Genomic DNA, 72089 nt, shown 5'->3' with positions numbered 1-72089 from the left:
CTCGTTATAATACCTCGCGTGTTCAGGTATCACTGCGCAAGTGTGATCCACGAGGAGAAAAGGTTCTACGTCAGAAGCTATCTCATTGGCTGCGTTACATATTAATACGCGGATCGGCAGAAGCAGAATTTGGTCCGTCTCTAAAGCAGCGCCATCTCGTAGTGCGGAGACGGACGAGCGCTGCGCCTGCACTGTTGTGCTTAGCGGGGCGCACTCTAGTGGGAAAGTTGTGTACGCGCTGACTATACGGAACTATGTACGCAACAGATGCAGAACCAGCTTTCATCAGAAAACACGACTGACTTCCACCCTGCCCTCCAATGAGCTCCCACTTGACACTACTGAAATCACAAATGGCGGTGGTTTGGGGTCAGTGGAATGCACGCTACTGAGCGTTTGGCTCAGAGGTGTTCTTGAAGTAACCGATTTGTGAAAGTGCGTTGTGTCACAGTGGTGCCAACTGCTGCTCAAATTGCTGCTGTAGATTTAGTATTATGCGCCAGAGGCATACGCCGTCGCCATGGTCTTCCCTCTCGCTAGTGCCACGTGGCCGTACGGAGCCCAGTCTCCAGCAACCTACAGTCCCTTGACCGTCGCTCGGGTCAATCGTGTATAGTGTCTACACTCCTGTCAGGCTATCCTGCAGTATCGCAAAAGGAACATTCAGATTCTCGTAGCCGTACTACATGACCTCCTTCAGACTCAGTGAGGTGTCGATAATGACATCTTTGTCGCCTCAAAGACATTCTTGACAAGCATCTACTCACCACGTCCAGTCACAAAGTTAACCAACGCTCACGACTGTTACAACTTGTACTTAAAGCAAACCTGATTTGCATCCTCATGGTGGCGCTACTAGCACCACTCCAATGCGACAGGCGCAAAATCTGAACAGACGTCATCTTTCAGATGTAGAAACACGGCTACCATCTTTCGTTTTTGTCGTACTATTCATCGATGATGCAATTTTTTTCTCATCAATGTATTTGAAAATATCAGCAAGTTCAAGACAAATGGGTTATAACTAAAATTTTTACAAGACTCCACATGTACAGTTCATTACTTTCCGTAGAACTCCACAAGATAAAAAAAATACTCTGCTGAAACAGTTAAAGTAACAAATATTATTAAGTTTTTGAGAGTACCGATATACTACAATCTTAACTGGTAAGTCTACTGCTTAAGGCTGCGATACGATTGACTGCTAGAGGTGATTCAAAACTGAAGAAACTAATTTTTTCTGCATATTTACATCCATTAATGAGTTATGAAATAATTGTTCTTTAAAACTCAACTTACGGAAATATTATTTTAAAAATACAGAGTTCTAGAACAATCTAGAGAAATGTCTTCCGAAAACGAGTTATTTCAGCAACCGCTTCACAATGTATGAGTATATTTTCACTTATATCCTTTGTCGTTACTAATATTTCTCTTTTGCCAAATAATAGTGATAACCGAAAACCACTTGTACAGAGAGTGCAGGGGCTAAATATTAATACAAACATGAGTCATATGCATGGGTACACATGTATTAAACGACATACAGGGACATATTAAATGTTCTATAGGTGTCGTGGTGGAGGTCAACGCTGAATTAAATAACTTTCCCTTTGGTATGTCCTACTGCACAGAAGAACGTATTCACATAAACTCTTGCAAGTAACGTTTTAGGTTACTAACAGACTCATCGTCAAGAGTTATACGTAACTGTAACCTGTAGGTTAGGAATATTTTAGGTACTAATATGCCGTACAGACATAATACTTGACCATTCCGTTTACGTGCAACGCGTTTCGCATCTACAGCTCTATTCTCAAGGACTGTATTGACGTTTTATGGGCGTTACCTCTGCGTCAGTTTATTTTGTTTTTGCTGTTGTCTTCCTCATTCCGAAGACTGGTTTGATGCAAGTCTCCAGGCACTTTTAGCATGCGCATATCTCTTCCTCTCTGAATGACTACTGTAATCAAGTCTATTTCAACTTGCTTACTTTATTGTTGCTTTGGTCTCCCTCTACAACATTTATGCATCACACTTCCCTCCTCAACTAAATTGACGATTCCTTAATGTCTCAGAAGACAGATCCCATTTGTTAGGCACACTGCGCCAATACTGCCTTTGTAACCCAATTCTGTTACGTACCTCCTCAAGCGAAGTGAAATGCAAAGAAGACAAGGATTTCTAATCAGATGAGTATCGGATAATATCAACAGCAGCAGAAAATGTTATCACGGAAGTACGGTAGGATTAGCTATGAGTAGGAAGGTAGGGCAGAGAGGGAGGTATTGTCAACAGTTCAGTGATAGTGTTGTTCTCGTCAGTAGTGATAGCAAACCAACACCGTCAACCATAGTTCAATTAAACCTGCCAACGTCGCAAACCGAAGATGAAGGGATAGACAAAGTAGATGAGGAATGGGCTTAGTGCTAGGAATGTAGAGTAGGTCGAAATTTAAGGGACTAGTCAAGAAGAATCAGTGCACAGAAGTACTAAGGAATGAAGAATAATCTTGGAGTTCTGTGAGTTTGTAGATACTGCGATAAGGAATAGCTCAGTAGACAGTTCAGATATAGAGGAAAGGACGTCTCTAAAATGGGCAGTCACACAAGTTGGAAAGAAAGTCACAGTTCGAAAGAAGGTAACTGCGAACAAACGATGGGTAACAGAAGAAATACTGCAGATGGCGGACGAAAGAACGAAGTACAAAAATGTTCAGGGAAATTTAGGAAAGCAGAAATACAAGTCACTTAGGAATGAAATAAATAGGAAGTGCAGGAAAGCTAAGACGAAATGGCTGCATGGAAAATGCGAAGAAATGGAAAAAGAAATGATTGACGGAAGGACTGACTTAACATACAGAACAGTCAAAACCATTTTCGGTGAAACTGAAAGCAAGGGTAGTAACATTAAGAGTGCAACGGGAATTCCACTGTTAAACGCAGAGGATAGAACGGACAGGTGAAAATAGTCCACTGAAGGCCTTTTTTTATGAGGGGGGGGGGGACTTTTCTGATGCGATGGAATAAGAAACATGAGTCGATATAAAAGGGATAAGGGATCCAGTATGAGAATCAGAAATTAAAAGAGCTTTAAAAGGGTTGAAATCGAATAATGAAGATGGGAAAGATAACATTCCATCGGTATTTCTAAAATCATTGGGTCAAGTGGCAACAGAATGGTTATTCACGGTGGTGTGTAGAATGTATGAGACTTGTGATATACAATCTGACTTTCGGAAAAATATGGTCCACATAGTTCCGAAGATTGCAGGAGCCGATGAGTGCGAGAATTATCGCATAATGAGCTTAACAGCTCATGCATCCAAGTTCCTGCCAAGAATAATTTACGGAATAATGGAAAACAAAATTTAAGTTGTGTCAGATGAATATCAGTTTGGCTTTAGGAAAGATAAAGACACCGAAGAGGCAATTCTGATGTTGCGGTTGATAATGGAAGCAAGACTAAACGAAAATGAAGACACGTTCAGAGGATTCGTGAATCTGGGAAGAGCGTGCGCCGATGTGTAATGGCGCAAGATATTTGAAATTCTGAGAAAAATAATGTAAGCTATAGGGAAAGACGGGTAATATACAATATGTACAAGAGCCGAGAGGGAACAATAAGAACGAAGTACTCGAATTAAAAAGGGTGTAAGACGGCGATGCAGTCTTTCGCCCTTACTGTTTAATCTATACATCGAAGTAGCAGTGACGAAAAAAAAGAAAAGTTCAAGAGTGGAATTTAAATTCGAGGTGAAAGGATATCAGTGATAAGATTCACTGATGTGTTGGTATTCTCAGTGGAAGTGAAAAAGAGTTACGGGATGGGATGGGAATGAACAGTGTAATGAGTACAGAACACGAACTGAGAGATGAGAACAGCGATTAATTTGTCAGAATTGGCATCACGAAATAGATGAAGATAAGGAATTCGGCTACCTAGGCAGCAAAATAATCCGTGAGGGACGGAGCACGGAGGACATGAAAAGCCGACAAGCCATGGCAACATGACATTCATGGCTAGAGAAGTCTACTAGTATCAAACATAGGCCTTAATTTGAGGAAGACATTTCTGAGTGTACATTTGGAGCACACCATTATATAGTGTGAGTGTGGGAAAACCGGAAAAGAAGCGAATCGAAGCATTTGAGATGTGGTGCTACAGACGAATATTTAAAACTAGGTGGAGTGATAAGATAAGGAATGAGGAGGTTCTCCAAATGGTTCTGAGCACTATGGGACTTAACATCTGTGGTCATCAGTCCCCTAGAACTTAGAACTACTTAAACCTAACTAACCTAAGGACATCACACACATCCACGCCCGAGGCAGGATTCGAACCTGCGACCGTAGCAGTCGCGCGGTTCCGGACTGCGCGCCTAGAACCGCTAGACCACCGCGGCCGGGGGAGGTTCTCCGAAGAATCGGCGAGGAAAGGATTATGTGGAAAACACTGACAAGGAGAAGGGACATGATGATAGGACATCTCTTAAGACATCTTCCATGGCACTAGTGAAAGCTGTAGAGGTAAAAACTGTAGCGTAAAATAGAGACTGAAATACATCCAGCAAATACATAAAGCATTATGTGATATCGGATATAAAAATTAAATAATCCAAGAAGATAGCATGGTTATTTATTTAGGAACGTTTCTGAAATATATGTAGCAGTTTTGTGTTAATAAAGCGTGTTGTAGGCATTGTCAACACTATGCTAGGTATTAATTGCAAGATAATTTCCTTGTTAAAATAATTCCCGATATATGAAATTTACTGACAACGTGTTTGGAAAGTTCCTTTTCTTTTTTAAATACTGCAATAAAACATATCAGTTATTCCTGTCTTTAACAATGTCTGAAGGAACAGACATTCGTGAAGATCTTGCAGCTGTGCTAAATTTATGAAGTTTATTTGCAACTGCAGAATATTCCGGACCTTAAGACCGTTGGGTATGATGATAGTAATTATTGGCGACACCTGAAAATTTGTACCAGAGTGGGACTTGAACTTGGATTCAACATTAGTATTACAACCGTTGTTTTGCCCATTAAAGGTTGTAATACTTATTTTTAACAATGTTTCTAGAAAATGAAGTTGGTGTAGATCTTGCAGATGTAAACATTGATGATATTTAGTGGTAATTACTCACTCTTTCTGACATTAACTGCAATAGGTATGACGCTATTATCTGTTGGTGACACCTAACATTAAAAGGGCACTGAAGCTGATTCATTAACAAATATATGACACTACATTTCATCCTTAAGTAAATGTTTGTGGTGTGTGTAGTAACACTATGCATGCAAAAAGACACATTCGAATTCTGCTGATAAATTGCTCTAAAACACATATTCCTGCCTAAAAGAAATTGTATTGCTATTTATAACTCCATGGTGGTGGTAGACATTTTTTACTACGACAGACAGTACTTTTTTACAATGTACCCAATGCCAGATGCTTCTATTGTAGCATAAACTGCTGAACACTGTTTTGCAATGTACTACATTTAACAGCTCTTTGTCTGCTAATGTGGCGGAAACTTTTAGTTCTGTACACTAGAATATGGGAGTAGGAACTGACAACGTGCACCCAAAAAAATGTGTTCTGTTCGCCTATGATATTAATTACTTCGTGTGTAAGTCAGTTACATATGCTACAACACTATTTGCTATTCGGTAGACATCATACTAATTTTATAAAATGCCCTGACCAAAAAATATAGTATTAGTAGTTTGCACAACAGCACCATTTGTCGACATAACCACTCTCCCATAGGTTTAAAATCACCATATTATTCCCCCAAAGTATTATTGTTAAGACATTTTCAAGAATTATTTGCGATTGCAGGCTTTCTCGGCGTATTTCAGCTATGAAATCTTCACGTGTTATCAGCCGAGTGGCGACTAGAAGACGACTAGAAGGCGACTAGAAGACGACGCCACTGGACTGATAACCCGTGAAGATTTCATAGCTGATTTACAAGAATTGCATTACACAGTTCCATAAAATATGTTAATAACAGCTTTGCGATGTGGGAATAGCACACCAGAGTCAATGTCTACACTCCAGAGACGTATTGATGCGTCGAGGCTATAGTGCGAAGTATAGCATGGAAAATATCCAATTCTGTTATCGCACAGGCAATCAGTAATACTATAGTTATAATGCTTTGCCTACACCGGTAGAAACCTTCTCAATTCCCAATTTAGTAATAAAGTATTACACTGATTCCTAGGTAACCTAAAATATCAACTACGAATGTACCGTGATCTTAATACTGAAAAATGACCAGCATTAAAGAATCATTATTTTAGTATCAAAATATAGATTTGGAGGATTGGCAGACAAGAGTCTGTACAATACCACCATTTGTCGATGCAGACAGTCTTCCACAGATCAGAAGAAAGATCACTTCAGTCTCTGCACTCTGCTGTTGTTAAAACATGTAAATCTGTACTACACTTTTCCGTATCATTTGGTAACAAGTACCTTGTGATGTGTGTATAGCATGCCAAGTTCAACCTGTGCATTCCGCTATTCTAGTAATGACTTGAGGTTGCAGTGGGGTGTACAGAAAGGAAAATATCCGCCTGATTATCACGCAATCTCTCCGTAACATAACAGTTATATATAATTCGTTGCTTGCATCCTCATTTCCGACTCCTTTACTGATTTATATAAACGCTTAGTAAAAGCATTGTAGAGAGAAAATGATTGGAATTTGATGCGGAAGCTATGGAGCTTTAATGTAAGTACTTGATATAAGAGGCAGATGATACCACATATCTATAACAAATATGTGATGCTAAAAAGTCCTCCAAAGTTGTAAAAGTGTAGGACGGAACTTGAGAACAACAAACTACTAAAATGTGAGAATTGTGCTTTAAAAATATCTTTATCATCGGATTAGACTTGAGATCAGTGACTTTATACAAAATCAACGAATCTTGCCCCGCAAGAGGTACATGTAACTGGTACTTTTAGGACTTCCGAGAGAGTTCTCGGTTACGGATAAGTAGGCAGGACTGCGACTATTTAATCAATACATCAGTATGTTATAGCGCAACAGCTGTAGCAAACTGCTCTGCTGGTAGTAAAATCTTGGTTCGAACACGTTAGGGTTATCTAGTAGTGTACTATACCTGTTGCACATTACAATTCTGTCACCGAATGTTGGTCTGAAATGACATAACAGTGGTAAAAGTAAGATTTTTAAAAATAAAAATACATTAGTGTTACTTTCTTTACTTAAACATAGGTCATTACTACTTTCATAAGCAGAGGACTCAATGGCATAATGGCTCTGTAAATAACAAAATGGGGAATGGCTTATTTTGATTCTTGCAACTACTTCATTTTTAATGTGCTTCTTAGAGATAACACAGTGACGAGTATAGACTCGTAATGAAAGCTAGCCCACGTGTGCCAGTAACAAGGAACCCACAGTAAATGCGCCAAGGAAAGCACTCTTCTGGTAATGGTGGAGCCTAAGGATGGGGGTAATGTGCCGCCGAAACTAGTCGTGTGATAGAATAAAGACATTCTCAAGACACAGCTAAGGTGGTACTTTTCCTCATATAACGTTTAATGGCATTCTGTAGCATGTCCAGGAGGATAATGAGAATACATGAAAGACCATACATCACTTGTAAGGCACTCTCAATACACCAGCAATGAGACATTATTTGAAGGAGAGAAAACCCTGACAGGAATCTCTGAAAACACTAATAGGTGTTCACAAGCTTTAAACAAAAGAGGGCGAAATCAAATTCATCTGTAGGAAATAATGGTTTGTTTTGTCTGCGATGCAAATAGGCTTTTCCTTGCTGATACCTTTGCGAGGGATAAAAACGAGAAACAGCGAATGATCAAAAGTCTATTTGATCAAACGCAAGGTAAAATAAGACAAAAAGACCATTATTGGAAAAATGTATGCGATGCGTCCACTGTGGAGTCTACTATTGCTTACAACTTATTACTGGCCATCAACCTTGTAGCTATCCTGGAACTGGCGGGATGTTAGCGAATTATTTCAGCTAATAAATCATAGCGATAAAGAAAGTGGTCCTAAAAAAACAAAAATTTGTATCATTATATTTACATCGGGAAATACACGTAAAATACAGAGGCCTATGTAAAGAAGAGAAGTAAAGTATTAAGTAATTTTATTTCGCTTTTCGTCTTTTGGACATATGTATACTGAAACAAAAGATGGATTAATACACAATGTGATTCCCATTGTGACGTGTTCTACAGTCTGAATTATGAATAATATGAAAATTTTATTCGTTTCTTTTTCACATTTTCTGGTTATCAGGAGAGTATCTGGAGGGAAAAGAATAACAATAACTGGAACGAACGCCCGTAATATTCCTCAAGCTGACCCCCATCTTCATCTTCCGTTCTGCTGATAAAGTGGACACTTTGTAGATATAAATTATTGTTGTTCGCTATGAGAGTTTGAATAATCCTTAACATATTCAGGTCTGTTAAACTCCTGGGATACCTGTCCCATGAGTGGCTTCGACAATTTAGGTTAAATGAGATCCAGTTGAGTGATGCCACTCAAATGATCCAGAATATATTCTGAGATCTCCGTTCACATTCCTGAGCAGCTTCCTCGGTTATAATCATTTTAATCATTCTTATTTATCATTATTTATTTAATTTCATATTATCACAAATATTACTTCCTCATTACATGTAAAACAGCATTCCGTGTACTTCTTGTAGCGCCGGACGGAAAAAAAAAACTTGAGACATTTCAATTTGCACTGTAGTGGGATCTATCAAGCCTAGAATTACTTCTGGAGGAGCTCGAGTGGATATTATAGCGTACACAAACTATCAGATCACTTTGTTAAAACTTCAACAATCTGAAATACTTAACTTGGAAACAATTCAGATACACTGTCGCTGTACTCTATAGCTTATTTGGCACAGTGCAGAATGATACTCCAGTGCACGATTGATTACAGACCTTGGTTCGGTTCTGACTTCAGCACAACTGACGCTGCTGGATCTGAAGTCATGAGAGAGTGGGCAGAGAGGCATTGCGCTCTAAAATAAGCAATCTTCCGGCAGCGGTGGTGTATGGAACCTCTTGAGAGTGCGTCAACGCCTGCGTCTCTCATTCGTTGCTGCCCAGGTAGCGACTGTCCTTACTTGTAGTTCAGTCATCAGGTACCAACTCTGACATAGGACCTCGCACTTCGGATAACACCAAACCTCTGAATAACATCTGCTAACAATAATCATAAATCATAATTTCTTAGTTTAATCCTCTATTTTCGGCATAATGGGCTCAAGAGATCAATGGTTGTCATGCAAAATATGGGGAAGTACTGTCTAAAAATTGTCATCATAATACAATGGCCGGCCGCGGTGGTCTAGCGGTTCTAGGCGCTCAGTCCGGAACCGCGCGACTGCTACGGTCGCAGGTTCGAATCCTGCCTCGGGCATGGATGTGTGTGATGTCCTTAGGTTAGTTAGGTTTAAGTAGTTCTAAGTTCTAGGGGGCTGATGACCACAGATGTTAAGTCCCATAGTGCTCAGAGCCATTTGAACCAATACAATGATACAACTTTATGAGTAACCTCGCCTGCATGTCCTATGACGTCATCTCTGCATTCGCGCTCTCCGTATGCTCGGAGACTCGACTCGCCAGTGTCCTCGCTGCCCGTTTATAACCGTAAACTTGTCGCTTGAGTGTCGTCAGGTCCAAGTGGACTCCGACAGCGTCAAAGGGAGAGCGAGGACACGAGTACACGAGCGCAACCGAGCACTCGCGGCACTGCAACTGCATACACGACGGTTGCTCATGACTATTATCTATGTACATCCTCTGTATGTTTGTGAAAGCTAATCTCAGGAACTACGGTAGGGATTTTGATACTGCTTTCACTGTTAGACAGGCTGATTCACGACGAAGCTTTGTGAATATACACTGCTGGCCACCGTAAATGCAACACCCTGAAGGAAGCATCCGAATCAAGTGAAATTTACACCATTAGTTTGCAGCGATGAGATTTGCAACTGATTAGAATTTCAGCGCAGACGCACATTACGCGCGCCTGTGGCGCCACCTCATAGCGCCATTTAAGGCTTGGCGATTTCGACGAGTGTAGGTTCAGCACGTGTGTTTACCTTGTGGTTGTTTCACAAGACGATCAGTTATGCCTCGTAGACAACAGCGAACATCTTTTGATCAAGTATCCGAGTTCGACAGAGGAAGGATAGTGGCTTACCGAGATTGTGGATTATCATACAGAGAAATCGCTAGTTGAGTTGGACGAAACCAAACAACTGTAATGCGGATATGTGACCGTTGGATGCAGGAGGGTATGACGGACCGACGTGGTCGATCGCATTCACCTCGGTGCACCACTGCACGTGCTGATAGGCAAATTGTGCGCATGGCAGTGACGGATCGCTCAGTGACATCCCGAACCATAGCACAGCACATTGCGTCTGTAACGCATCATCCAGTGTCTGCGCGTACCATTCGACGCCGTTTACAGCAGAGTGGTCAGTCCGCAAGATGTCCATTGCTTCGTCTGCCATTGACGCAGAACCACAGACGTCTCCGTCGCCAATGGTGTGATGACAGACGGATGTGGATGGCAGAATGGAATGACGTTGTCTTTACTGACGAGGCACGCTTCTGTCTGCAGCACCACGATGGTCGGATTCGAGTGTGGAGACACCGCGGAGAGAGGATGTTGGACAGCTGCATTATGCACCGCCACACTGGTCTTGCACCGGGTATTATGGTATGGGGCGGTATTGGATATTACTCTCGCACGCCTCTAGTACACATTACCGGTACTTTAAATAGCCGGCGCTACATATCCGAGGTGCTGGAGCCAGTTGTGCTTCCTTACCTTCAGGGCTCGGCCACAGCCATATTTCAACAGGATAATGCGCGACCACACGTGGCACGCATTGTCCAAAGGTTCTTCGTAAATAACCAGATTGAATTGCTTCCCTGGCCGGCTCGCTCTCCGGATCTTTCGCCGATAGAAAACATGTGGTCCATGGTTGCTCAACGAGTGACCCAGATTACATCCCCAGCTGCCACACCAGATGATCTTTGGCAACGTGTGGAAACTGCTTGGGCTGCTGTACCCCAGGAACACATCCAACGTCTCTTTGACTCAATGCCAAGACGTGTGGCAGCGGTGATCTCCAACAATGGCGGCTACTCTGGCTACTGATTCTGGCAGGAACCACATGTCACAGACGTCTGTAAACGTAATCATTTGATACTTGGTCAACATTTTATGTACAAAATAAATTGTGTTGTGCTACCTCTAGTCTTTCTTGGTGTTGCATTTACGGTGGCCAGCAGTGTAGTTTATAAATATTTCAAACAAAGTATCATGAATTAAAGTCCCCACATTGTTTTTCTGCCTACATGTGAAGGGTTATCTCAGCAATACTGCAGTGATTTTGATATGGTTTTCACTGACAAACTGATTCACGAGGAAGGTTTGTATAATTTGCTAGTGCTAAGCCAGACAACTCTTCCGACCGAAGATAGACAGTGCTACCCGTGAGAAGTCAGGACTGATCTCTAGTTATTTACCTATACCAATCTCTCTCTCTCTCTCTCCCTCTCTCTCTCTGTGTGTGTGTGTGTGTGTCCCTATATATATGGGCTTTAAGAAGACTTACGACTTCATAGACAGGCAGATTCTCAGATTCTCTTTGACGCATTAGGATAATATGGAACAGACAGAAAAACTAGGATACTCATACAAGAGATACAGGCATCATATCCAAAATAAAATGTATGGGCAAAATCCCAGACCCATCGAGGTATGTTCAGGGGTCAGACAAGGGCTCTCAAACAAGGTCTCTCACCGCTTTTATTCAACATTGTCTTGAACAAATTATGAAACAAAGGGAAGAAAATATAAAAGGAATTCAGTTAGGTAGAACATGTACATTAAGACGATCATAAAATGCCTGGCAGGTGCAGATGAATCGCTAGAACACTTACATGGAGTCTCTTCGAAAGTAGGTCAACATACGATAGTGTGAGAAGACGCAATACATGGAAAGAAAAACAACAACAACCAAGCTATGTAAATGTTTAATAAAGTTGAAAATTTCAATTTCTTCGGTAATATATACAAATAAGAGGATGAAACAAGGCATCCAACGAGTAAAAAAAAAAAAAAAAAAAAAAAAAAAAGAGCTTCAAATGGTCCCCTAGAACTTAGAACTATTTAAACCTAACCTAAGGACATCACACACATCCATGCCCGAGGCAGGATTCAAACTGGCGCCACTCGGCCACTCCGGCATTGGGCATCACAGAGACGGAAAGAATAGAACGTAAAATCCTAAGAAAATTTTTTGAAGCAGTACACAGATGGTATATGGATGAAGAGACGAACCAAAAGATTATATGAACATACAGACAGGCTCACAGACATGATTAGAAAAAGACGACTAACATTCTGTGGACACATGCACGGGATGAACAACAATAGACTCACAAACAGGATTCTTGATGTACTAAATAGTTCAATCAAAAAAACAAATTGTTTTCAAGAAATAGTAGAAGATTTAAAACAAGCAGGAATTAGTACTGAAATGATAATTGAAAAAGATAAATTCAGAAACAAAATTATAAGCACGAAATTTGAAGTAAAAGAAAAGAAGAAAACAAGCGAAATATGGACAGAGCAAAGAACGAAAAGGTTTTGGGAAGAGAAAAAGAGGGAACAAGAAAAAATTGAATACTCTCTTCTCTCTCTCTCTCTCTCTCTCTCTCTCTCTCTCTCTCTCTCTCTCTATATATATATATATATATATATATATATATATATATATATATATGAGTGTGTGTTTTCAGTAAAAATTTTTCGAAGACATGTTGAAAATTCAGAGAAAGTCTAATAATTACGTCGACGTACACACATTGCGACGACAGGACAAAAAAATAGGACATAAAGACAAGGCGAATTTTCTGAATAGTGGTTAAATATTCAAATAAATTTACAACAGTCTTCGAAAAAATTACAGAAATGGATTATACGCTACACAAGTCGCAGTTAGCCTTAAACGAAACTTCCCATGACAAAAGGAATACATAAACTGACATACTTGACTTATTAGTATTTGTTAGTATATGTGTTGGTCAGACACACACACACACACACACACACACACACACACACACACTGTAATTTCAGTACAAATGCTCACCGTGTCAGATCTCTTGCGGGACTCAGCCAAAATCTGGGAGTAAAGGGGTTAATAGGCAATGGACACTATTAATGTTTGCATCAATTTACACTTGTCACCGCTGAATTTATTTCAGTGTCCAATTGAGGCCGATGTCGCAGATTCTTTTAAAATCTTGTATATACATACGCTGTATCACAAAATGGTGTCTGTTCTGTCGGATATGTCCTAAGAAAACAGGCACCACACATGTGTATATAGTAATACCTATGACGATAGAGGGCTCACGCTAATTTCAGCGCTGGTACACACTATAACCGCTCTTGAGAGACTCATCTAAAAGCTGCGAGCAAAGGGGTTAGTGGACAGTGGACGCTACTAACATGTTACAAGTTGAGAATTTCAGTCGGATGGGAAGCATGTCCTGATGGCTGCTACGACCGTTCACGTTTATGTCCGTACCCAGTAGCGTCGATGTCTTATTATCTCTTAAAATCTCGTTCCATTAACATTGTACGAAGCATTCTATTTTAGGCAATAGTAGAGATTGGTTTGAAATGCCTGTTCCTAGCTGTATCGATTACAAACAAACAGGACGTCACTTAACAAAGTTTACGAGTAATTCGAGATCTCTTTGTCATTTGTTAAGGAATTCCTGAAAGACAATGGTCCACCACCAAGGCGTTTCTACGAAATTGTTCAAAAGGATTATTAAATTTTAATAACATTGTTTCATAATATTTCTTTAATTTCAGAACAGTATCGACATCGAAGTCAAATGTATTTAAGAGATCACTGTTACTGTTAACCAATAAAATGTCATCCACAACACTGATATACCTTTAGCTAGACATGCCAGTGAAAGAACTGTCTTTTGATGTTCCTCGCACTACCCAAGAATATCAGTTTCCGCCACTGCACCATTTTCGGTAGCAAAGAGTGTGAGATACAACAATACTTTGTGGTGTTTGTCTACACGGTCCACACTTCTTGCATACTTCTGGAATTTCAGCGGATGCACCAGTTTGGATGGGCCTGATATACTTTCATGTGAACCACGAGTAACTAGAAAGAACAGAATCGTGATTTGTAGCTAAATTCTCTCATAATCATGTCTCTATCTATAGAATAGTAGCCGTATATATTTACTCACCTTAAATGTTGACGCACTAGTCCAACCTCTTTGAAAACTGTTTTCAGTGCTCAGCATCAAAAGAGGACGATATGGGGGACACAAAAACCGCTGCGATCTTGTGGTAGAATTAGATTTTATTCCTGTCATTGCTTCCGTCCACGTAACTTCTGCACCTTAATTTAAGTAGTTCAATAGCATCACCATTTAATTCATTAAGACTCAAGTGATCATCTATAAATTTTCACCGGCAGAGGAGTACTCAATGGAGGGTTGGAAAGTTGTCTCGTTCTAGATTATTACTAGCTTCTTTGAATGGCTAGAGAAACATGATAAGCTCGTTTAAGGTGTACACATCTATATTTTGAAGTCTTTGAAGTCCTTTTTGTGGGAGCAACTACTCAACCTCGATCAGCGTTTCACGTACTAAAACCAGCATGCCTAACCAAGTGTTCCATTGGACTTCGACCTCTTGTTTGAGTTATTTTGTAAGTCTCTTTGACGGAAAAACTGTCTCACAATATGCTACTGGTGCTTTACAGAAGTTTACTATCTTTCCTGAACGATGATAAAAACTCCGACGTCAAAATAAATGATGAGGTCACGTCAGTTGGCGACTCTCCTGCTTCAAGTCTTCCTATGGCCCTCCACAGCAGAGAGTCTGTACGCGTCTTCTCTGTGTCATAACTGTACCATCTGTGACTGTGTGCACAGCGGTTGCTGACGTGGTTGTCCGTTGACTGGAATGCCGTCTTCCTTGCAGAACACGATCGCAACATCTGTTGACGGTTTGTACGATAATTTTATAAATCACACACAGGAAGGGGAAATAGCAATCTGTTGCTTTAATTTTGGACTGCAGTTTATATGAATGCTTGCGCTATCTTTTGAAACCTGACCCACGAACCATACTGAATAATCTAAGGTCTTCGCAGCACGTGTGTGCCACTAATCGCAAACAGCGCGCTTTTAATACACGCTACTTCATTATCTACCTTAACATTCAGGCAAATACAGATTTTTTTTTTCAATGATATAATGTAATTTCTAATGGTCATCAATAATGGCAAGAAAATCATTATGGGTTTGTATCAACATAAATAAAGAAGTTAGTCTTTATTTCTACACTGTCAATGAGCTTTTTCATGTCCTCTTTTGCTTGTTCAATAAAACACTGTTTCATGATTCCGTCGTGATTATAACTTTAGTGGGATGTATCATTGTGAACTGTGCTAAGCTTTGCCAAAAGATGCAAATTTCAGCATGGTAACAATATGTTCCTAATATATTACTCAAAACTCCTTACTGATGAGCTGCTCCTGTAGGCTCCAGTAAGAGAGAACCGGGGCCTACGAGATATACGGTCCCTGCAACGAATTTGTGACGTCGCACTAGTCGGCTTGTCCACCACACTTCGCGAACGCTCGTCTCCGTGTAGAGTCCTGTATTTGGAAAGGTACCCGTTAAAGCCTTAACTTTCGTGTGTGCTGTAATTGCTTGCATGCGTTTGAACAGCCGGCCGTAGTGGCCGAGAGGTTCTAGGCGCTTCAGTATGGAACCGCTCGATCGCTACGGTCGCAGGTTCGAATCCTGCCTCGGGCATGGATGTGTGTGATGTCCTTAGGTTAGTTAGGTTTAAGTAGTTCTCAGTTATAGGGGACTGATGACCTCAAATGTTAAGCCCCATAGTGCTCAGAGCCATTTGAACCATTTTTTCGAGAAAACATTTCAGGGTTTTGATACTAAACTTGAGTCATGTAAACTCAAGATTTATTCAGACCCAATTTAGGTGAAACGTTTGCGTAGTAAAAATTATAGGCAGTAGTCTCGAGAAGGATAAAACTGAAGTGTGTGAGGAGCTAACAAAGCTGTTGAATGGTCTCTGAGCACAGATTGACCAGATGGGGAAAAATCTCAACATAGATACAGGTGACAATTTAAATGACGAAGTATGCAAGTTTATGGGATAAAATGAAACATTAAAGACTTCGAAAATTGACTGACCTAAAAGCTAGGACTCGGACTATGTTGCCATTTGAAGGAACATATTTCCCATCAGAACACTCGAAATGTTAACATCCAAGAGACATGTGAAGTTTACTATGCTTGCTACATTTATATAGAATTCATATGTGTCAGAGGCGTAGGAGAAGTTGCTAGATATAGCTGTTGAAAAGACTGAATTAACTAGACTTGATAGTTTGATCAAAGAGATGCATTCTCGAAACATTTGTTGCATTTTATATTTTACGTACATGGTGAATGTACCTAAGGATGACACAAGCGCTAGATGCCCACATCACTTTTATTTCTTTTACTGTTGGCTATTGTAATTTTTACTCTCTTTTAATCCGAATTTTTCGTAACTTCACTGCAAAACACTGTCTGTTACGTTAGTGGTGTATTAGTCTTATATATACTGTTTGCAGCTGTTACCACTAGAAAAATGACCAAAAGGTATGGAATAGTGGATTTTTAATAAACATCAGTCATTGGCGAACATGGAGTCTTTTAAAAAAAGACAGAATTCTTATTCACGACCGTGTACGATTTCTGCCATGTTCGTCTTTTGCATATATTTGTCTCACTTTCAGTGTCAAGTTTGTCTGAGGAATTTTGTTTGATTCCGTATTAAAAGTTTTGCAAATACTGTTGCTTATGAAAACATCAACTGGCGCTACCGTTTAGTATGGGAGGTAAGTTGCACCTATGTTCACGGGCACGTGAGAAACTGGCTTATGAATGCATGATATTATGCGATTATATTATACTACAGTGAATTCACGCAGAAGATTTTATGAGTTTCAGGGCCCAGAGTCAAATGTTTTTCGAACTGATAGTAGCGCGACGGCTGCAGGTTCCCGTAATCCATCTCCTGGCCAGAGATGTGCCTGAGTGGCTGACAAGAGACAGGAAAAGTGAGATGGGATAGTGGAGTAGGAAGGGGGCAGGGGGGGGGGAGGTCCGAAGGATGGAAGGAGGCAGCGCTGATATTACTCTTCAATAAGGGTGGAAATTCCCAGAGTTCGAATAAAAATGTTCTTGCTGGGTTACTAATCCTTACTGTTACTTCGAAATGTAGGCTGCTAATTCATTGTTTTTATCAACATTAGGGCATACAAGTTGAAGAAAACTTGAGTCCTACAAGTAATTAATGTGGAGCTAGTGAAACAATGAGGTCAAATGATTGACGTCTTTCTTGTTACAAACTACATGATACTGCACAGGATTTCTGTGAAATGCAAGCAGTGTAAATGACGTTAAGCAGACTTAAGTGTGAAAGCCTTTTCTTGCTAAGAGGAAGTTGCCTGCTGACAGAGCAGTCAGTATAAAACATGCGCCTGGCCACTATTCCCGTACCAACACTACTGTCCACATAACGAGAAGCATGACAAACTATTTTATGGTTCTTTAATGTGCATAATAGCACACTATTTGCGTTTGCCAAACTAGCTATCCAACGACCTTGGCAAAGGACACGCTACAGAATAACAGACATACACATACCAGGATCAAACATGCTTTTGTCACAGCACAAAAAAGGCGAATATGTTGTGGACGCAGTTAGATATGTAAAAGAAGGGAACTAGCTTCTCAACATATCTGGGCAACTTCAAAGTCATTTTAATCAAAACATATTGACATATTCGCCGTTTTTTTACTTGCTGGTATTAGTCATGTAACGTAATGCATTGTGTCAAGTAAACTAACATACATTAGTACATGATGTTATGTTGTACAACATAACATATGCCATCATGTCATCCAACATGCCGTTTGTCGTGTCGTGCAATATGACATACTGTGTCATTAAAATTTATGATGTATGCATGTATGCATGTATAATAGATGCACCTCCACTCTCGGATACTTCCTATTGTAGATGCATTCCACTCACTAAAAGCACATTGAATTTTTACCCCTGCAGGAAAACTTCTTTAGCTATATATGTAATCTCCTCAGTCGTATGATATTATATATTGTTTACTATATCTGGAGAATCTTTTACATTTTGGGCACAGGACCAGGGACGTCAGACCATAAACTGGAAGATGCAGATGTGCCAACACTTTGCAGCTAAGAGAGCTCACTGCGTGGGGGACTAGAGTTAACCCGTAAAAAAGTGTAAATATGCCGAAATGCTTTGGTCTGAAATGCTTTGAAGCTGCCAGGTAAGTCGAAAAGCTGGTTCTCTTCTTTTGCATCCTCAGCTCTGTCCAGGACATGTTCACCTTTTATGTGCTTTGATAGGAGTATTTCTCATTCTGGTTCCCAACGTTTACTCTACCATAATTTTGATATTAGACCGCCATAGTTGGGCAGTCGATGTAGATTTTTGTGACTGATCCGGTATAGGTTTTTAAATTGTTTTTCGAAGCTTATATCGTGGTAACGGATAAAGCTTTCATAAAACAAGAAGGCAACCATTAATTATATAAAAAAGTTCCCAGTAAAAGTGTTTTTTCCATGTAAAATCCGAACGAAGCTACATTTCTGAAAGCGAGTTTCATACTTTATCGTAAGTGTGAATTTTTTATTTATATGATTTTTTTAAACTCTTTCCGCGCATTCAGTTTACGTAAGGGAGAATTTTACGTGCTGCATTTAGCTCTGATTTAAACTACCGTATCTCGACACCGGATAAAGATTAATTTATAAGAAAATCGTTTTGACTTTAGCCATTTACCTAGCTTCGTACAAAGTTTGAACCGATACGTACCAGTTTAAAGTACAGAAGTAGAGCGCTTCCAAAAGCCTAAGAAAATCGTGTTTTTTGCATGTTTTCGCACGTAAAATCCAACAGGTACACATAAAACTGGTGCCATTAGCTGATAATTAATTTCAGCTCAATCTTTTGCAAAAGGAGTTAATCGATTCGCATAATTTGTCTGGGTGCGAGCTCCGGATGGATTTTCAAACCTTGCTTAATATATTATAACACCGCTGCAGTTAGACAGATGTTCGAATAGCTGTACGTACGTATGGCCGCTGGTACGGGCTAAACCAAAAAATATTTACCTCATGTCCCCAGCTTCAATAGAAACCACGCACCCAGATCCCCTAAACTGCTATTTTGTAGGCAACCTTTTCAGACATATTTATTACAGCGTTTCCTCGCTGTAACTGCAATCGAACGTTCGCGAGTGCATTATAACGTTTCGGTTCAAAATCGTTAATTTTGTATCAGAATAACCTAAAGGCAGTTTGCAGATAACTCTCATGTGGACAAAATACTACCAGCACACAGTTTCAGAATTACAATCGTTGATGAGCGTTAGCGAAGAGTGTGGAAACACGTCATTGACCTTCTTGGTAACGCTGAGAGAGATAGCCTGTTGCAGCCCTCATTCGATATGTAGCGAAATGTAACGTGTGTATTACCCCACAATGCCAACTGCTGCCTTAGCCAGAGTGGCAACACTATTACGGTTAAATAAAAGAAAAAAAAAAGAAATATGAAGATACAAACCAAGTATTCACTTTAACCTGTCCAACTGCTGCAGGGAAACAAACAATATTTATGTAGCATTTTTCCTCTGTTTTTCATGGCGATAACGTGACAAAATCAATGCAACAACATTCCGCCACAATCGTCAAATTGTTTGCCGCCGATTCAGTCATGCATGGTAATGATGACTTTCTGCTTGAGTGTATTATACTGTCCGATACGCGTGCTTGTGATCCAGTAATCACAACACTTCTTTCTGACGCGATCTATATATTTTGTCCTTACGTACTTTTTTTTTAATTTTTAGGCTCTGAAAGCAAAATGTTAATCGTGTGGTGCTCACTAACTTGCGTGCAAAATCGGAAGTAATTGTATTCGTGCTGCAGTCCAAAATCTACAGCATCTATTGGGTAGAGTTAAAATATTTTTCACGTAACACCTTGAAAGGCGCCACAATTAAACGTAGAATGCAAATGTTTGAATACAGTGTCACACACTGCCGTTTTGACAACAATTAAGGAAAACGTAAATAGTGAATCCGTGTCTCATCTAAAGAAGCCACGGGCCTTAGTGTTGTATGGCAGTTAAGCTATAGAGTAAGGCACACTCTTTTTTACGGGCACTGACATATGAAACAGCATTATTATCTGGTCGGAACCGCGCAACAGTTGTTGTATCTTGCGTTCATCGGAATTCCGTCGAAAATCGCCGAGAGCTTGACACTGAGTGTATGGTTTAGAACTGATTGCTTTATTTACTACTAAGGACCGTAACCTGTGAAATGAAGAATTTATGTTTTCCTATTATGGGACCCAGTTATCGTCTGTGGCGGATGGCAACACGATACGACGACCATTTGTTCGGCTGTTTTCTAAATTTTGAATTGTAAAATCAAACTAATTGTCACCACAGCCTCTGACAATGCTTCCCACAGCAGGGGACGAAACACTGGAAAAAAGGAAATATCTTTAATTGCAACAATGTGCTCCTACTCATATTTGGCTACTCATTGCCATTCAAATGATATCACGTAGATAAAATAATTTTATGGTTGTATTTTCGAAATTCGACTGTAAGAGAGAGAAGCACTTACATATAGATTTTGTAAGACTTGTACTCTTCGCAGTACTATGGATACAGGAGCTCCATACAAATGTTTGAATTGTTTCTCTTATCCAGCTTCGACACACGAGAACTGATTTCTCAGCATCCTAATTTATTCAGAGGATGCTTTTTATTTGTACACATTCAGTGGAGAGTGTACTGGCGTATGAACCATTCGATTCCTACCTTGCATGCTCAGAGTACCATAAACTTAAATATTCTCCACTCAGCTTTGTCACTCGCCCTCTGCACTCCTACCCTGCTTGTGCTGACCGGAGCCCTATGAATGACATGCGAATACGCAACTGACGAGTTCAAATGGTTCAAATGGCTCCGAGCACTATGGGACTTAACTTCTGAGGTCATCAGTCCCCTAGAACTTAGAACTACTTAAACCTAACTAACCTAAGGACATTACACACATCCATGCCCGAGGCAGGATTCGAACCTGCGACCGTAGCGGTCGCGCGGTTCCAGACTGTAGCGCCTAGAACCGCTCGGCCACCCCGACCGGCTGACGAGTTCAGTAGGACCACAGTCAACGCCATGGGGTATCTCAAAGGCCATACCTGACTAACCCCTGAGAGAATAGACAAATTGTTCACTCGGCCGTGCTGGATCGTATTGTCTCTGCGCATACCTTAAGTCAGGACATGAGCTTGATTGGAGCAAGACAAGTATTCTCACAGAAGGTGGTGAGTCACAGCACTGGCCGCAGGAGTGGCACCATGTAGTGAGATTACCTGATTGCATCATTAAAGGGGTCCAGCACATCACGTCTTGGTATGGGGTGCCACTGGATGAATATCACAATCACCTTCGGCTTGCGTAGCTGTTAACGTGGAGAGCAGGCACTACCCTTCTGATATCCAAAGGCCAGTGAGAGTGTCGTAGATTAGAGGTCTCCATAACGTTATCTTTCAGCAAGATAACGAGTGACCCCATGCTGCGCTGACCTACCTCCAGGCGGAGTGTGTTGGACTGTTGCGTTGGACATTGCAATCCGTTGAAAATTCTTTTCACGAGTAGCCCAGACTTACTGACCACAACTTACCAACCACTGCAACTGAACAATTCTGGCATACAATTGAAGCAGCATGGAACGACGGAAGTCTGTCATCAAAGCTCAGTTCACTTAGATGTCCAGCCGGATAGGAGCCATTACTGCTGCAAGAAGTGTCCGCTCTGTGTACTAAATTTAGCACACTGTATACTTCTAAATGTAGTCAATTATCTTCCTATTGTACTGGATAAGTACACCTTCTGGTACTGCAATTTTACTGACCAGCGTCGTAGATCTCACTGTCTTCTGAAGAAAGAAAGGAATACTGAAGTTTAACGTACCACAAACAACGACGTCGTTAGAGACGGCTGGCGCTGCTTTAGTGACGCCGTGGATCTGCACAGCTCACGCTACACACTGGAGACACGCCAGCGTCGGCAGCTGACCAAGATGGATGGCGTCCTTGTCGTGTCCCCCTAATGGCATGCGACGCCACTGAGGAAATAAGCTGTTGGCCGGCGTTGTCTTCGCCACGTGGAAAACAATTCACAAATACACTGTTAATTCTATTTTGTCAGTTGACGACCTGTTGGGGGTGACTATATAGTAACAGAGGGAATTTATAAACCATCCTCCACGCCAGAGAACGAAGGAAGCAATGAGGAAGATTAGGGCTTAACCAACCATTGATGATAGAAACAAGTGTGGAAAGATATCTCCTGAGTACTTTCCACAGCTTAGTGGAACCAAGGAAAGCCTAATTCTGTGTCGATGAGTCTCTTTTGTCCTAATGGGAGTAAACCATTCAATAAAAGGAAAATTAGAACCTCTTTACAAATGCTTTGCACAGAAATTGTTCTATTCTTCTTGTTCTTTCTCTACGTATTCTTCTTCTTCGGATCACAGGTTGCGTATGAATAGTTTTCTCTCTCTTCAAACTGCCTGCCCATCTCTCCATCGTTCCTGCAGTGTTCCATTTCCTTGTTTGGAAGATAATGCTTGTTTAGGAAGTCGTTTGTTGTCCATGCTATCTACATGTTCGTACCAGCTGTTGTGGTGTTTACATATTTTACATTCTACTGCTTCTTTTGCCACTTACTGTCGCAATGTTTCGTTTCTTATGTGAACTTATTTTGAGTAACGATTTACTTTTGTAAAAAAAAATCGTTTATGCGCTCTGTATTTTAACTGAGATTCACTGTGCAGCTATTCAACATTCACTCGTGTGAAAAAACATTCCATTATAAAGTTGACTCTTTAATCTGCTATGGACTAATTATGTGACGTGTGATAGATTGTGTCCCATAAATCAACAAATCTGAGCACTTTTACATCAAAATATTTATTGCCTTATTGAGCACCATGATAGCCCAAACACATTGTAGGAGTTACGTACTCAAAAATAAAAATTTTTATGGTGAAATTTGGTACGACGTGGGAGAAGAAAAGGTAGATTCTATAGTGATTCAGGACGAAACAATATACTTTTAAGTGCTTCCGTTATCATCAAAATGGTTTTGGGAACACCATGTTGCAGTACTGAAGGACATGCAAAATTTCCGTGCATATAAAATCCGGTCTGAGTTGAAAAATTAGTTTTGCGTTTTTTCAATTGCGCATAAGCAAGCTATCAAAACTTTACTGACCAATAAACTTCTTTTCATATGAGTGACATGCTCTGCCGTGGCAGGTAAAAGAAAGGGAATCAACAAAAACTGCTCCTGTCGGAGCAGAAAACAGGTGAATATGCTCCTGTTTGAAACATTGACAGAGTAGGGTACCAGCTGCCTCATTCTACCTTCCCCAGCACCTTAAAAATTTTTGCCGAAACTTTCGCATGCGAACATATTCGCGCTTTTTTATGCTGAGAGAGAAAGAGACAGAGGCAGTGGAGAAGTAATAAATACTGGAAGATATTAGACAAGGGTTGTGGTATAGATAGAGCTGAGGGGACAATGACAGTGTGAGAGAACGCGAGGGATACAGTGGGAGCGGAAAATTATTGACAGTGGCAGAATATGGGTAGTAAAAGAGACAGTACTAGTAGGACAGGATTAAAGAGAAGGAGAAAGTGAAAGTGGCGAGAGCCAGTTATAATCAGACACAGAATCTATGATAGTGACAACAAGGAAGAGAGAGGTAGTGATGGTGAGAAGAGAGAGCAGCAGTTGGAAGGAAGGAATGAGATGGTAGCAGTATGAGAGAGCAAGAGGGAGACATTTACAATGAAGAGACAGTAGTAGTGGGACAGAACGAAGGAGATTGTGGCTCGAGACTGGGGACAGTGACAGAGAGACACGAGAGATGATGACAATGAGGTGGGTGGATGAGTAAGTGAGAATGGGCAAATGGGAGTTGAGTTTTACACTTAAAGCGATTGAGTAGTGGGTGTGAGCGACTTACAGTTAGGGGAGCTTGTGGGAGTGAGAGGCGAATTATATTTTAAAAAGAGCGCGAATATATTCGTATGCCAAAATTTTTGGGAAAAGTTTTAAAGGTGCTGTGGAAGGTAGAATAAGGAAGCTGGCACACCCATCTTTAAGTCAGTCTCTTAAATATGAAAATGCTCGCCTTTTTTGTGTTCCGATATGAGCATTTTTTCGCTGGTGTTATCTTATCCTATATCATTTTATATATTTGTAAACCATAGCCTTGTCAGTCATACGATAAATAAATGTGGAATAAAGCTGCTTCTAATGCCAAAGGTGGCTTAACAGCCTTACAGACGGATATTCCAGCACATGTCTGAAAGAACAGATACCATCTTCATATACAAGGTGTACAACTTTGCTTCCGCCGTTTGCCGATAGGTGGCAACACGGTGAGTAGCGGTCGAAAGAAACAGATCGCAGACGTCAGGCAATTAGCTAGGACCTCGGTCAACATAACCTCATTCAGTCTGCATCATAAAGTTGTTCTTGATTGAAAATGTCAGTTTATGAGCCTAATTCTCGTCATTTGAGGGAGGTGTTACTGTTTTGTCTCAATATGAAGAAAACAGGGGCTGAGTCTCATCGAATGCTCTCAAGTACGTATGATAAGAACGTTATTAATGAAAGAACGTGTCTGAGTGGTTTCAACGCTTCAAGAACGGTGATTTTAACGTCGTAGGCCGGCATAGAGGTGGAAGAGAGAATGTTTTCGAAGATACAGAATTGGAGACATTTCTGAGTGAGAGAATGTTTTCGAAGATACAGAATTGGAGACATTTCTGAGTGAAAACTCGCCTCAAACTCAAGAAGAATTGGCAATATTAGTGGGAGTGACACAGCAAGCCATTTAAAAACGTCTCAAGGCTATGGGCATGATTCAGAAAGGAGGAACTTGAGTCCCGTGTGAGCTGAAACCAAGAGACGTTGAACGGCGTTTGTGTGTTTGTGAACAGTTGCTTCAGAGCCAAAAACAGAAGGGATTTCTGCATCGCATTGTGACCGGGGAAGAAAAATGGGTTCATTACGATAACCATAAATGCGAAAAATCATGGAGATATCCCGGCCATGTCTCCACGTCGACGGCCAAATCGAATATTCAATCCTCCAACATCATGCTCTGCATTTGGTGGGACCAGCTGGCGTCGTGTACTATGAGGTGTTAAAACGAAGTGAAACAATCACAGGTGCTCGTTATCGAACGCAATTAATCCGTTTGAGCAGAACATTAAAAGACAAACGGCCGTAATACAGCGAGAGGCACGATAAAGTGATTTTGCAGCGCTACAACGCTCGACTCCATGTTGCAAAAGAGGTAAAAACGTACTCGGAAACCTTAAAATGGGAAGTCCTATCCCACCCGCCGTATTCTCCAGACATTGCTCCCTCTGACTATCACCTGTTTAGATCAATGGCGCATGGGGTGGCTGACCAACACTTCCGGTCTCATGAAGAAGTCACAGATTGGATCGATTCGTGGATTTTTTCGACGGTGGATTCGTACACTGCCCGAAAGATGGGAGAAAGTAGTGGACAGCCATGGAAAATACTTTGAATGATACATGTGTAACAAATTTGTTTCATTAAAGCCTCAAATGTTGGGGAAAAAAGCGGAAGCAATGTTGCACACCTTATATGTAGTTAAGGCTCACCGGCCATTTGACCATCTTCTGTGCGCGAGTAATGAGTGTAATGGTTCAAATGGCTCTGAGCACTATGGGATTTAACTACTGAGGTCATCAGTCGCTAGAACTTAGAACTATTTAAACCTAACTAACCTAAGGACATCACACACATCCATGCCCGAGGCAGGATTCGAACCTGCGACCGTAGCGGTCGCGCGATTCCAGACTGTAGCACCTAGAACCCCTCGGCCACCCTGGCCGGTAATGAGTGTAATGGGCAGGCCACTACCAATATAGTGTGGGACGCTAAGTTGGCAACGTGGGTCTCTCGTGAGGCGTGCCAGAGATAAGTCCCTGCACTCGCACTATCCTCTGTGTGGGAATTCCTTGGTGACGCTGTGCGCCGGGAGGGCCAAAGATGGCGGAATTTGTGAAACCTTAATGGCAGACATTTCACAGTTCGTATAGAAATTAATAGTAGCCAGGTGAATTATGACATGTCAAAAAGAGACATGTACATTACTATTATTTGCACAACGATTCTAATGGTGTAATCAGATTTTCAATGTATTTATTAGCTTAAAGTGTAGTATCTGACGATAAATTATACAAGTAACACGCAGCAACGAATTTCCAAAATCTAAACGGCTCATCCAATTTCGTCGATCTAAAATGGTTCAAATGGCTCTGAGCACTATGGGACTTAACAGCTAAGGTCATCAGTCCCCTAGAACTTAGAACTACTTAAACCTAACTAACCTAAGGACATCACACAACACCCAGTCATCACGAGGCAGAGAAAATCCCTGACCCCGCCGGGAATCGAACCCGGGAACCCGGGCGTGGGAAGCGAGAACGCTACCGCACGACCACGAGCTGCGGACTTCGTCGGTCTACTTGTCTTTAGAAAGCTATTAGTGTAAACCTAAATTGGTATGAATTACAGGCATGTAACTTGAATAGTACATGAGTTACTGGAGGTCAAAGTGGCCGGTTACTATCGATCGCGTCAGGTCGTAAGTACTCCCCAGTTACACGAAAAAACGGTAGCAGCATGCTTATAAATATGTTTATTCATCTATGTATTTGTTTATATCCAATATTCGTTAAATATTTACTGTGTTTTAGAAAGCATAGAGACATTAGACTACTGGCCTACCTATTGTTCTATTTGTTTTGCTTATGTGTCTAATAATGTGTGTTAGAGCGTTTTTTGGTCCAGTCGTAGGAATATTTATATAATTTCAAGTTATTTAAATGTAAATCCAGTATTTCGAATGTATTTCATTATATTTGTGTGGATGCATTGGCTTGAATACATAGCGCGAGCGCTCTAGCCAATCACAGCTCTCGTTACTAAGAGAGACGTATGGCGGTTGGGGAGGAGCATGATTTTCGGAGACCACACGATGGAGTTCGGAACAGTGCATCGCGAGGGAGAGTCACACAGGACACGAGCTGTGCGGCAGTTCTGGACAGTACAGGACAGGACACGGAAAGTGCTGGACGTGAAGGAGCGACGTATAGTCGCGAGAAGGACTTGGAGAGTGGAACGGTTTGCACGTGGTCGCGGCAGATAAAAATGCTTCGGAGTGCCGACTTGTGCACTTTTGAGATTTCCGTGGCTTCTACAGTGAAGACGTAGTGTGAGTTTAGAAGTGAATATCTCGCGAGCTATGTTGTTGTTCATAGCTAATTACGTGCAGTACGAATCTATTGTTTCGCTGTTATTCAACTTATATTTTATTTAATTGCTGTACCATCGACACCAATAAGTGTTTTGCAGAAATATACCGCATTCTCAAAAGTACTTCTAGTATCGTACTCATCATTTAAAGTCGTTAAGATAGTACCTGCAGATTCAATTTAATTGCAATCTTTCATTTATAAATTTATGTGTTTCTTTCATTATTCGTGATAGAAGCTTTCGACCATTCGATTCGTGTGTGTATTCTTATCGTGTACTGTAGACTCAGCAGTATTTGGCTTGTAATGCGGCAACTACGTATCCCAGCCCCTAGGCAACGAAACCAGCCAAAACTTTTAATTATGCAACTCTGAGTCGGAGAGTACGTAGTTGAGGGCCCATCTCATCACATTTCATTTATTATTGTTTGAAAGCCCGCAACCTCTACTCTCATAATCACATGGGGCTACTATCGGGTTCTTTCTCATTCTTGCAGACATTGTCTCACATTTTTTCCGCACTTAAAGACAGCTGCCATTCATTACACCATATGGAGATACTGTCCAAATCGTTCTGCAGTTTCCTATGATCCAGCGGCGATACTGTGTTGTAGAAAACTGCATTGTCAGTAACCAATCCCATAATGTTGCTAATCCTATCTGATAGGTGGTTCATGCATACTGAAGACATTAAAGGTCTATTACGCTTCCCTGAAACACACCAGACGTTACTTTCATTTCTGAGGAACATTCGCCTTCCAGTGTAGGATTCTGTTTGTGAAATACCAGTAAAAGCCCACTCCCGATTCCCAATGAAATTTAAATGTATAAAACAGTTCCGTTTTAAGAAAAGCTGTGTTTGCACATATTTCAATGCCTGTAACGTAGTATCTTCTGATCTATCTGTCGCACAGTGATATAATTTTGTAGGTAAATTCAGTGGTATACGTGCCGTGCACAAAATGTTTTATGAATAGACTTAAGAGGAAAGAAGTAATAAATTCAAATGTCATGCCTGATGCTGGAGTCTTATTGCACGAGAAGCGATAAAGTAGTAAGCGATAAACTTTTTTCCTTTCGTTATTTTGCGGGGAATGTCTGCGAGAACAAGTTTAGAAAATTTTTGAAAATATATGGAAAGCTTATTGGAAGTTGCTAAAAGATAACACTGTCAAATACTGAATGAATATAGTCTGGATAATTGACGCACCATGAATTACGCTGTCTCAGAACATATACCGGCGCACATTTTCTGATGTTGGTACTTGTCTTAACGCTTTAACGTAAGGCTACAGTACGTATCCCAAGGAAGTGTGGTAGGATTGTTAAATTTTAGAATTTATGTAAGAATCTAGTAGGAAGCATCTGTAGCTGTTTTAGATTGCCGATGATACGGCCCTATAAGAAAGTAGAGACGCCAGATGACAGTATCGATTTTCAGAAGGATCTACAGCGGATTGATGAATGGTACAGCTTCCGGCAGGTGATACTGAACGTAAATGGTACTGCACATACATAGGAAATGAAATTCATTACTGTACAACTTCACTATTGATGATAAATTGCTGTAAACAGTATCTATCGTAAAAATACGTAGGATTAACTATCCAAAGTGACCTTAAGTGGAATGACTGCATAAAATCAAAGTAGGAATTGCAGATGCCAGACTGGAAGAATCTTTTGAAAACGTGGCTCATTCATGAAAGAAGTGGCTTATAATGTGCTTGCTCGACCAACTCTAAGAGTGTTGTTCACATATCTGTTATACTTACAAAGTAGGACTAATAGAAGAGTCAAAACATGGCTCTGAGCACTATGGGACTTAACATCTGTGGTCATCAGTCCCCTAGAACTTAGAACTACTTAAACCTAACTAACCTAAGGACATCACACACATCCACGCCCGAGGCAGGATTCGAACCTGCGACCGTAGCAGTCGCGCGGTTCCGGACTGAGAACCGCTAGACCACCGCGGCCGGCATAGAAGAGACAAAGGAGATCCAACGGAGAGTGGAGCGTTTCAGTCACTGGATTGTTTAGCCGGCGTGAGATCATTACAGAGATTCTCAACTAAACCCCAATGGCAGAGGTGCATCACGGATAGGTTTACTATGGAAATTTCGAGAGAGCACTTTCCGGGAATAGTCGGACAACATATTACTTCTGCCCACTTACGTCTCGCGGAATGACCACTATGTGAAAATTAGAGAAATTAGAGCTAACGCAGAAGCTTACCGACAGACATTCCTCCCACGCGCTATTCGCTAGTGGATGAGGAAGGGGGGATCAGTTATTGATACCAAAAGTACGCTATGACACACACCATTAGGTGGCTTGCGGAGGATGACCTAGATGTAAAAACCTCTTAATGAGTAGATTGTTACGGCACTTCAAATTTTCGAATTCAGTCAATAATTATTTGAGAAATTTTTCAGCGGAGAAATACCACAGCCAAACAGTTGCATATAATTGCTTAATACGTTTACCTAGGTTTCGATACCTGTATGTCTTCATTAGAATGAAAAATTAAAATCCCTATAAAATAATACAGAGAAAAATAAATATGACGGAAACATTAACCAAGATGTAAAATGTCATAACAGAAAGATTACTTGCGAGAAGGTGATAGTCGAAGTTTAGAGAAGAGATGGTCAAGTGAAAAACTAAAATTGAAAAACCTTCCAGCCTTTGTTAAGTACACCTTGCAAGGAGCAACATCATGGTGAGCGCCCAGTGGCTCATATTACTGCTACGAAAACAAGAAAAAAACTGCGCTGGCTATCGGGCGTGGATAGTGACATATGCCCATTTGAAACATTATAACAGGAATATTCGACTTAAACAATATTTAAGTACAAAGAAACACAATTCAAAGGCTGAGACCTCAATGTATTTTTGAAAATACGAAGTAGTCAAGTAAATGAAGTACAACTAAAAACCATCTATTAGGCTTTACTCAAATGCCCATTACGTGAAGTATAGAGTTTGTAGAATATTTTCACAAACAGCTGCACAATCTAAAAACATCTGCATGAAAGAAACTTGAGTAGTACGCACCTTCCTGAGATTTGAAAAGAAAGGTGTTTCAGAAATAGGCGTGGGAGAACATAGTAAGAAATAAAGGAATAAAGAATCAGCGAGTTGTGGATTAAAGCAATTGAAAAATTTTTTGTTACGGAATTCTATCTGTTCGTTGAAGATAAGACCTTCCTAGAAATATGCTTGAAAATCTCGAGCTGTTCAATCACGCCGAGCATGTGACCTTTCTTTTTCCAACGTAAAATGGAAATTTCTTCAACACTTTTCGGTTTGTGTCTAGAAATTAACATCTGATCTGCAAAAGTGGAATTATGTACATTAGTGCCTCTTTTTCCCAATAAATGTTGAAAGATCTTCCAGTTTGCACTATATAATAAACAGGACACGTTTCGAAAGTGATTTTATAAATACCAGCACTTTCTACAACAGCAATTGTGGACTTGAGATTGTGAATAAGATTTTTCTGCAAGTTGTTGTTAGTAGAAAAGGCAACTTTGCATGCACATTTTTTTTAACTAGAAGACGACGAATTCTGTTAGAGATAGGGCCTAAAAATGGAATCGGAAAAAGTTTTTACTCTCGTTACTGAGAGAAATAGCATCGGTGCCTAAAGTAGTCACTTTAGCGTCATTTTTAAGTTTGAAGATGTTTTCAACTAACGAGGAAGCGTAACCGTTACTAACTGCAATAGTTTTTATTAAACTAGACTCATCATTAGCTTGTCTGGTGACAAAGATACAGAAACTCAAGATGATTTTTTTATGAGAATGCGGACGCAGTGAACTAGCGGGCACTCTCTGACCTGTATTAGTTGCTTTTCGAAAAATACCGAAGAAAAGTCTGTCATTGTCTATGGCAATACTAGGGTACAAGTAATGTAGCCGGCGATCATTTTATAATTCACAAGTGAAGCCGATTTCCTTTCATGAAGAGTATTAAAAATTCCAAATAAATGCTCAGTACCTTCCCGGGAACCACTGGATATAATCAAAACGACGTCTACGTACCGAGAATATAACCGAATGCCCAGACCAGTAGCTGTAAAATTATTGAAGAATATTCTTCGAGTGAATTAATGAAAATATCGGCCAAGATGTCTGCCAGTGGATTACCGATTGCCAGGCCGTCTGGCTGACGATATAGTTTGCCACTGAAAATAAAATAACTGCATTTTACTACTGTTCTCAGCAAACGAATAAAGTCAGTGATCTGCTCATCAGAAATATGTTTTTGAAAAGTTCATGGAGTTTTTGCAACGATATCGATGGTTATAAATAAATTTTCCTTGAAACATTTAAGTCTCATATTTACCTACGATAATGTTGGAAGCTGAGAGTTGAATTAAAATTTGTGATGCGGCCGGTACTCGAACACGTCCTATTTCTTCCTTGGCAGAATTTCTAACCATTACACAACCACATCATTATGATCAATGCTTAAGCACGAACTACCAAAGTCGAATGTCCTCCTCAACACAAACTTCAACTCATACCTCCAGCTTATTTTACCCTTACATTGTCACTATTACCAAGACCCTCCGGCACTGGAATAGCACCCCAGCATTGTACGTAATGGGGAAGTCCTGTCTTACATGTAGTTTGTGCAGCACTGGTTACCACAGTGCTGCGGTGGTGTAGTGGTCAGCATTTATGACTAAAAGGGAGGAAGACTCGGGTTCGCGTCACGGCCGCAGTGCAAATTTTAATTCATTTTTTCAGCTTCCAACATTATCGTAGATATCAATAGTTATTTGAACAGGTACATTAGAATATAGTATTCTTTAAAGGACTGAAATCCCGTTTTGATGTATAAAGTTAATTGGAAGTCGCTAATTGCTCTCATTCTCAACATACTGGATGAATATGTGTGTGTGGTCTTCAGTCCAGAGACTGGTTTGATGCAGCTCTCCATGCTACTCTATCCTGTGCAAGCTTTTTCATCTCCCAGTACGTCCTGCAGCCTACATCCTTCTGAATCTGTTTAGTGTATTCATCCCTTGGTCTCTCTCTACGATTTTTATCCTCCACGCTGCCCTCCAATACTAAATTGGTGATCCTTTGTGCCTCGGAATATGCCCTACCAACCGATCCCTTCTTCTAGTCAAGTTGTGCCACAAATTTCTCTTCTCACCAATTCTATTCAATACCTCCTCATTAGTTATGTGATCTACCCATCTAATCTGCAGTATTCTTCTGTAGCACCAGATTTCGAAAGCTTCTATTCTCTTCTTGTCTAAACTATTTATCGTAGACGTTTCACTTCCATACATGGCTACACTCCATACAAATACTTTCAGAAACGACTTCGTGACACTTAAATCTATACTCGATATACTGGATGAATATAGTCTGGCCGCGCGGGATTAGCCGAGCGGTCTAGGGGGCTGCAGTCATGGACTGTGCGGCTGATCCCGGCGGAGGTTCGAGTCCTCCTTCGGGCATAGGTGTGTGTGTTTGTCCTTAGGATGATTTAGGTTAAGTAGTGTGTAAGCTTAGGGACTGATGACCTTAGCAGTTAAGTCCCATAACACACATTTGAATATTTTTTTAAAAATATAGTCTGGGTAATTTGCAAGGAGTCCCTGCCTCAAGACATGTACATGGTTCCTAACTTTAATACTCGACCGTTTTAGTAATACAGATTCCTCGATCCGAAGGCGCCGTATGATCGTGTTTTTGTGACTTTGCGATGCGTTACAGTGTCAACCTCTTACAGAAACACAGAATCTACCTATTTGTAAGATGTTTTATGTCAATGAAGCATGCTGTGTCTGACGCGAGTGGTTATTCTTTGAGAGCACATATAACGCTTCAGCTCTAAATATGCTCTAGCATCCTGCAACAGGTGGACTTCAGGGATACAGCTCCGTATTGCTGTATATCCGTCGGCTGACGCTTGTGCAACGGGCTGCGTGCTCTAGGGGATACACTGAGCCCCAGCTTGCGGTCCGCCTCTGTGCGCCAGCGGCCGAGCCGGATCTGCAGGCACCGCGAGCGGAGCGTCATGAATATTCGGCCCGGCCGGGGCCGCCCCCCCCTCCCCCCCCCCGGCTGTAGCAACAGCCGGCCGGCCGCGGTTCGTGTGTCGGCCCACGCTGCGCTCATATCCGCACCCGACGTACGTCCTGGCGCTAATTGGCTGCTTCTGTCACTTTCCGTGGAATCAGAACACAATTTCCTGCCAATTTCCTCTGGAATGCACGAAGGAGAATTTGAAATTTTGCGAACAGAAAAATGGATTAACTTGCAGCTACATTTTGATTCAAAAATACTCCCTTTCCCCACCACCAAGCCTCTCGCCATTGCGCGGCCTGTCGATGGAAACAAGTAAACTAAGTTCTCATTTAGTTGCAACGCGCGTGAAACAAGTTCGCTAAAATGTTACCATTAACAGATATACAAATACGAGGGGCGTTCAATAACTATTGCAACACCTTTTCTCTCGGACAATTTCGGTTGAAAAAAAATGACGAATTTATTGTGGGACTTCATAGAATATTCCCGCTTCAGCCACTATAGTTACATGAGGTTCCGACAGGTGGCGACGCTATACGTGATCTTCAAAATGACGTCTGTAACGGAGGTGTGTTCCAAGTAGAGAGCTGTCTCTGAGGTTCTTTTGGCGGAAGTCCAGAGCACCGCCGATATTCGTAGGCGCTTGCAGAATGCCTATGGGACCTGGCAGTGAACAAAAGCAAGATGAGTCGTTGGGCGACGCGTCTGTCATCATCGCAGCAAGATCGGGCATACCCTCAGCCGGTAAACTGATAGCGACGGTCTTCTGGGAGTCTGAGGGTGCTATTCTGTTTGAAGTCCTCCGTCATGGAGCAACGATCAACTGAAATTTATTGTGCTACCCTCAGGAAATTGAAGACCCGACTTCAGTGTGCTCGTCGCCACAAAAATTCAAACGAATTTCTCCATAATAAGGCAAGAGCACCCATAAGTCTGCGCAGCCAACAGGAGCTCACAAAACTGAGTAAATAATATGGACTATTAGAACCCTGAATAAAACCAACCTACTTTCAGAAACAAAGTGTGTTGCATTATACACTGAACGTCCCTCGTATAGGTATTCTTTCATACCATCCCCGTTGCTGGTGATACACTTTTGGCAAAATTTGAAAGCTGCTGAAAATGACAGCGTGGCTTCTGTTTCAAGTGAACAAAGTAATCGTGTCATACGCCTCCGAAAGACCTCCCAAACGTTATACTGACTGCTGTACAACGCAACTGTGAAGATTTCACTTCCCATGCCCGGGTTCCCGGGTTCGATTCTCGGCGGGGTCAGGGATTTTCTCTGCCTCGTGATGGCTGGGTGTTGTGTGATGTCCTTAGGTTAGTTAGGTTTAAGTAGTTCTAAGTTCTAGGGGACTGATGGCCATAGATGTTAAGTCCCATAGTGCTCAGAGCCATTTGAATCATTTTTTTGAAGATTTCACACTCGACTCCGAATAAAACTACTAGCACCAAGGTTCGTCCCTTTCTCTTTACGTATTTGGTGTGGTAGTTTGTAGTACATGTGACGTGTGGTGTCCGTAATGTATTGATAGTCGCTGGAACGAAATACCGCACAGACGCTACATGCTGTGCAGTCATCGCGAGCGGCGGTTGCGAAAATACCTGTGTGGCCTATAGGTTACTAGCTTGCTCTGACTGTTGGACAGTGTTCTACACTAAAATAAAGCAAAAAGGTGGTGCGGCTGTATTTTAATGTGTTCACAGGAGAACTTGAATAATTCCTGGGGCAGTTGACAAAGACATGATTTCGAATATGATTCAGTGGAGGAAGACTGTTAATTTAGTTTCGTTGAGTGTGCTGTATTTTAATGTTTTGACTGTAGAAATTTGAAGGAGAACTTTAAATGTTTCGCAGAAATATGACAAAAATATGATAATATGTTTTAGTAGTGGGGGTACGGTCTGTTAATGTACTTCCTTTGCACTAATCTTGAACGCTGCAGTCTGGAACCGCAAGATCGCTACGGTCGCAGGTTCGAATCCTGCCTCGGGCATGGATGTTTGTGATGTCCTTAGGTTAGTTAGGTTTAACTAGTTCTAAGTTCTAGGGGACTAATGACCTCAGCAGTTGAGTCCCATAGTGCTCAGAGCCATTTGAACCATTTGATAATCTTGAAGCTGGGGGCTCGTTCTCTCCAAACACGTAGCTAGACAAGAAGAATAATATCAAGTGGTTAAACGCAGCAACACAAGATATTAGCCTTTTAGTGCAGTTTTATTAAAATTCTCTACCTCGCTAAAATGCGTCAATGTAATCTTCTAGAGTTTCCATCACGGTCACCTTGTGCTCATAAACGAAGTACAAATCTGGAACAGATATTCCTTAAGTAGAACTGGAATGTTAAAGTGACACTCGTCCGATTTTATGCCAGCAAGCTCGATGTCAACATGAAACTTGTCTGCTTGCAACGTTTTAAATTCCATCCCGTGAATTTCCTAGCATTCATGCATCTTGCTCAGTACAGTACGTACTGCACCTGAAGCTTTGTAGACCAATTATTTAAACATCGTTTTGCCACCCCTGCAACGTAAGGTAGAACGAACTGCCTGGCACAGTAAGTAGCAGACTAACAGGGGTGTGTGACTGAGTGATAATAAAGACCTATCATTTTACACGGCGTACTTGAAGTCCATCCGCACACGATCTGTTAACTTTACCTGTCATTACACGTTATGCAGTCTTTCACACGCTGTGCTCCCATATGTGTTAATTTACGCACAACACAACTCTGGAAGAGGTTAGTACACCATCAAGTAAATAACAAGCCAATTTGGTTAAACTATAACATACTGTTACTATACATATACAACAAACGTACAGGGGACACTCATTAGAATTCAGAGAGCCTACCTGACTGATACTAATTCTGGTTGATGACACACTTCTACTCTCTACCGCAATGCTGACTCCCATACACGAATACAGTCTGCCTCCGTAGCTGAGCGGTCAGCGTAGATGGCTTCCATGTGGAGGCGGGGTTCGATTCGCGGTACCACCAAGGATTTTTTTGTGGGGGGGGGGGGGGGGTGGGTGGGGGGGGGGAGGGATGCTGCAATGCAGAGGATGACACGGTGGGCAGTATACACCCCTCGGGTCCTGGGCTGTTGAGGAGCTCGTCTACTTCTTATATACGAGAGGCGTCAATAAGTAATGCAACAATTGTTTTCTTGCCAAATTTCGGTTGAAGGAAGGCAGAATTAGTTGTGAAACATCGTGAAATATTCTCGCTTTGGCCCCTGTAGTTTCATGAGGTTCGGATAGATGGTAGCGCTATACGTAGCCTTCAAAATGGCGTCTGTGACGAGGTACGTACGTTACAGACAGAGAGCTGTCACTGAGGTTCTTTTGGCGCAAGTCCAGCACGTCTCAGACATTCATAGGTGCTTGTAGAATGTCTCTGGAGACCTAGTAGTGAGAAAAAGCACGCTGAGACGTTGGACGAGGCATCTGTCCTCATCGCAACAAGATGGTGCGAACCTGTCCGATCTCCCACGTGGCGGCCGGCTGCACACAGCTGTGACTCCTGCAATCTTGGACCGTGCACAGACTCTGATTCCAAGTGATCGACGGATCACGATCAAACACCTCGCTGCTTAACTGGACGTCTCTGGTGGCAGTGCTGACACCACCAGCTGCGCTTTCTCGTCACCAATCCGAAGACCATAAGGATCAACGAAGGAGCATCTGCGCGGAATTGCTTGTGTGCTACCAGTCTGATCGTGAAAATTTTTTTCGAACATCGTCACAGGCGAAACGTGGCCCCATTACTGCGAATGTTAAACAAAACGACAATCCGTGAAGTTGCGCCATACCACCTCTCCTCCAGTGGAAAAGTTCGAAGCAGCACCCTCAGCCGGTAAAGTCATGGCGACATCTTCTGGCACTCTGACTGTGTTATGCTGTTTAATATCGTTCCTCATGTTCAAATGGCTCTGAGCACTATGGGACTCAACATCTTAGGTCATAAGTCCCCTAGAACTTAGAACTACTTAAACCTAACTAACCTAAAGACATCACACACACCCATGCCCGAGGCAGGATTCGAACCTGCGACCGTAGCAGTCCCGCGGTTCCAGACTGCAGCGCCAGAACCGCACGGCCACCGCGGCCGGCGTTCCTCATGTTGCAACGATCATCTCTGAAGTGTCTCGTGCTACCTTCACGAGACTGAAGAAACCACTTCAGCGTGTTCATCGCTACAAAAATGGAAACGAACTTTACCTTCTCCATGACAAAGCAAACTTCACGCAAGTCTGCTCACGCGAGAGGTGCTCACAAAACTTCATTAGACTGTGCTTCCTCATCCACCCTACAGATCGTATCTCGCACAGCTTTCGACCTGTTTGGACCAATGAAGGAGGCACTCTTCGGGATGTTGGGAAGGTTAGTGATACAGCAAGGCCTTGGCTCCAATGTCGACTCCCACCTCTGACTTGAAAACTTGGGGCGGGTGTGTTGGAAAGGGGGGTCTGGCCACGCAGACCGTGTCTAACGATTCGTTCTTTCCCAACATATCCTTGCGCCAAGCTTCCAGAAATCTCTGCCTACCACGTGACGATGGCCGCATCCCGCCGTCGCATGCTATAGCCAATTCTGATTCCAGTGCTTACCTAAAATTTAAATATTTCGTGATTTACGAGTAAGATCACAATACAGTTTGCACAATCAATATTAAATAAAGGAAAGCACATATACATGTTATGCTCCACCCTTCCCTTCTTTCTTATCTAAATCTATTATGGAAATAAAGAAATCAGAAATAAGTATTTACGCACACACCTGTACGCAGTTGTCTATGTCGAAGAACCTGTAGTGACCTTGTAGTCTGCTGGCATAGTACTCGTATATCGCTGGGTGGAAACTGAACAGCATGTCTTGGGAAGTTGCCTAAAGTCTGTCGTCACACAGCCAATATACACTCCTGAAAATGGAAAAAAGAACACATTGACACCGGTGTGTCAGACCCACCATACTTGCTCCGGACACTGCGAGAGGGCTGTACAAGCAATGATCACACGCACGGCACAGCGGACACACCAGGAACCGCGGTGTTGCCCGTCGAATGGCGCTAGCTGCGCAGCATTTGTGCACCGCCGCCGTCAGTGTCAGCCAGTTTGCCGTGGCATACGGAGCTCCATCGCAGTCTTTAACACTGGTAGCATGCCGCGACAGCGTGGACGTGAACCGTATGTGCAGTTTGACGGACTTTGAGCGAGGGCGTATAGTGGGCATGCGGGAGGCCGGGTGGACGTACCGCCGAATTGCTCAACACGTGGGGCGTGAGGTCTCCACAGTAGATCGATGTTGTCGCCAGTGGTCGGCGGAAGGTGCACGTGCCCGTCGACCTGGGACCGGACCGCAGCGACGCACGGATGCACGCCAAGACTGTAGGATCCTACGCAGTGCCGTAGGGAACCGCACCGCCACTTCCCAGCAAATTAGGGACACTGTTGCTCCTGGGGTATCGGCGAGGACCATTCGCAACCGTCTCCATGAAGCTGGGCTACGGTCCCACACACCGTTAGGCCGTCTTCCGCTCACGCCCCAACATCGTGCAGCCCGCCTCCAGTGGTGTCGCGACAGGCGTGAATGGAGGGACGAATGGAGACGTGTCGTCTTCAGCGATGAGAGTCGCTTCTGCCTTGGTGCCACTGATGGTCGTAGGCGTGTTTGGCGCCGTGCAGGTGAGCGCCACAATCAGGACTGCATACGACCGAGGCACACAGGGCCAACACCCGGCATCATGGTGTGGGGAGCGATCTCCTACACTGGCCGTACACCACTGGTGATCGTCGAGGGGACACTGAATAGTGCACGGTACATCCAAACCGTCATCGAACCCATTGTTCTACCATTCCTAGACCGGCAAGGGAACTTGCTGTTCCAACAGGACAATGCACGTCCGCATGTATCCCGTGCCACCCAACGTGCTCTAGAAGGTGTAAGTCAACTACCCTGGCCAGCAAGATCTCCGGATCTGTCCCCCATTGAGCATGTTTGGGACTGGATGAAGCGTCGTCTCACGCGGTCTGCACGTTCAGCACGAACGCTGGTCCAACTGAGGCGCGGCCGGCCGAAGTGGCCGTGCGGTTAAAGGCGCTGCAGTCTGGAACCGCAAGACCGCTACGGTCGCAGGTTCGAATCCTGCCTCGGGCATGGATGTTTGTGGTGTCCTTAGGTTAGTTAGGTTTAACTAGTTCTAAGTTCTAGGGGACTAATGACCTCAGCAGTTGAGTCCCATAGTGCTCAGAGCCATTTTGAACCAACTGAGGCGCCAGGTGGAAATGGCATGGCAAGCCGTTCCACAGGACTACATCCAGCATCTCTACGATCGTCTCCATGGGAGAATAGCAGCCTGCATTGCTGCGAAAGGTGGATATACACTGTACTAGTGCCGACATTGTGCATGCTCTGTTGCCTGTGTCTATGTGCCTGTGGCTCTGTCAGTGTGATCATGTGATGTATCTTACCCCTGGAATGTGTCAATAAAGTTTCCCCTTCCTGGGACAATGAATTCAAGGTGTTCTTATTTCAATTTCCAGGAGTGTAGAAGCATTACAGAATGAAGCGGTTAGTGAAGGCCGCATGGTCAGCAGACAAAGGGTCTCTCTGATCTGTACGCTCGCTTCTTCTGCTCGCTTCTTCTGCTCGCTTCTACGAGGACGTGCCAACCTGTTTAATATAGACACTTCGTCTTGTGATACTGAAAAGGGCGCGTTGAAGTGATTTGTTTCTGGATTATAGCGACATGGTTGCCTGTGCTGCGTTACATGATGTACATTATATGATATTTCAGATTGTGGAACATTAGATTCAGTCTGGAACCGCGCGACCGCTACGGTCGCAGGTTCGACTCCTGCCTCGGGCATGGGTGTGTGTGATGCCCTTAGGTTAGTTAGGTTTAAGTAGTTCTAAGTTCTAGGGTACTGATGACCTCAGACGTTAAGCCCCATAGTGCTCAGAGCCATTTGAACCGTCTTTTTATTTTATTTATTTATTTTTTTTATTTTTGGAACATTAGATTTCTTTCTGGGAGATCTTTTTCAATCGTATTTCAGCTCTTTGTTGGAGTTCACAGCTTCGATGGAGCATATGAGTATCAGTACACAATTTTTATTCAGTTATCCTAGCTTTCAAGTTGTTTAGCTCGTTCCTCTTCATCTTATAAATGATATTTCGAGCGTTAATGCTAATATTTAAGCTTATTTTCGTTGTCTGTTGTGTATAGACTGTCATGTAAAGACATTTATGTATGAACAATGAGATTTTGTAATCAGTTTGTGAACAATATGTTAAGTGCTCACATAATTCGGGATATTGCGAACGTATTATTCACTCTATTGACTTTTATTAAAGCTAATCTTTCACGTGTTCATTTAAGAACTACTTTCTCGATCATACCAAGGTCACTTTCAGCAGTGACGGTATTTTTATTTTAAATGCAATTTCGAGCTACGCAAGTAAGTTCGTGTTGCTGGAGAACTTCAAGACACGTGCTTGAAAAGGCGGCGTCTACTAGATATAATTCGGCTACCACAGCAGCGTAATTGTTGTCCATTTACTAGGTGTTGCAGGATACATGCGCAAACACGTCTGCATCGCGCCAATTATACCTGTAGTGCGTAGTTCACATAGGGTGTCCCGGGGGGAACGGTCAATTTTTAGGGTATGAGAGGTACTATCATTCGCAACAAAACAGTATAGCAAATATTTTCTCTAAAATGCATATCTTAAGAGCTGTGAGCACTTCTTGAACTTCAATACTGTGAAACATCTAGTGAACAAGTGCTCGTAACTCTTAAGGCATGGCCGGCCGAAGTGGTCGTGCGGTTAAAGGCGCTGCAGTCTGGAACCGCGAGACCGCTACGGTCGCAGGTTCGAATCCTGCCTCGGGCATGGATGTTTGTGATGTCCTTAGGTTAGTTAGGTTTAACTAGTTCTATGTTCTAGGGGACTAATGACCTCAGCAGTTGAGTCCCATAGTGCTCAGAGCCATTTGAACCATCTTAAGGCATGCATTTCAGAGTTCTTGTTTACTGGACATTTTTCTTCGAATGATCGTCCCAGTCATATCCCTGAATACTGACGATTCCTTCTGACACACCAAATAAGGGATTTGTAACGTACCCTTAGAAAAATTTGTAAAGACTTCGCTTGTAAACCTCTTACGTTATTTGATTTTCAAACAGCTGAGCAAAACTGAACGTACTCAGACAATTCTCGCTTTACTTATTCTGATCAACATTAAACTGACACACAATAGTTTTAGCGCAACGCAATCTGACTTTCAATAATTCCTACACAAGAATGGCCCTGACTAAGGGTAACCTATACCTTTCATGAATCACTTACCTCACAAAAATCCTCGTTACTCAAACTACTGCAATACAGCGAGCGCCAATACTGCCAGCTGAATAAAAGTTTCTAACTACCGAAGGCACTAACTACTGATAGGCGTAGTTGATAGAGAACAAACAATGTATTTACGCCAGCAGTGGTGGATGTGGGGAGAGAGATGCCAGAATTTTGAGAGCGGACGATCTGGACGTGTGTTCATCAGAAACAGTAAATTTGTAATATGATATCATGAACTAATATATATATATATATATATATATATATATATATATATATATTAGTTCATGATATCATATTACAAATTTACTGTTTCTGATGAACACACGTCCAGATCGTCCGCTCTGAAAATTCTGGCATCTCTCTCCCCACATCCACCACTGCTGGCGGCTCACCTCCAACTGCACAACGCTACGCATTTTTCACATCCAACTGCCAAACACTACAATAGCTAATATCCCAACAATGCAAACCAGCCACAGGTTGCACACAGCACAATCAGTGATTTTCATACAGCCTCCTTACAGATTATAGTTCCAGTTTTGTTTTGGTTTACCTCTGTTAAGCCCCTTATTAACTATTTCATTGCAGTATGAGAAATTCACCGACCACTACGAAATTGAGAAAAAGCATTTGACTCAGTACCGCACCTATGCTTATAGTCAAAAGTACGATCATATAGAGTATCAAGTGAAATATGTGATTGGACTGACGACTTTTTGGTAGGGAGCACAGAGCATGTTGCCTTGGATAGAGAGTCATGGTCAGACGTAGAAGTAACGTCGGGTATTCCCCAGGGAAGTGCGTTGGAGCCCTTGGTATTCATGTTGTACATTAATGACCTTGCAGATAGTGTTAATAATAAAATCAGTTCTTTCCCAGATCACGCATCAAGATTTCAACGTGGTGTAGAGATTGGCAACTTGCTCTAAATGTTCATAAATGTAAAATTTTGCACTTCACAAAACGAAAAAGCGTAGTATTCTATGATTATAATATCAAGGAGTCAGTGTTAGAATCGTCCATATCATACAAATACCTGGATGTAGTAATTTGTTGGGATATGAAATGGGATGATCGTATAGGTTCAATCGTGGGTAAAGCATGTGGTAGACTTCGGTTTATTGGTGGAATACTGGGGAACTGCCATTCGTCTACAAAGGAGATTGCTTACAAATCACCTGTGCGACCGGTTCTAGAATATTGCTCAAGTGTGTGAGACCCGTGTCAGATAGGACTATCAGTGGATATTGCTCGTATACAGAGAAGGGAAGTACGAATGATCGCAGGTTTTTGTAATCCGTGGGAGAGTGTTACAGACATGCTGAGGGAACTGAATTGCAAGACTTTTGAAGACAGACTTAAACTGTCTCGAGAAAATCTATTAACAAAGTTTCAAGAATCGGCTTTAAACAATTACTATAGGAATATACTACAACCCTTTACGTATCGCTCACGTAGGTATTGTGATGATAAGATTAGAATAATTTACTGTCCGCACAGCCGGCCGCTGTGGCCGAGCGGTTCTAGGCGCTTCAGTCTGGAACCGCGCTGCTGCTACGGTCGCAGTTTCGAATCCTGCCTCGGGCATTGATGTGTGTGATTTCCTTAGGTTAGTTAGATTTAAGTTGTTCTAAGCCTCAGATGTTAAGTCCCATAGTGCTTAGAGGCAGTTGAACCATTTGAACTGTTCGCACAGAAGTATTCAAACAATCATTCTTTCCGCGGTCCATGCGTGAATGGAACAGGAAGGAACACTAATAACGGGCACAATGGGACGTACCCTCTGCCATGCGCCTCACGGTGGTTTGCACTGTGTAGATGTAGATGTAGGTTTAAAAACAAAATCAGATTGCGTTTCTTCACATGTGGGTCATATCTCTTATAAAATCAGAACTTAAAATGTGAAGTACTGTTATTATTTCAGTCTTATGAGCTCCCTGCCCCGCTCGATTAAGTCAAAATCACCGAGTGACCGCAAGTCTGATATTTAGTACACGAGGGATATGCTCCGAAAGACAAGCGAAATAAGATGGGGAAATGTACATCCAATGCTAAAACTCATAGGCTCTTCTCATACTCAAACCCTAGAAAAAATAATACACGATTAATTTATGAAATGCGTAAAAATTACTGCACGTATGTAGAATCTATGATACTGGTGACAAACTTTCAGACTTACGGAGAAATATCATCCACACAATCGCAAAGACAGGAAGGATAGATAAGCACGAAAACTATCGTGCAGTAAGCTTAACAGATAATGATCAAAGTTGCTGAAAAGAATAATATAGACAAGAACGGAAAAGAAAAGTAAGGATATACTGGATAACGAACAGTTTAGCCTTACAAAAGGTAAAACCACCAGAGGGGCAGTTCTGACGTTGCGCTTGAAAACGAAAAAAAAAAAACCTTAAGAAAACTTATGACACTGTCATAGGATTCGTCTACCTAGAAAAAGAGATCGACAGTGTTAAATGTTCGAAATTCTCAGAAAAATAGATGTACGCTATAGAGCAATATATGATATAAACACAAATCAAGAGGAAACAATAGAATGGAAGTTTAGTGATGGGGTTAAAAAGTGTATAAGAGAAGGATATAGAACTTACCCACTGGTGTTCTACCTCTACCCCAAGAAGCACTTGTGGAAATAAAAGCAAGCTTTGAGATTAAGATTAAAATTTAGGGTGAAAGGACAAACTATAAGATTCACTGATGTCTTTGCTATCCCCATTGAAACTTAATTACAGGAGCTGTAGAATTTAACGAATGTGCAGAATGTGGATTGAGGGTAAACCAAAGGGAGAAAAAGTAGAGAGAAGAAGCACAAATGAGACTAGTGATAAATCTAACAGCAAAATTGGTGACCATGAAGTAGATGAAATGAAAGATTTTTGCCACCTTGGAAGCAAAATAACACTTGGCGGTTGAAACATGGAGGATATAAAACGTGAATAGTCTATTCCTGCCGGAAAGAAATCTTGTATGTAGTCTCAAACACCGGCCATATTCTGAGGATGAAATTTTTGCCAATGTACTCCCTTTGACATAAAACATGGCTGCCGGCTGCTACCACAGAGACTAAGCCTGAGGCCTGAGTCGTTTATTTAAGGAGCCAATAAAACTGGTTGCTCCTTAATATTACGTCCGACAGTCTGCACAATCTGGCAGCTCTGTAGGATGAGGAAGTGTGGAGGGCGTGTCGTCTTTTAGAGTGCTGTACCTTCTCGGAGTCTAGTGGTTAACGTCATTCAATGCAGACTTAAAGTCGCGAGCTCAAGTCGACTCCTTTCTTTAATCTTTGAAGCACAATTTGAGTGACTGCTAAAGGTATCAGTCTGATGGAAGCTCAACGAAAATCTACGTCACTTTCTAACCCACCAATAGCTCTCAGCTGGTACATCGCACCGCGCTGTAGGCCTGTAGCATTGTTGTATTTACGCTGCAGTCTTGCTGCTCGCTGCTTACCAGGAGTAATTAACTTATAGCTGTTATCAATAGCATATCGTCCAGAGTGTCAAACGCAGCACTGCTAGAGCAAACCTGAAGCAGCCGATCATGACTCAAACTTCAGGAAATACGGCGATCGTCGCAGTGTGAAATACAAACCAGCTTGATATTATCGCAAGGACCGTAGCAAGTAGTGATGGTGGATGTTAAATGGACCGGTAAGACCCAGCGAGTTTTATGTATCATCGCTGGGCCACGCCAGCGAGCAGTGAGCCCCATTCTGCTCTCTCACAATGTCTAAAGATTACTGACAAGGGAACCTCCCCATCGCACCCCCCTCAGATTTAATTATAAGTTGGCGCAGTGGACAGGTCTTGAAAAACTGAACACAGATTAATCGAGAAAATAGGAAGAAGTTGTGTGAAACTATGAAAAAAATTAATAAAATATACAAACTGAGTAGTCCACGTGTAACATATGCAACATCAAGGATCATGTAAGCTCAGGAGTCCCGTGGTCCCGTGGTTAGCGTGAGTAGCTGCGGAGAGAGAGATCTTTGGTTCAAGTCTTCCCTCCACTGAAAATTTTACTTTCTTTATTTTCGCAAAGTTATGATCTGTCTGTTCTTTCATTGACGTCTCTGTTCACTGTAATAAGTTTAGTGTCTGTGTTTTGCGACCGGACCGCAAAACCGTGCGATTAGTAGACGAAAGGACGTGCCTCTCCAATGGGAACCGAAAACATTTGATCGCAAGGTCATAGGTCAACCGATTCCTCCACAGGATACGACACTGGTGACGGCATGTGCGTCACATGACAGGAATAAGTTGTCGGCCCACCTTACTTGTACACTTAGCGAATGGGTAAAAAGATTCTTCTACCTTGCCCGATTTAGGGTTTCTTGTGGATGTGATAATCACTCCCTAAAAAGTGATGAAAACATAAGAGTTTGTCACATAAACTGAAAATAAAATATTAAACTTTTCACTCGAGGGAAGACTTGAACCTAGGACCTCTCGTTCCGTAGCTGCTCTCGCTAACCACGGGACCACGACGCTGCCTGTCTCCCGTTGTCCTTGATGTTGCCTATCTTCGCATGGACTACTCAGTTTGTATATTTTAACAATTTTTTTCATAGTTCCACACAACTTCTTCCTGTTTTCTCGATTTATCTGTGTTCAGTTTTTCAAGGCCTATCCACTGCGCCAACTTGTAACTAAATCTGAGGGGGGTGCGATGGGGAGGTTCCCTTGTGAGGTCGCTGATACGGAGTACCAGGCAATAGGTGGCAGCACAATGCACCTAATATGAAAAACGTTTGTGGGGTGTCAGGATACTTTTGGATCACATAGTGTATTAGGTAACAGTTCGAAAGAAAAGGTATCGAAACATTGATTCATTACTTAAGCACATTTGTTTGTATTAACACTTAAACAATAGGTGTTTACATTATTCTAAAACGAAAAATGAATCAGCGAAATGTACGTACAGAACAGTAATGATGCATTACAACAGTGGCACGTCGTGGCGACCACGAACGTTGTTACAGACATTGTACCTACGAAGCATGTTCTGGTACACACGCTCCATCCCACCTGGAGTCTCTTCAGTTTCTAGTGCAGCGGCCAGAACTCGTGCCTGCAGATCTTCCTCTGTCCCTATAGGCATCTCGTAAATCAGACTTTGCATACAACATGAAGTGTCATCAGGTGAACTTCTGACTTAGTACATGTCATCTTGTCCACCTTACTGCATACCAGCACAAGCAGCTCTGAAACTTTTCTCTTTCCCTCATCAGACGTGGATGTGTTTCACATCTGAATTGAAATCGTCGTAGCACGAATCCGGACATCGGTTGCTATTCAGAATATTATGTACTCCCTCCTGAGTCATAGAAGTTTGCAACGAGGATTTCCGAACACCCTGTACAGGTTTGTTACTCCACTGCAGTCTTTACTATTTTCATGTTGTTACGTGAGAAACAACTTTTTGTAACACAATTTGAGTGAGATTAATTTAATATTTGTTTGTACTTACATTTTGTGATGTTACTGGGAGATCGTGGAATTGTAATTAGGTTTTCAGCATACCCACGACGTCAATTTCCACTGTTCACTGTGTTTTGGTTTGGTTTATTTACTGTGTGTATGGTTGTCTACTTTTGCTCTGTGTTTTCCATTCGTCTTTTGTTTGTGATGTGATGTCTGCATGTGGTATTTTTCATGTCGTGTGAGTGCGTAGCCGGCCGGAGTGGCCGAGCGGTTAAAGGCGCTACAGTCTGGAACCGCACGACCGCTACGGTCGCAGGTTCGAATCCTGCCTCGGGCATGGATGTGTGATGTCCTTAGGTTAGTTAGGTTTAAGTAGTTCTAAGTTCTAGGGGACTTATGACCACAGCAGTTGAGTCCCATAGTGCTCAGAGCCATTTGAACCATTTTTTGTGAGTGCGAAAGTTAGGCTTTAGTCTGCTAATGTTCTGCGTCTCTGTTATTGTTTTCGTGAATAACATGATCGGCGAGTAGTTACTTCCATTGATTTGGTAATTTATTACTTCCGTGCTCATTGAAAGTTTTCCTGTAATTTTAGAATTTTTCTATTGTCACTGTTCGTCCTATCAATTTCACGTTCTGTTCAGTGTTAGACTGTGCATGTCAGTGCTTTATTAGATGTTCAGCAAAGATGAAATGGCTGTATTATACTACCAGCATCTAACATGTTCCTTATATCTAGTTTCGAAATTTCTGTAATTCCCAGATATATCGATTTTATATCTTGACATTCTAGAAGTTATATATCAGCTCCTCGGTATTTGTCTGGTTTCTTTATTGGTGTTTGTAGATGTGATTGGTTCTTCAGTATATTTGCAAATTTTGTGTGTTGATTTGTGTTTGAATGTCATGTGTACCATTTCTTTTTGTTAGTTATGTGATGAGTGTTCATGTTGTGTACACGCTTTAGTGTTAGTGTTGTTTCTGGTGTTTATGGTCCTAATGTCCTCTGTTTATTTTCATTTGTTTTGATTTTGTGGTTGTATTTTTGTATTATGTGTTATATCTATTGTTTCTGAATATGAGCTATAATTTTTTCCAGTATAGCTTTCTCTGCTGAGTGGGATTTTATTTAGACTGTGTATCATGTGTTGGAAAGATGGTAGTTTGTGGCTTGTGTGATTGTGTTTGTTGCTGTTGGCTGTAAATCTCAAATTTGTGCTTTTTGTTACTTTTCTTTATTGTTATACCCCAAAAGTGCTTTTCTCTTTTTGTGTGTTTCTATGATGAATTAGATATTTTTGTACACACTATTTACATGTGCGTGAAGTTGATTCATATTGTCTGGCTCATCTACCACACACATTCCATCATCCACAATGTGTACGTATAACATTTAGTTGCATTAGGCGAGCGACTTCTCCAAGAAAGGTTACATATGCCCTCCAAGGGACCACATGGTAATACAGTGCCAAATATTATCGAAAACAGGCCAAAATGAACCCTCTATAATCTCGACCTCTATAGCAATATTTAATAAGTGCGAAAGTAAAGTTACCCATACGTTACATTCATCGATCACTTAGTGAAAGACAATGTGCAACAAAGCCTCGATTGAAACAAACAGGCCTAATCTTGGTCATGAAGGAAACATCTGTAGAACTGAATATAATAGAACACTATGCCAAACCACAGTATTGCCTCGGCAGTACACAAAACAATTGCATCTGAAATGAACAAAATGAAACGTGTTAGCTGCACTTCGAATCGGCATGACGAGAAGTATACGATTAGTCCCAAGTGATCAGTGGAAGAGAAGGGATGTTTCGTCTGCATCCACATGGCCACGCTACCTGAAATATTAACTGCTCCGTCACTTGCGTCGTCGTCAGGGCTCCGCTTCAAAATACAGCGTACGGAAATGTTCTGACTATGCAACTACAGATCTGACTTCCCTACCAGTGAAGAGCAGTGCATAGAGACTCTTTGCATCTTGCTTGCGACTTACAACACACATAGTGATATTTGATATGAAACATGCTATCTCGTAATAGATGGCTTTCAATTACACAGTTGCTTGTGGAGTATGCATTTGTACATTTGGTTTCATAGTTATCAGAAAATCTAAACAAGTGCAGTGTTTGAATATACTAAATACAGCATGAATTTGTATGTATTGATCAGCTCGATGCATTACAGACTCATCAGTCGGTCCTAATTTCCTGAGTGCTTAAATACAGCTAATTTTGATTTTCATTTTCCATTTTGCAGCACATTGCAGCAGTTCAGCCGATGTCGCTGGTACCCATGGTGGCTATCGCGTCATTTTGGATTAGTCGTTGTCAGCTACGTGGATGATACGTTCGCTGTCAGTCGGATTGAGCGTGGCGGCCCGACGCGCTGGTGCCAAACTCGCCAGCGGTAATCCCCTTGAACGTTTGTGACAAGTTAAGCCTATGTGTCGAACCCAGGTCCATGCCTTCCGCTGGCTGTAAACTGCCAACTGAACTGCGCTATCCGAACACGCCTCATGGGCAAACGCACAACTTCAATTTTCCCTTCACAGCTCCATATAAACCTCAGTCTCGGATGTAAAGCACGGAATACTGTGATTATCATTCTGCCTCAGCAGAAAGGAAGTTATATTCGATTTGGATCTTTACTTCATTGGGAAATAAATAAATATACCTTACTTTCAGGACTGGGGCGGAAGGGGGTGGGGGTGGGATCCAGTACTCCGCACTGTATTATTACAGCAAGGAATTAAAGCAGAATAATATAGTAGCACTCATACCAGAGTTAATCATATACTCCATTTGGACTACGACACTGTTCCTAAAATTTCAAAAGCAGTATGTGATTGTCCGTAAGTTTAACGATTATTTCTTATAACAACAAAATTAAGTGACTGGTTCCATTTCCAAAACTATTTACTCTAACATTGGAGGTAATAACACTGCAGATACCGTGCTGTTAGACTAGCAGTGGTATCGCTAGATACTACATTACACATACCACGTAACTATTCATGTGTGCCAGAAGCCGTTATTAGTATGCAGCCGTTTTCCATTAACTTACCAGTTATCACTCGTAGAAATGATACTTTCAGATAGGTAAAGCCACAAACGTGCAATAATTTGTCATCAACTGAAAGGAAAGAGCCACTGTTCTGAGAGCACTAATTAACTATTTTTAATGAAAATTAAAAAGAAATCTGTAATTATCCCTGCATAAACAGTATTGTGGAAGATCTGAAATAATGAAACAAGAATGAAGAAAGTAAAGGAACTCCCCTTTTAGACTAATATCGAAATCGAAAGGGAAGGATTGTGGGATTAAGATTAAAAACTCACTAACGAGAAACCTAAGCTTCTCATTATACTACACTTTGTAATTTTTAAAGACAAAATGCATGATATTAATCATCTGTAATTTCCATAAATGGCGATTCTGATACTTCCAGAGATAAGATTGCAAAACAAATTCTCTAACTTTGATAAATAAGTATAATAAAATATTGATAAAATGCAAACATATACTTTTTATTTGTCGACATACATTGCATGTTTCTAGGTTTTGTATGAATAAACGTATTTTAAGTACTTTTCTGTTGAACGCTAGGGGGAATCACACAAACAATACAAATATCAGCGTTTCCCAAAATTAATTGCCCTCTCATCTAAGTTGACTTCCAAAAAGTTCATATCCAATAAAATCATAAGAATATTGGCGCCTTACACAATGATAACAGTTGAGAAACAAAACTGACAAAGTAACAAACACCAGTGTCACCTTATACGAATATAGCGATGAGAGGAAACGCAGTAAAACGTAAGGCTGACGTATCTGTACATTCAGTTACATAAATTATTTTTGTAAGAATTTCTTAATGAGCCGTTGATAATGTGTCAACAAACAATTACCAGGGTAATCCCAAAAGTAAGATCTCCTATTTTTTTATAAGTGCAGAACTCTGTTCGTGTGGCAGTTGGTCACACTGTTATGAAGAGCGCTTCTCGCGCTGTGTGTAAACATGCGCACGCCGCGCTGAGGCGCTCAGTCTTAGCTAGGCAGCCGTTGAGAATGGGGCTCCCGTTGGACGTTACCGCCAAGTGCGAACTGCGCGCAGTTATTCGGTTTTTGAACGAAAAGGGCACTTCGCCGACTGAAATCCATCGGAAGTATATGGCGAGTCGTGCATGGATGTCAAAAATGTTCGTAAGTGGTGTAGAGAGTCTCTAGTCTGACCAAAATTCACGACGAAGAAAGGAGCGGGAGACCGTCAGTTTCTAAGGAGACAGTGTTGAAGGTTGAGCAAAGCATGCGTGAAGATCGGCGGATCACCCTGGATGATCTCTGCACGTTGGTCCCTGAGGTTTCCCGAAACACCGCTCACAGAATTTTAACGGAAACATTGAACTGCCTGAAGTGTGCGCAAGATGAGTACCACGCATGTTGACTGAGGACCACATGCGGCAACGAGTTGATGCTTCCAGCGCATTTCTTCACCGCCTTGCAGCCGAACAGGACAACTTTCTGGACCCAATTGTCACGGGTGACGAAACCTGGGCGTACCGCTTTACACCTGAGAACAAGCAACAATCACGCCAGTGGCGGCTTGCATCTTCGCCAAAGCCGCGGTAATCCAATCAAACACAGTCTGCAGGTAAAGTCATGACTACCGTTTTTTGGGATCGGAAAGGAGTATTGTTGGTCGACTTTATGCCCATTGGGACCACAATTAACGCTGACAGGTACTGTGAGGCTCTGAAAAAAACTCAAACGGGCGATTCAGAACCGGAGAAGAGGAATGTTGAAGAAGGGCGCACACATCCTCCATGACAACGCTCGCCTACACATCGCTCGGCAAGCCGTTGCTCGCCTGCAAGTTTCAGTGGAACATAATCAACCACCCACCCTATAGTCATGACTTGACTCCCCAAGTTAAAAGAACATTTGGCCGGAAAGCGATTCAGCTCCGACGACGAGGCGAAAAAAGAGGTTCATAACTTTCTGAACAGCATGGCGGCGAGCTGGTATGAGATGGACATACAAAAACTGCCTCAGCGTCTACAAAAATGCATCGACAGAAATGGTGATTATGTCGAAAACTAGCTAAATGTTCAAGCTGTAAACTGATGTAAACCATTGCAGAAATAAACAGGTCTATGTACTTATAAAAAAAATAGACCTTACTTTTGGAATTACCCTCGTACATTCTATTTTGTTTCAATGTTGCTTTAATACATTTTTAATAAGTAAACCATCATATTAAGGTTGGCGAGTTATGAGCATCTTCAGATATTGACATTGAGTTGCATATGCGTTGGGAAGTACTTCTCGCCACATGTGTTTGCGGGTTTAATGCTACATATTATGTAAATTGAAGGTGGAGAGCGGAAGAAAGAAATGAAAGGGAAGGAGCTATTTATGTCAGTTGCTTAGGGACTTTATGTGGAATGAGCGGCGATGACTGAAAGTGTGTTCGAACCCGGGATCTCCTTCTCACCAGGCAGTTGGCTTAACCACTGCTACACCCGCTAATGCGGCATGCCCCTCGGCGGACCCACATTCCCACCTAGCACCATGTCAGGAAGAAGAGACATGTCAGAAAGAACAGACATTACGTGCGTATATAATTTAACGTTATAGTTCCGGTTTGCTCTCACGTGATCGTCCTGTGTTTAAGTACAAATTTCAGTCACTTATTTAAAAAGATTCATGGCTGTCATGATGGTAATGTAAGACGAAAAGTTGTAATGTGTACTTGCTCTTATCACTTAGCAGGCAAATAAATAAATCTACAGTCCTGTAATTGTAACCATTTTTGTACGTAGACGTACCAAATCTGTGTTATAAAACTTCATTTCAGTGACGTGTGTTGCAGTTTTCAGGGACGTGAGCGTACAGTTGGAGCCTTTTTTTGGTGGGCCGCAGTTTTTGTATTATTGCTTGTGTTTGCGGTTGCCTCCGGCGCAGCCCTGGCCGCGGTGGCTGATGGGAGCCGTCGGACTTTTCCAGGCGGGCCGGGGCCGGCCTGCAGACTGCGATAACGGACAGAGGGCGCGCCGCGCGGCCGCTCAATGGCCGGATTGTTCTCAGCCGCGTTCTGTTTACCTGCGCCTCAGCACCGGCCGCACACAGCGCCGCCAAAGCGGCTCTCGCTCGAAAAGCCGCCTCGACCCACCACTCTCTACTCCCTCCACTCTCCGTGGAAATATAGAAAGGGAGTGCTTTATCGAAACCTCTGGGGATTATACCCAACAATAAAAGTTGAAGAAAGCGGACTTTACTTATTATCGCGATGGAACCGAGACGGAAATGTTAGACTGGGAAACCAGAAAAGAGTGTAAGAGGGGGAAGCAGTCTTTCTTCCCAACTGCACAATCTGTACATCGAAGAAAAGTGGGATTAAAATGCAAACTGAAAGCATTTGAATGGTAACATTGGCTGATGACACTGTTATCCTCAGCGAAGGTGAAGAAGAATTACAGGATGTGTGAAATGGTCTAATTCAGGGGTGGGCAATTGTTTTGGCTCGGGGGCATTATAGACACAGAGGTTAGCGGAGGGCCGCACCTTATAAACCTTTCACTTCTAATGCCGTATATATACTGGCGGCAATATATATATATATATATATATATATATATATATATATATATATATATATATATATCACATACCACACACAGAGTTGCAATTTCGGGTGTAGCAGTGAAAGCATTAAAATGCATTGATTAGTTAGCTTTACATTTCATAAAAGATAGATGAGTACTTGTGCACTGTCTTCAATATCTGTGCTTTCGTCCATTGCCAGCGAAAACCAAACAAAATCTTCGCTCACAGTCTTTAGCTAGTCTGCAAGTTCGTCAGTAATTAAATCAAAGCGTCTCGCTATAGTCCTCCTTGACAACGAAATGCTCTCAAATTTGGTTTTAACCTCAGGACACAATACACTTGCACACTCTACCATGCACTGTTTGATACTCGCCATCCGAAAAAGGTTTGTTTCATTTAGCAAGGTTATAGGCGACCATGAAACTTGCTTCTGTAGCACTAGTTTGAAGCGGTGTTTGCTTCGTAAATAACGCTTGTTGCTTCTTCAAGCGTTTCACGAACTCCGCTGCTTTTATTTTTCGTTCTTCATGTGAAAGTTAGCAGCCAAATTCACTGTGTTTTGTTTCGTGATGCCGTTTCAGATTGTACTCCTTGAATACGGCAACTGTATCATGGCATAGTAAGCATGCGGCTTTATTTCCTGCACCAATAAAGAAATATGTGGTCGTCCAGTCTTCATTAAACAGACGGCACTTATCACCGGCTTTACGCTACTTCTTAGGAGTCATGATTGCACTGAAGAAAAAAAAAATTACGTTGTACTGCTGCACAGACAAAACACAAGTAAACCACCCGAAAAAGAAGAAAATTGCTCTGAACGTCGTACTATTCACTCGGCGCGGGAGAAATACAGCGCTCCCATCATCCACCGCGTGGAGCATAAATTTGCGCCAATAGCAGAATGCAATGTGCCTTTTTCCGTGCCCGTGGTGGCTGATGCTAGTGCTCCCATAATCCACCACACCCACATGCAGCTAGGTTGGTTGCGTGACTGTAGAGACATCTGTCGGTAGTGCGCACTACCAAGTAGCACAGACACTCGCGGATTTTTTTAGTCGTGCGGGGAAGGGAATTTTTTTTTCCTATGATTTTTGTAAATGTCTTGGCGGGCCACACAAAACATTATTCTATAACAATGCATCTCAAGCACTTCGATTTTCTTCTTCTGGAGCTTTCCTACAGTCCATTCATTGGACTGTTGCTTGTAAACATGTGGCCCACGGGTCGCTATTTGCCCACCCCTGCTCTAATTAGTATACCATATGGGGCGAGAGTAAATCGAAAAAAGACGAAAGTAATAAGAAGTAACAGAAATCGGAATTGCGAAAAGCTTGACATCGAAATTGTTGATAACGAAGTAGACGAAGAGAAGAACTTCTGCTACATTGGAAGCAAGGTAATGCCTGCCGGAAGGAGTGAGAATGACATAAAAATGTGGATTACGACAGGGAAAGAGGGTATTCCTGGCACAAAAGGAGTCTCCTGGTATCAAACATCGGCGTTAATATGAGGAAGAAATATCTGAGAAAGTCCATCTGGAGCACAGCATTCTATGGAAGCAAATCATGGACTGTAGGCAAGCTCCAGAAGAAGAAAATCGAAGTGCTTGAGATGCATTGTTATAGAAGAATGTTGAAAATCGGGTAGACTCATAAGATAAGAAATCAAGAGGTTCTCCGTAGAAAGCAATCAAAAGGAGAAGGTACAGGGAGATGTGTTTTAGAATATCATGGATTGAATGATACGTCAGAGTGCGTAATTTCTCTTACTGCTGTATTTTTATATCATTTATATTCTTGACTTCACTGTTAACAAAGATGGTGTTTTTTAATTTTAATTGGTTTTTACTGTTTATTTGCGTAAAATCTTGGTCTCCCTTTTTTTTAAATGTAATGTACATCCAGTGTAATGTGTTATTTGAATAAGGAGGGCACCGTGATAGCTACGTCATGTACCGAGTTTGTTGCATGCGATTGTAAGCTGCAAGCTCATTCAAAATTTGTTCGTTAGCTGCTATGTTCTTTTGTACTGACACCATATTGACGTTGTAACATGAAATTTTTTTACACAAGTCTTCAAGACTTTAATATTTAGTATGTACTGTAAGTAGGCTGTTTATGTTTTCTTATTGGCAACGTTACGTAGCGCTCTGTATGAAAATCACTGGCTGTGCTGTGTGCAGTCTGTGGTTGGTTGGCATTGTTGTAATACTCGCCATTGTAGTGTTGGGCAGCTGGATGTTAACAGGGCGTAGCGTTGCGCAGTTGGAGGTGAGCCGCCAGCAGTGGTGGATGTGGGGAGAGAGATGGCGGAGTTTTGAAATTTGTAAGACTGGATGTCATGAACTGCTATGTATATTATGAGTTTTCAACACTATTAAGGTAAATACATTGTTTGTTCTCCATTAAAATCTTTCATTTGCTAACTATGCCTATCAGTAGTTAGTGCCTTCTGTAGTTTGAATCTTTTATTTAGCTGGCAGTAGTGGCGCTCGCTGTATTGCAGTAGTTAAAGTAACGAAGATTTTTGTGAGGTAAGTGATTTGTGAAAGGTATAGGTTAATGTTAGTCAGGGCCATTCTTTTGTAGGGATTATTGAAAGTCAGATTGCGTTGCGCTAAAAATATTGTGTGTCAGTTTAAGCACAGTCTTGTATAATTGTTCAAAAGGGGACGTTTCATATGTCGACCCTTAGTCTAGGATACCTCACTGGAATCTTCTGATTTTTTTCTTGTAGTTTGTGTAATTAGTGTAGCTATTGTTTATTGCTAGCGCGTAATTATAGAGAGAATTTCCTTTGTAGTTGCAGTCTTCCATTGTTGTACAGTAAAACAGGTGTGGCACGCATGTAGATTTGCACCAAGTATTTCGCAGCTGCAATTAACTAGATATTATTTTCAGTGCTATGTTTATGTGTTCTCTTTTTTTGCTCTTCAAATTGTGCTTTTCTGTGTTGTCATGTGAAATATTGTGACAATAATGGCGTGTGAAAAACGTAATACTCGGCTCCAAAGTAAACTGAGAAATGACAGTGAAGACGAAAGCAGTGTGTTAGCGCAACCATGTAATGAATTAACTAATATTCAAAGTAGTAATTTGGTAACTGTGCATAGGGAAATGGAGCGGGCGTCAAATAATGGTGTAGACAGTGAAACAGGTAGTGAACAGGGAAGCATTATCGATCGATCGGTCGGCAACAGCTCGGCTCAGGAATCGGGAATGACAGAACACAATATTGCAAATACTGTAGACTCAGGTTTTGGGTTCTCACCGTTTTCTCAAATGAGTCAAGACACATTTTCCGCTTGTCAAAATGTGAATGTTGCCGGTGCAAATTCACTGCCGAAAAGCACTGAGGAACATGTTTCAGACACCAGTGCATTGTTATTACAATTAATGCAACAAATGGGACAAAAGCTTCAAAAGTTAGACACAATGGAACAACACCAGAGACAAACACAGCAACAGTTAGGCACAATGGAACAAAATCATCAAAAGTTAGACACAATGGAACAAAATCTTCAAAAGTTAGACACAATGGAACAACACCAGAGACAAATACAGCAACAGGTAGACGCAATGGAACAAAATCTTCAAAAGTTAGACACCACACATGAACAAACACGTGAAGATTTAACTACTGAGTTACATAACATTGAATCGAAATGTCAAAAAGTCTGTAATGACGTAAAAACACAAATTTGTGAGCATTTTCAACCTATTTTTTCGCGGCATGAAAATGCGTTATAGAATCACGAAGCAGCCATAAAAGAACTGCAAACTATTGTTCATGAAAATCATGAGACCTTGTAAGCTAAAATTGACTCAGTTGCATCTACCGATTTGGTTACGCAACTTGCAAAAACTCAGGAAAACTTAAAGGACACAGTAGATACTCTGAAAATTGGTTCAGATAGACACATGGAGGAAATTAGTTCATTATCAGAGAAAGTAGTTGAACTTTCGGATCAGCTAAATAACTTATCTACCAAGGTAGATGATAATCTGAATGACACAAAACCGATAGTCTTTAATGACACAGAAGAGTGCGAACAAATTAGAAAATTCAAACAAAATCAAAATCAAATCAATATACAGTACAAAAGAGAAATCCGGGAAGTACAAGATCAGCTGACACAGGTAATACAAGAATTACGTATTTAAGAGGACACTCACACCCCAATACGGGAAGAGGGACATAGAAATACGGAACAGCCACAAAATAATAGCACAGGGCATTTCGGAAGTTATGAAAGAAACTGGCAATGTGCACCGAATTTTGAGATGGAACCGCCGACACGACGTAACAATGACCGACATGCGACTCGCCGACATCATGATTTTGACTATAAGCTGCTCATTACTACACGTAAATTCAAAATGTTTAAGAATTCTGGCAACGACATTCATCCACAAGCGTGGCTCCATCAATTCTCTCATTGTTTTCCTCCAAACTGGTCATTAGAGCACAGATTAGAATTTATGTGTGGCTATTTAGAGAATGAACCAGCTGTAAGAATGCGATCGGTCATTCACGATTGTCACAGTGAAGGAGAATTTTATCATGCCTTCCTCTCAGCATATTGGTCTCAAGCTACACAAGACCGAGTAAAACATAGCATCATAATGATGAAATATTTCGAACAATCTGAATTTTCCAGTCTTGTGAAATATTTTGAAGACGTGTTGGACAAGAATCAGTACCTGTCAAACCCATACAGCCCCTCAGAACTCATCCGCATTTGCTTAATCAAATTACCTGAACATATACGACATATTATTTTGGCAGGACGTTGCAAAGACGACATTGAAGCTTTTCAGGGACTCTTATAAGAATTAGAAATTGACACTGACAATCGCGGAACGCGAAAACAGGAACACAACAATTACAGGTTACATCCGTCGCAATTCCGCGATGAAAGAAATAATAACTGGACGCGACAAGGCTATTCTCACAACACAAATCGTGACCAAAACAGACACCACGCATATGACAACCGTTGGCAGAGTAGTTATAATTACAGGGAAAGATCACCTCTCCGCGGTAATGACTATCACAGAGACAATCAGAGAAACAGACAATATAGGAACCAAAATAAATATTATCAGGGGAGACAGAATAACTTTAGACGCAACGGTCCAGCGCGCAGTTACGATTCAGGGAGAAATTCTCCACCACATGACCGACAAGAAAGAAACTGTGGAATCTACCGACATGACGACACACGATATGATCATAACGACAGACCTGAATTGCATCAGAACTGGCGGGATTCAAACAGAGCAGGGCCCTCTCGACAAGGTGAATTTGTAGAAGTTAGGTCTCCAAATCCCAATAACGACGCGCGCCAACAAAGACACAATAGGCAATGACTCATACCGCTGGCAGCCACAAAACGTACGTATGAAACTGACGACGCAGCTGCCGTAGCTAGGAATTACGTAAAAATGGAAGACATTAGGGGCATCTTACTCCAGGAACACGACGTAAAATATAACAACATTGCATATCCTGTGGTTCACATTACAGTAAATGACGTAAAATTTACTGCAGTACTTGACTCTGGCAGTACCATTTCAGTAATTAGTCAAACAGCCTTTAGAAAATGCAACAAATCGAACGATTGCCCCACACTTCCTTTATGTAAGATTAAATTACAAGGTGCAATCGTTGGAAAAAGTGTAGATGTACGCCAACAAACAAACTTAGAATTCTTTTGTCAAAGCCACAGCTTCTATATGAACTTTCTCATTGTTCCATTATTGTCGACAGAAATTATACTGGGAGTAGACTTTTTGAATGAATACAAAGCAATCTTAAACTTTCACAATGCTGAAATAAGTTTAGAGAAAGAAGGTAAGTCAATAGCTTTGAAATTAAGATTGGCTCTCAAACCATGACGAGGAAATTAATCGGCTTTACCTTCTGTTAGACAACAGTTCGGAATTTTCTACGGAACTAGACACTAACAATCACTCTGCAAGTACTGACAGGGATGATATCGATGACACATTTGATACTAATGAGTTAATTCAGAATAAAATTCAAACAATTGAGAATTGTAATGACACTGATAGGCAGGACCTTTTTGAGATTTTACAAGCACATTCCACAGTTTTTACTCACAAAACAGGAACAATCAAGGGATTTCAATACCAATTTCGTGTTCGTGAGCATACTAAATTTTGTGTTAGACCATACGTAATTCCAGCACATTATAGGGACCGTGTTAGAACAGAAATACAATCTATGCTTGACAAGGGCATTATTGAGCCTGCAGTAAGCTCATACAACAATCCATTACATGTTGTTGAGAAAAAAAATGGATCGATCAGGCTTGTCTTAGATTCGAGACAAATCAATACTATCATTATTCCTGAAACAGACAGGCCGCAAACGTTGGAAGAACTTCTTCAAAATTTTAATGTTGTAAAAGTGTTGTCTTCCATTGATCTCAGATCCAGTTTTTATCAGATCGAACTTCATCTAGAATGTAGAAAATACATAGCTTTCCTTTGTTTCGGAGTTTGTTATCAGTTTCGGAAACTTCCTTTTGGTTTGAACATTTCTTCGGCAGCATTCATTCGCGGGCTAAATTCCATATTACCTGAGTTCTTAAAACGTCACATCACCTTATATGTGGACGATATTCTAATAGCAGAAGCTTCATGGGAACAACATAATCGCATTCTCAACAGTTCGTTACGTATTTTTGCAGAATCTGGAATTACAGTTAACTTGGAAAAGTCTGAATTCGGTAGGTCAAAGGTGAGGTTTTTGGGACCTATTATTTCTTCTGAAGGCATTCAGCCGGATCCTGAGAAGTTAGAAGCAATCAGAGCCATTCCAGTTCCATCCACAAAAAAAACAAGTCCGCAGTTTTCTAGGTCTCGTAAATTTTTACCGTCGTTTTCTGAATATGCAAATTCTTGTTACACCAAAACTTTGTTCTCTCACTGGAAAAAATACTATTTGGAACTGGGACGAACAATCACAGTTGGAATTCAATTCTTTGAAAGAAGCGTACTTAACACGCCAATACTAGCTCATCCAGATCTGTCACAAGATTTCTGCCTTAGCACGGATTCTTCTAAAGTCGGTCTTGGTGCCCATTTATTTCAAGAAGCCATAGAAAATGACACTACCGTTCAGAAAACCATTGCTTTTGCTAGCCGAGTGCTAACAAAATCTGAAAAAAGTTATTCCGTTACTGAATTAGAAGCTTTAGCTATCGTTTGGGCATTTAACAAATTCCGTTTCTTTCTTTCTGGTAAGCACGTAAAAGTATACAGTGATCATCATGCATTACAATTTCTTATGTCTTCAAAATTAAATCATGACAGGTTAAAACGTTGGGCATTGTTTCTGCAAGAATTCCACTTCACAATAGTCTACATTCCCGGCAAGGAGAACATTGTTGCGGACGCACTGTCACGCGCACCGGCTGGGCTTGAGAAAAGTAACACAGAAGGCAACCTCGAGAAAAATTTCAGTATTCTTTACATTCAAAAAGTCGCCTTTGAAAACTTCATCACCACATCTTTAAAGGACATTGCTCATGAACAAGATAAAGATCCGATTTGGAAAGACATCAAAAGTAAATGGCATGAAAAGACACACACACAGATTCGGCATTATTTTCTGGTGAGAAACAACATACTGATCAAACGCTGCACTGTTGATGACAAGCTATGGGTTCTTTGCATTCCAGATGATTTTGTTAATAAGTTCATTTGTTACATTCATTTCAGCTGCACACATTTTGGTCCATGAAAATGTTATCATATTCTTCGGATGACTTGTTATTTTAACGATATGGAAAAGAGAATTCGAAGAGTCTTGTCTATTTGTAAACTTTGTCAAAAGGCGAAACCATCTACTGTCTCACATCGTGCTCCGTTGTTTCCTATTATTCCTTCTAAATTAAAAGAATTTGTTGCTGTTGATCTCTTGGGACCGCTTGTCAGAACATCTAATGGATTTTCGTACGTTCTAGTCGCTGTTGAACTTACTTCAAAATTTGTTTCTTTCACTCCGTTACGTAAAGCCACTGGACGGTCTGTATCCAACGCATTTGTTAAAAATTTCTTACGTGAAGTTGGACACGTTAGTAAAGTCATTTCAGATAACGGACCGCAATTCAGATCTGCTGTTTGGTCACGCATGCTTCGGAATCATAAAATCAAACCTGTTTTTATTTCATTGTACTCACCACATTGTAACCCCTCCGAACCGATTATGAAAGAAATCAATAAGCTTTGCAGACTTTATTGTCACAGAAAGCATCAGCATTGGGACAGATATTTACACTTATTTCAAAATGTGCTGAATGAAATGCCTCATGACTCCACTGCTTTACCACCTATTCTTGTACTGAAGAATGAAGAACCACCGAACAGAATCAGAGAGCTTGTACCTTTCCCGAATACACGTAAACTTCGACACAAAGACATAATTGACTTGGCTCTTAAAAATATAAAATCTGCAGCAGACAAAAGGAGTAAACTACACGGTAAAGCAAATGCAAAGAAATTATATATTGGTCAGAAAGTTCTCATTAAAGCTCATTCATTGTCACATAAGAAGAAACACTTGAGTCACAAATTCTTTCTAGTTTACAATGGACCTTACAGAATCCGACGTATACCACATGATAATTGCGTTGAAGCTGAAACTCTGCGTACTAGGAAGAGTAAAGGTTTACACCACATTTCACATGTAAAACCGTTTATTGAAAGATAATCTGCTTTTTAACTTTGTCTTTGCCATAAAACTCTTCACTTCACATTTCTAGTATGCATTGTCAGACTTAGAAACTGTTACCATGCAACAATGTTTGAAGTTAAATATCCAATCAAGAACCAAGAGAACTTATTTAAACAGAAATTACGAATGCATTGTTATAGTGAACAGACGTCACAGTGTTATTGCGTGTGTACATTCTTGCTTGTTAGTTGCACGATTACGTAACGACTATAAGGCTTACATACTTAGAACATTTACCAGTACTGCTAATGAGATTTTAATGCAACATTTTGGTTTACTTGAAAATACATTCTGGATTTAAAGTACTTTCTGTGAGATACCAGATGACACAGTGGTTAGTTTATGTGACAGCTTGTAATGACACATTCCTATGCAGAGACATACAATATCTTAAAAGCTGCGCCAAAGATAAATTGAGAGGCATGTACATTATAATCTTTGTAAAGTTCACATTGGATTCTCTTTTGTTTGATACTCCAAGGAGCTAAGGGACACTTTCGATTGTTGCCTTGTGGAGGATGGACGTGATTTTTCGACTGTGTGGAAAGGCAGCCATATAGTTAGTAATTATGGTTTGTGCGACGAGCACAACAAGTCTTATTGTGTTGTGAATAAAAAATAGTGAGAAGTATCGAAGTGTTACGAAAATCATTTAAAGCAACGTAGCATTGTATTCCTTGGTTTCCACCGTCTTCGTGAAGTGAACCGATGCCGACTCATGATGGTACACACGGTCAACAAAGAGAAGAACATCGATGGCGACTAATGAATTAATATTGTGGCAGAAGGACTAATTCTACGCCTAAGGTGAGAACTCTGATTATATCAACAATGACGTGGAATTTAAAATGTAAAATGTTTTTTATTTATTTCGCCACACTGGCGACCGCTGTCAGGGACAGTGCTGGTGGAACAAAGAGTAAGTACTTCATTGTTGTACTACAAATATACTTGTACTAATTACTTTTTCTCTGTTACATGACGCACATGGAAAATGACGAATAAGGTGAAACAATATTAACTGTATAAACGGATGGCACAATAACCAGAAGGAACAAGGACAAGGATTTACAAACCTAACGTAATCGTGAGTGACGCAGCTCAGCCGTAATTAAGGTAGGAAAGCGCAAACGCATGCAGCGGCTGCACCTTGGCTTAGCTCCACTTAAAGCAGAACCTTTTCCTTTCCATATTAAAATCCTGGTAGTGTTTGTGGCAACACACAATTACACTCGGTAATTACTTTTTTATGTTCAACAATCGCAGAATTAGAAAACGTAGTGCGCCATCTTGTAAATTTCCGACGCGCAACAAATAACAATCGCGAGATATTTTTATTAATTCAACTGCGAGAGAATTTAAAGATTTAGATTAACAGTAAAGTACAGACAAAAATAATATCTTCACAATGGAATCGGAGAATTTTAATTTGACAAATGTTCGTGGACGCGTCACCGATTCTGACAATAGTGACGTAAATGATGACGCAATTAGTTTTTCAGTACAACATAATGTAGAAGTAAATACAATTCAAGTGCACTCCACAGGGATTAACAATAACGAACCACTTGCAAATGAAACCTTGTACACAGTCGATGAAGCATCGATTACCAGATCAGATGAAAATATTTCGCGTGAAATCAATGAACCTAGCCCGGTTTCGATTCAATCAGACCGTGGCAGAGAAACAATGGCAACAAATAATGGCATAAATACAAACACACAAGCTTCGTCAGTTACGCTTGAGGCATTATATAGTCTGATGTCAAACGTGAGCGAGAAACTGGCGAATCTAGAAATCAGCCACAACACAACGAACACAAAACTGGCGAATCTAGAAATCAGCCACAACATGACAAACACAAAATTGTCAAACATGGAAATTGGGTTCCAACAGCAGTTTTCAAGTGTAAACACGCAATTTGAAAACATACACAGACATTTCGATCAACGCTTAAATAAACTCACCAATGAAATCGATCAAAAGATCGAAGACAAAGTCATCAAAACCGTCAATATTGTATACAATGTATTGGCAAATGACTTAGAAAAGAAATTGTCAGATCTTACAAACAAACAGGAACAGGAACTGTCGGAAATAGTAGAAACACACAATCAAACACAAACGGTACAAAAAGAAATACATGAAAACGTACAGGCTATTCAATTAAATTTAACAAGAGTACAGTCCGCATGAGAAGAAATACCTGACCAAGTTAATAAAGTTAACGAAGAAGTCGGTTTTCTGAAACAGGAGACTCGACGTATCAACGCGGACATTATCAAAATAAATGAATCTTTAGAAACCGGTAATGTAAATGGATCAATAACTGAACGGGAAATAAAACTTTTTGAAAAATTAGGTAATGAAATCAAAGTAGCCGAGGAAAGAATACGTAAGGAAATCGCGGGTAGACTGAATGTTTCAAATGACTTGCCTACGTCAAGCAACAGGCAGCGCGACACTTATTCGCCCGTGCCAGATTACGATGTCAATAACGCAGAACATCACGCACCCAGTCCGGCGTATGTGCACGCACCGACACAGGCAAACGATGGCTATTCGCCAAACGCGGTGCTGCAACAGGCAGTAGGCGTGTCGCCTTGCATCTCGACGATTCTAGTCGATGAGAGCCTGTTGAAACATAGACAGTTTCCAGTTTTCTCCACAGAATCCAGAAAAACTCATCCAGTCGTATTCGTAAGAGCATTTAAAAATGTCTTACCAAGAAACTGGACTGAGGCACAGAAGATTAGATATGTAGTAGGCTTCACACAAGGCGACGCACTTTTGTGGGCCACAGACATGGCTGAACAGTGCGTCACCTACGAACAATTTGAACGAGCTTTCTTGGAGAAATATTGGTCTGCTGGGGTCCAAGAAAGACTGCGACGTGAGGTATTCAACCCACAACCGTTCAACCTAAAAAACGGCGGATTGAGAAAGTATTTCGAAAGGTATTTGAATAAGACGCGCTATTGGGACAATCCAATACCGCACGTAGATGTTCTCAAAATTCTGAAAAACAGACTACCCGCGAACTTACGCGAGAAATTGGTAACCATACCGGAGAACGACCTTGAATACTTTCTTTCCGTGCTTGACTCAATTGATCTAGTATACGAAGAAGAGCCGAGCACAAGTAATCGGAATGAACATTCCGGAACCAATCAAAACAACGGTAACGGATATCATTTTAATGGCAGTGGACAAAACCCACACAGTTGGCATCCGTATGCGACAAGGCCAAATAATGGAAACTGGAATTACGGAAATCGGAGGAATTCGGCGCCACAGAGACGTGAAGACCGAAGATATAATACAGATTACGGTTCACGCCGGTATGGAAATGATAGAAATCACGTGAATGATTGGTCAGGTCCGCGTTATGAAAGGCGGCACACAAATGAAAATTACAATAGTTACGGTAATAGGAATGACCTACCTAGGAGAAACAGCGACGACCGGTCGCAAGAAAATGTTGCACGCAGCGGTCCGGAAACTAATTGGCGACAGAATAACCACTCAGTACATTTCGTAGAGGTAACGGACAGTACTGAAGCAACGCCGTTGTCTCCCCCAGTAAACAACAATCGGTCGCAATGAGCCCCCACCGGCCGACCGATTTGACAACAGGGGGCACAAACAAGCACACATTACATCTTAGACAATTATTTTTAAGATATGATCAGGATGCGACCGTAGAAGATGATCTATGTGAAGAAGAGATGAAAGCACCGGACAAGGTAAGTGACCTCGTGCAGGCTGTAATAACAGCAAAGATAGGAACTATAATTACCAACGTAATTTTAGATACAGGCGCATCTACGAATATTATTTCTAACAGTTTATTTAAAGAAGTTTCGAAAGCATTAAAAGTACCAGTGTTGCCAACGGAAAATTGTAAAATCTTGACAGCTGTAGGTAACAAGTCAAAAAGTATTAAGTGGCAGACGCAAATACCTGTTACCATTAGCGATGTCACGATAAACTGTACATTCTTAATCGTTGACAAGTTAATCGTCAATTGTATTTTAGGCATGGAAGTTTTCCGGCAGCATAAAGTAAACATCGTCATAGGCAGTGGACTTTGCTATTTCCGAGTGGGCAGTCGTAGTGTGAAGGTCAATCTTGTAAAGTCAACAATAGATCGTAATGGCCAATTACAGGAACAAGCTGAAGTAAAATTAGTTTACCCATAAGTGTTATTGATAGATATTCCTTTCCCCGAACAATTAGACACGGAAATAATTAACGAACAGGCCGCCCACGAGAAGGTAGGAAAATCCACTTGTCTTTCAGAGACTCAACAAAATGAACTATCAGATCTTATTTATGAATACCCAGACATTTTTAGAAAACAGCCGACAATAATCAAAAATTATGAATACAAAATGGACGTCTACCCACATAAAACGTACTGCCATAAATCATATGCGATACCATGGGCAAAGAAGGAAGCGGTTCGCAAAGAAATAGATAGAATGGTTCTGTGGAAGGTGATAGAACCTTCACATTCACCGTACTGCAGTCCCATCCTAGCTGTTAGCAAACCTGACGGATCAGTCAGATTAGTACTTGATGCGCGGGAAATTAATAAGATCGTCGTACCAATACGCACTAGGCCGGAGAACTTAGATGAGCAATTGCTTAAATTTCATAGAGTGAAGTATTTAACATCCGTTGACATGAAGGCTTCGTATTGGCAAATAGCCCTACATAGTGATAGCAGAAAATATACTGCGTTCATTCATGCTGGCAGAAGCTATCAATTCCAAGTACTGCCATTTGGACTCAACGTGAGTGCTGGGGTGTTTATAGAGACTTTAGACAGAGTATTGGGTCCAGAACTGATTAGCAAAGTGACGTTGTATGTAGACGATCTATTGATAGCCACGGAGACCTGGCAAGAGCATGTAGAACTGGTACACAAAGTGTTCCAAAAGTTCCGAGAATATGACGTCACAGCAAATTTTAAGAAGTCCGAATTCGGAAGGGATCAAATAAAATTTTTAGGCCACATTATTTCACTAGGCGGAATTTTACCAGATCCAAAAAAGCTTGATGCCATAGAATATTTCCCCTCACCACAAACACGTAAACAATTGAAAGCTTTTCTGGGGCTCACGTCATTTTTTCGAAAATTCGTGCCCAAACAGTTACTGAATAGTGATTCCCTACTCAACCTTTTAAGGAAAAACCACACGTGGTTGTGGACAGTAAAATGTGAGGAAGATTTCGTAAAAATCAAACAGGCACTCATAAACGCACCCATTTTGAAGCATCGTAACATGAACTACAACTTTTGTTTTAGCACGGACGCATCATGTCAGGGATTAGGCTCTTGTCTGTTCCAATTAGTAAATGACAATGGAGAACAGAAAGTAAACATAATTAGTTTTGCCAGTAGAACGTTAACGGAATGTGAAAGAGCCTATTCGGCAACTGAACTTGAAGCGTTAGCTGTAGTGTGGGCTTTCCGCAAGTTCCAATACTATCTCTGGGGAAGGCATACACGAGTGTTTTGTGACCATCAAGCATTATCGTTTTTACTCACATGTAGATTGTTGCACAAACGGATTGCACGTTGGTGTTTATTCCTCCAGGAATTTGATTTCGAGATAGTTTATATCAAGGGTGAACAGAATGTAATTGCTGACGCATTATCGCGTTTGCCACAAGGCTTGAGCGAGTTCAATGAATTGATCGAACAGACTTCCGATTTTAGAGTTTTTCTGATGCATGATGGCACATTTCAACCATATTACAGAAAGATGTGTAAGGACATGAGCAAACTACAAAAGGAAGACAATAAATGGAGACAAGTTATGCAAAAACTGCAGGCAGATGACAATAGTACATTGAAACAATATTACACAATGTCAAACGATGTTCTTTTCTACAGGCGCAATCCACAATCCAACACCTGGTGTGTCTGCATCCCGGAAGAATACATAGACAATTTGATAAGACACACACATAGAGTATGGGGACACTATGGGGTATCAAAATGTACAGCGAAAATATCAACGTATTGTTACTTCCCGAATCTCAGACGCAGGATTGAACAAATAATAAAAAAGTGTACAATATGTCAGAAGGTTAAACATCTTAATAGATCTTGTTTGGACGTATTACACCCTATCATTCCAACTAGACCAAGAGAACTAGTTTCCGTGGACGCAGCAGGACCATATCCACGAGCTAGGGGAGGAGTTAGATATGTGATCGCATTTTATGATGTCTTCACAAAGTATTTAAAAATGTATGCTATAAAAGCAGTACTGTCGGGATCAATAATCAAACGCATGATAGAAGACTACATACCACTAGTGGGAAAACCGAAAATTATATTAACTGATAATGCAACAAACTTCACTAGTAATAAATGGAAAACATTTCTCGAATCTCAAAACATAAAACATATATTGGTATCCAAATTTCACCCAGAATCGAGCCCGATTGAGAGAAATTTCAAAGAATTTAATCGCTTTATAAGAACTTATATACCAAATAAGCAGACAAAATGGGTAGAATACATAGCCCCATTTCAGCATATTGTAAATAATTTAATTCATACTTCAACAGGCTTTACACCTACAGAGTTAATGTTTCAAGGCACAGAACTTGACGAATGGGCTAAACCTTTACCTAAATTAGCCACAAAGGAAATAACACTAGGCGAAAAGGTACGTCAAGCATTACTACAGATGGGAGAACAAGCAGAAATAAGGAGAAAGCAGTTCAACAAAAAGATAAGAAAGGTTACAGAATTTAACATTGGACAGGAAGTACTATTACGTACCCACCCAAAATCCTCTAAAATTAAGGCATTAAACAAAAAGTGGCAGTTGTTGTATGATGGCCCTTTCATTATAATAGACAAACCTCACCCAGGATGTTATCTGTTAGGTAACACACGAACGGGCAAGGTGAAAGGGTTATACCCCCACAAGGACATCAAGGAATTTTTTCATTAAAGGTTATATGTTATTTTAGCAAAATTGAAATTGTACAACCTTGGATCACATAGTAAAATTGCTGTCATTAACCTAAGAAACTTGCGAACAACTGGGGGCATATGCCAGCTTAAAAACGCATATTTAACCAAACCTAATGAAACATGTGTTACTGTGAGTCTTAACACTATAAAATAAACCATACGGTACTTTTGTAGTCTAACTCAGTTATTTAAGAGAGAGGAACAAAGACAAATTAGCGCGAAGGTCAGAGTTTGTTCGCTTGAGACGAGCAACAAACCACACGTCGAAGTTGCAATCCAACGCTCAGCTCATGAGCACGTGATAGCTGCATGTCAAGACGAGGTCATTGGCCGCGCTGTAGGCAGCGAGCCGGGGAGAAATCTTCCCCCCTTCCATGTCCGATCAGCTGAGCGTATACAAAGCGCGAAGGTGCATGCGCGGTCGAGTCCAGGTGTCACGTGACTATTACACGATGGTGGCTATCACGAATAATGTTCACCAACAATGCAGAGTTTTCCCCGCGCCTACAGTCCAATCGTGGTACGTAAGCGCGCATGCGCGGAACGTTTAAAAGTTTTGAGACCACTCTTACTATGAGACACAGAGACGAAAGTCATTCAAAAACAAGAAAGGAAAGGGTACACAAGTCTTGTAAATGGTAACTTAGAAAATTTTATTATAAGCTGGTATTACGTAATAAAAGTGAACATACAAGTACATACTGGTCATGGACGGTATTGTAATATTATATTATACTGAGTAAAATCTTAGCTTGTATAGAAGGAGAAAGAAAATAGAAAAAAAATAAATAAATAAATAATGCAGATATATAAGCGGAAGAAAGGCTATGTACACGAGAACAGCACACAATTACATGTAGGGAAAAAGCAGCAAAGAGGAAATCAAAGAGATAACGCATACATTTACATTACACAGTAGCTAGCGATTTTCAGAATGAACAACAAGGTAAACGCGGGAATTTTTGTGACTAAGGAAAAGAGTGACACAAGCTTTAAAATAGGATAATAATAAACAGATCTATGCAGCGTGAGTAATGAACTGAATCGCTCTCAAAACAAATACCTAGGATTTATAGAGAGAGAAACACATTAACGTTAGGAAACACCTGAAGCACTCAGCAAACAACTTTGTAGAATATATAAGCTATACACGAGGGTACATGTACGAAAGCTAAAGTGTAAAGGAGGAAAATAGGGAATGTTGCGCATTAATGGACTGTAAGGCAGTTATGTATGTAAGAAGAAATATTTAGTTGTAAGTATTATTAGTATGAAGGGACGATGCTCAGCACACCCTGAATTATTTTGGAATATTGAAGGAATGGTGCAGGGTACCGAAAAAGGGCCCCACCAGCAAAGTGTATATTGTAGTGGTAGATATTTTTTGTGTGTATAAACGTATGTATGAATGTGTGAAAGGCGAAAGAAGCTCTGTACATGTACGGAACTTAAACAACATAGAAGTGTTTAAGGAAAATTAAACTCTAAGACAACCTCGTATAAACAGGTATACCTAACGTCAAGAAACAACTTAATTAAAACCGTAAGACTCTACGAGTTTACGAGAAAATGCGAGAAACCTGATACAAAGTGCCACATTAGCGATGCTTCACTCATGTATGCAGAAGGGAGGTATGAATTACTTTACCCACTTGAAACATGAAAGGATAAATCATGTTAAAATTATATCTTTCATACATATAACGATTTACGGTCACAAAGAATGAAAATGACATTGCCGCTATACGAGAAACAGGTAAGTAGTGTGATCGACGACCTGTAAGCAAAGGAATCGTCTATAGAATGAATTATGAACAAAAAACGTCATACAGAATATCATGCTGCACTGAAGCTATGAAAGTCGGATTATTCGTGTACATAGATTTTCATGACAACCGATGCATTAAAATGTCTGTATTTTTTCTCCCATGATAACACAAGACGCCTATAAGCGCACTTTAATTGAAGATGATACACGCACACAAGGGCGTGCCGCTATTATGAAACACTGTACATATTAATAGTAGCTACACCCTGAACTTCAAAATTTTATGTTTATATGTCCATGTTAAGGTAGGAAGTTTTATTAGGGTTAATGATTTACAAGCACACCAGAATGTGCTTACGCCCAAAACACTGTACATATTAGGATTATGCTGCGTATAAATGATTATTTCGTGCATTTTCAGATTTTATACGCAAAAAACCGTAGCATA

Source organism: Schistocerca nitens, chromosome 8 (assembly GCF_023898315.1).
Source record: "Schistocerca nitens isolate TAMUIC-IGC-003100 chromosome 8, iqSchNite1.1, whole genome shotgun sequence".
NCBI lineage: Eukaryota > Metazoa > Arthropoda > Insecta > Orthoptera > Acrididae > Schistocerca > Schistocerca nitens.
The sequence above is the reverse complement of the archived record's forward strand: the minus strand, read 5'-3'. Positions refer to the sequence as shown.